Genomic DNA, 68095 nt, shown 5'->3' with positions numbered 1-68095 from the left:
AGTTGATTCCGTATGAAACCAATAACAATAAGTTGTGCAAAAGCATAATTTGCAAGAAAACTTGAGAGATGAAACGGCATAAAGAAGCAGTGAATGCTTGAAGGTGTAGTGTCTGAACCACAGGATATTTGACTGACAGGCTTTGAAGCTTTTGTAATGGGTTTTAGTTGGCAATCTATTGTAGGTGCATCACGTACAACCTAATTTGTTCATGGTTTATCTCAGGCTTCAACGTTTACATTTTCTGTGTCAGTCAGGTAAGACTTAGCAAACATACCCAGATATGAGTTGTAACACTGGAGAATAAATTATCTTAAACTTGACCACATGTAGGCTTTTTTCAGATTTAGTGGTGGATGTTGGTTTATTGATTATTGGGTTACCAATGATGACCTAATCTTGAAGGTCTGTATTTTTTTTTTTTTACTTTCCTTCATAGGAAAGTTTTCATTTCATTAGCATAGACAAAGTAATCCTCATTTGCATAGACATTCCCTTGGTATGCGGGTTCAAATGGCTGACTAGACTTCAAGTGTTAATGCTATCACTTTTTACATCGGTCAGGATTAACAACAAAGGGCCTTAACCGGTATGAGAAAAAGGTTTTGCTGTGTTGGCAGAGTTTTTTGTTAGCAAACACAACATCATTCTAAAGACTTTGGGTCAGCCCTAAGGCAAAAGTTTGTTTGTTGTCAGTTTTGTGAAACATAGAACATTCGGCTGGTTGAATTAGTCTTGTTAAATTGTTCTATTTAGATGTAAACTACTTAACCTGTGTCAATTCTCGGATGACTGTTGAAGAGGGCAAAATATGGATTTGTTCACTTAATTTTATACTCTGGTTGGTTAACGGAGACATGTTCTCTAGTCTACTTAGATTAGCCTCCTACAATACTGTCCTCTCAACTTGTTGAAGCTATGTGCAAAGACTGTTTCCCTTTTGGGACTTTGTTGTACAAAATGCAGATGGAATGTGCAATGAATGCACCTTAATGACTGCATTTGGTAATTTATTAAACTGTTAAAAGTTGACCGCTGCACAGGCGCAGTCATTCCAAGTTCATGTTCTTGTACATTCCCTGAACCATCGGTTTTTATAGACAACGTCGAAAAGAATTCATAGATGCACACAGTTCACAGCACCAAGTTATTGTGAGATCCCTTTCAACTGTTGTGATGGTGTAGGCCATTTGTGTTTAGACCTCTATGCCTGTACTGTATCTTTGACGGTGTGAGAAAAGAAAAAAAACAGAGCAAGTCGAAACCTTCTATATTGTGACTATTGTACAACTTTATGCTGCTTAACAGTTACCTGTGTAAATCATCCTCCCCTCTCTGCATTACAGATTGTTCTGTGTATGTGCCTAAATATGTCTATTTTTTTTTGGAAAGAAAGAAGAAGAAGAAGAAAAAAAAAAAGATGTCACAATGATTTCCATCCTTTTCCTGAAACAGTTACATGGACACACTGCACTCTTATGACAGTGTCTGGCAGCATGGCGTTGTGTTTGACCATATCTTGTGACAAGGCCCTTTTTTCTTTTCGACCCAAGAACTGTAACTGTCCCATTTGTTGATGCAGTACTAATGAAATTAGTCTTTGATTAACTTTACAGTAAGGTTTGAATGCTTGCTTTCTTTTGTGGCAAACTCGATGAGCCAGAAATCATCAACGATGATCTACATTTACATTTAGTCATTTAGCAGACGCTCTTATCCAGAGCAGAGTACAGGGACATTCTCCCCGAGGCAAGTAGGGTGAAGTGCCTTGCCCAAGGAAGGACACAACGTCATTTTTTAAATTTTATTTTTGGCACATCCGGGAGTCGACCTCTATGATCCGAGTCCTACACAGCACTGAGTGTGGACACCTTCTCCTCTCTGATTGATACTTGATGTCTACTACTGTAGAATAGATCAGAAAATACGGGCAGTTGTTTATCTATGAAGTGCATTCTCAAAACATACGGTAGCCGTAGATCAGATAGGACCAAGCACATGCAGTATGTTTAAATTAATTTTAAATTTAAAATGTTAATTTAAGTTATATTAATTTGACACCATGTCTAGTAAAAACCACGCTATTCCCTGGCATTTTATTCTTGGAGTCCGCCTTCATGTCCTGGTTGTTGGGTTTTATGTACTCCTACATATTACACCCATTTTTCACTTATAAAAATAATCCCAGTCTAGATATTTTTTCCTACATCTTTCCACAATCCTTAGGCCTTTAGACCAGATAACCTTCTGCATCTGGCGTCCCTTTGATCAAGACACAGACATAGGAACCACTTGAAGATCAATTTTTGCTTTGCAGTGTTTAATTTTGGCTTGTTAAACAGATAAGGTTCAGATATAGGAAACAACTGCGGGGAATAAAAGTACAAAAGGACCCAGATCTTACCCAAATGTAGTTCACTTGTCTATTATATTTTATTTCTGTTTATTGTAGCCATGTTATTTCTTTTTTTATATTGGTGTAAATATATATATTTTTTACTCATGCACCATGGACTATCACTAGTTTTTGACTATCATTATGACCAAATGGGTTTCTTCTGAAATCATGGTAGTGCAGAAATATCAAGTGCATTGATGAGAGTGTTGCATCATATTATTTGATTTATACACTAAGTATATTTATTTATTTTATTGTTTCCAAATGATGAAGCTACTTGTGAAATAGGAGTGTGTGTACTGTGTGTTTTTACCCTGCTGTACAGGCAAAAAAAATCTGATGGCAAAATCTAAAAGGAACATTGGCGCATTAATTTGTGTTGATTCAGCTAGACTGCTGTGACTTTGAAGTATGATGTTTTTGACTAGGAAACAAATCGATTAATTACACAGTATCTATTTTTTTATTTCTGAGATTTTGTCAAAGGCTATTGTTTTGTTGTTGCTGCCAATCCAATAAAGGTTAAATGATTAGAATCAAATGATTTTCGTTGAATGGGACTAGTTGTGTGTGTGTCCGTGCATGTGTGTGTGTGTGTCCGTGTGTGTGTGTGTGTAGCAGAGTTTTTAACACTGCATTGAAACAAAAACAGCTTGCTAAATGTTGGTTTCTCTAAATTATTCTGTAAATGTAGGGCACATGCTTGAACATTTCAACTCGTTCATGTCAGCAAGGGCAGCTCCAGTTAATTATTTTGTTCAAAGCAGTTCATAGCCATTCCTTGAAAAGAGAGAAGGCCAACCGTTTCAGTATTCACTGGTAGTGCATTGTCTTATGACACATTCATTGACTCAGACACGTCTGAAAAACACCCTAAATCAGATGTTTGTTTTTAGCCTTTAGCGCTGTCGGCTGACAGAGTTCAGAACTCTGAAAATGAGACTTCCCAGCATCGTACACTCAGCAGGACCTGATCTCTTTAGGCTGGAACTCCAGAGGTCGTCGTGTTGTGAGGGTCTCTGAGGGGGGTATCAGTTTGGAGCTCTATCAGAGAGAATTTGTTGTGACCTTTATCCCTTCCATCTAACGAGCACATCAAATATTTGTCTGATTGGGCAGGTCTTTGCACTTCCAGTGGGTTCATGAATAAAGGATGTGCAGACTTGCTCTTTAAGACCCCCTCTCGGTTGCTGTTTCCAGAAAAGAGGTGGAATTGTTTACATAAATTGTTTCACGTGTGTGTGTGACTGGTGGAGTGTTCTGTATGGTCTGTGGAGGTTCAGGAATCTTCCTGCACTGTGCTGTATATCATCTATCTCTCTATTAAGAAGGGAGAGGCCCGGAGTAATGCTGTTTAATGGCCCCACAGCGAGTAATGGCTTTGCAGGTACCTTGCCCTTTACTGACATTGGGGCTAATGCATGCCACGTCACAGGCTCTCCCACCGTAAAGAGCTGTTCGTTATGTGGCTGATCCTTCATTATCCCTAGCCCTCAGACAGCATGCCTGCTCCCATTTCACTCAGGGAAAAAAAACCAGAAGCAAATTGCCTTGGCGAAATCCATACATTCACCTCTAGATCGCAGTCAAGTGCCCGTGCTTCATATCCCAGGGTACTTTGATTAACGGGGCGATGGGCCAGTCGAGTTCATTGGAAATTCCGGAAAAAAATCCTGTTGTAGATTCCCTCTCAGATCGGTCATGTTCTTGTCTTGTTTATCAGACGGGTGCAGAAAGAGGCGGGAGACATTTTGAGGGGTTCTTTTTTTTCGTCTCTGGGGAGGAAAAAAACTATGCAAGGCTAGGTTGGTAGTGCGGGCGATCCCTCCTCCTCCTGCCTCTGGGTGCTAGCATGGCCCGGCCCCGGTAGGTGAATGTTTTCCAATCTTCCTCAACAGTTTTTTTCTTTTATCGAGGTATGAAGGCAGAGACACAAATTGTTTTCAAAAGTTAGTTATGTCCTGACCTGTTGAAGTTGAATTGAGGCTAGTGGAAATGGTTGTAGAAGTTACATTTCGTGTATTTACAGCCCTTTCTCTAAAGCTTTCATTTCCTGACGTTTGTCCACAACATCGGTGGCCAAGTGGGCCTGCAACCCTGTGTTTTTCCTCAACATCGATTTTCTCAGAAGCCAACGCTGATTAGACCTAACCCGTTGCTTTTGTGTGTGTGCGTTTCTGTGTATTTCTCTGTGACACAGGCCGATCATTATCTGCCTAACCTTTTGCTGATAGATGGCGCTTAGACCCACAGACTCCAGTCTTGCGTTGCATGTTACACGGCTGCCGTTTGTCATACGTTTTGTCTTTCGTGCTCTTCGTATCGTACCACCTCCCCCCCCCCCTCCTCCTGGTGTAGGCTGCTCGACATTTGTTCCTCCTGCCAGCCTTTCATCCATATGCATGACGCTAACCAAGGGGAGCTTACAGTCCAGAATGATGAATATGTATGCCCAAATCCTCTCCATGTAGACTGTATTATGAATTCTCTTTAATATTAATCGTCACAGCTGCACACTTGCACGTGCGAGAGAGAGAGAGCCTCATCTATTCCCCCCCCTCCCCTGCCCCCGTTAAATGAATGCGCGGCCAATGGCGGGAGAAACACCTGCCCCCTCGCTGCAAGACGAGGGAAGCCCTAATCAAAGGCGAGCCGCTCACGCTCCCGTCCGAAACAATGGGCGCCCTCCGAGGCCTGCCCAACAGCTTTAATGGGGGTTCTGCCAAAGGAGTGCCAGATAGACAGAGACGCCACACTCATGTATTTTGCATGGAGACGCTCTTTGAAAAGGCCGGGAGTGAGTTAAACCGGGGGCCTCGCATATGCTGCCGAACAGGTGTCTGCCACATCACAGCGAGCCTGGGGCTTTTGTGTTATGACGATGGGGCTGTTTGGAGTTCTGTCAGATGTCTAGCAGGTTATGCGAACCACCCCGGATCTGGCTCTATCTAAATAGGGGGAAGCCCCTTATGCTGTGTTAAGGTTGAGGCACACCAGCCCAGAAGGTTCTAACTAGCTGGTTTGGGAACCAAGGGGTTACCGTGGAGTTTGGCGTTGTTGGTAATTGTTTCCTTTTCTCATCCTGCAACTGCACCAATGGTCACTCTGCCGTCATAACCTCGGTCTAGACTGAGCAAGATCTAAAGCCGCCCCTTATAAGTGTCTCCTTGATCTCTCACTGTCGCCGTCATCTCCTTCCACAACCTACTGTTTCATTTGCAAATTGACACAGGTCGTAACACAGACGAATAGAATACAAAACTACGACCTGACAGCAACATCGTATCAATACAGGATTTAATTATCTCCTGGCCAAGTGTGTGTGTGTGTGTGTGTGGCCCCGTCACAGCTCGCACTGCTCCTGAGCACAGTTGATGATGGCAGATGAATGGCCCGCGGTCTGTTGATGCTAACGCTAGCAGACAGCTGCCCACTCAACGCTATTAGGCTGGTCGCATGCCCACCTAGCCGGCTAGCGCCATCTGGGGGTGGGGGGTGGGGCGGGTGAGGGGGTGCGGCAGTGGCGTGAGAGCCAACCATCTGCGCGCGCGCCCACGCCATCATAAGGATGAGGGTGGCTGCCATCAACCACATATAGCTACAAATAGATCAGGTGTGTGCGCAGTGTGGCTAACCATTTGGCGTTTTGGGGTAAGGTTGAATGGTGCATATACATATTCAATGGATGTGCACCCTATATACACCCGAGATGTTCAGTATGTTCATGCAAGGACCCCGGAGCCCACAGCAATGATAATATGTCCCCAGATTCAGAAGACGTCTCAGCAATGGCATATCTGTTATGGATGGCAAATTGTTGTATTTGTCTCAATTACATAATCTCGCTCTCTCTCTGGGACTTTCTCTGTCTCCTCTCTGTCTTGTCTCTATCGCTGTCTCCTCTCTCTCCTCTCCCTGTGTCTCTCTCTCTACCCTTGGTCTTCTTATGCAATGCAGGCTCTAAAAGCACTCACGAAATCCATCTACCCCTCAGCACAAAACCATCTTCATGGCTGACCTCAGTTAGAAAAACCCATTTAGGTCAATGATATTATTTGGCCACCAGCATTTGATAATACGAGACGGCCCATGTTACAGAGGAGGACGTAATCCCCGTATCGTTTTAGAACGAGAGTGTATTTCAGAATGATTAGGGCTGGCGTGATGAGGATTCTTCGGTTGTTTCTTGTTTGAATTCATGATCTTTGTTAGCTGTTAAGTGAGTGCGTGTGTTTTTGGGGCGGATGTACATAACTGTGTGTGTGTGTGTCTGTCTGTGTGGTGTATATATTTATAACTTTGCCCCACTGTGTGTGTGTGAGTGTGTCTGCTGAATTGCTGGCCCCCCCCTTAGGACCATTCCCCAGCTGGCGGTCTCCTGTGCCTGACTCTGGCACTAACACACTCCTGCCACACACCCTCCATGACAGTGGTGCCAACCACAGACACACACCCACAGAGAGAGAGAGAGATCAAGGAAGGATATACGATTGTTAAAGGCATTTAGAGAAACAGGCAGATGAGCAGACATGTAATTGCCAGGAGCTCTGCATGTGCAGTAAACCTGGCCATGTAGTCCTTTTTGTCTAGCCCGGTAGAGCCAGTTCTTTTTAAGTAAAGTGTATGTGATGCATTTGGGTTATGGTAATCTCCTCTCTCTCCCTCACACATCCACACCGCACGCCCCGCCCAACCCCAGGTAAACTGGCAGACTGTCTAGTCCCAAAGCCTCTCTACGGGCGTTTAGCAGAATTAAATACCATACGACAGCAGAATAGCCCCTGCAGCAACCTGCTCTGCATCCCGGAGCTGCGTGTCACATGACCCGCACGCTGCCATGCAGCTGATTAGTGTTCTGCCCCCCCCCCCCCCCCCCCCCCCGAGCCATCATCAGTATGGTTAGTGCCACCGCCATGGCATTTGCACAGGAAATGGGAGGGATAGGGAATGGTGTGTGTGTGTGTGTTGAAGAGACAGGTTAAAAGAGCTGACACACTCCTTTATTTGGCCCTGCTGAGCTTGCCTGGCTGCTGGGGCACACGGCAGCTTGTGGATCGTGGAATGTTTGCGTCTTGTGTCGTAGAACGATAGACATACACGTTCTCAAAATGCACATGATTAGTTGCGGCTCTGTTGATTCACGTGTGTGTGTGTGTTTGTGAACGCGCGTGCGGGGCATTTTCTTTACAAATATAGTAGCCTTAATTAGGTCAAAACCAAAAAAGAAAACCATGTTGATTTCATTAGTTCGTTTTCAACAAAAAACCTTCACCCTTCTCCTTAAAATGATGTTTTTGCATGTCTCCGCTGAACGGCTATGGCAGTGTATTTGACGATGGACGCCAGGGTAAATCTCAAGATAAGAGAGGAAAAACGATTCGTAACGGGGCTTTATAATTGTCATGGAAACCGAGAGTGATGCTTCCCGACCGCATGTTCGCCCGCATCGTCCTTCCTTCCTACGGCGCCCGTGTTTGGGATGCACCGCGTGCGTGTTCTCCCTCCCTTTTAAGAATCTCGAGCGTTTTTCTCCTAAGTGGAACCTCACATTGTTACCCTGTTGGAGAGCTGTGTGTCATCTGAGTCCGGCTTCATTGTTTTTCTGTGAAAAGCCCAGCCAAGGGATCATGTGTCTCAGCTCCCAAAATAGAGCCTGCCATGGAATAACCAACTAATGTCATTAGGAGCTGAACAAACAGGTTATGAAGACCCACAGTAGAGACAGGGAGGGGGAGGGGGGGCAGGGGGGGGTGGAAGAGAAAGTGAAAATTCACTTTCAGCTCCCTAAGGAGTGCTAACGTTATTTAATTAGCCAACAAGTGGCAGCTTTGGAGGAGGGTTGTAACTGCCTCTCCAGGGAAGTGTGTGTGTGTGTGTGTGTGTGTGTGCGTGTGTGTGTGTGTTTGCCCAGTTGTCCAGATAACCAAGAACAATCGCTGTAGCTCATACGAGCAGCCTTTGAGAGATTGAAAGGAAAGGTCCTTGGAGTTTGAGTTCGACAGACAGTCAGCATTGAGGACTGAGCAGTGGATGAAAATGGTGTGTGTGTGTGTGTACGCGCCCGTGGTTGTCTGCTTGTGTGTTCCAGTGTTACTTTGCTTTTAAGAAACCAACTGTCCAACCCTGACACTGTCTATGTGGGCTGCTGGGAATGTAGAGATTGACAAGAGAACAGTGTGCACATGGCTTGGGAAGAAATGACCCCCCCCACACGCACGCACGCACACACACACACGCACACACACGGACATGATGCACTGTCTCTAAGTAAGAGCATATCTGTTTGTGTGAAAATGAATGGACAGGCCAATGTGCACACTTGTGTGCCCAATTCAACATAGCAGTTGCTGCTTACACTACAGAGCTCGTAGCATGACAACAGACGGAGATGAAAGCCCGTGTGCGTTTCCGTGGAAATATGGAGAGAGAAAGGGTCAGAGGTTAAGGTAACATATGGATAACTGTCTACGCTCCAGTTTCGTGTCTTATCTCCTGGAAAAAACGGTATGTTCTGTGACTCCTTCACCATGCTTGCACACAACAGGCTACGACCTCGCCGAGGTAGTGTAGCTATGGCAACCTGGAGCTCTGGAAGGGAAGAGGATTTTCGGAGTTTATTTGAAGTTTATAAATAGGCTGCAATTAAAATGGATATTTGTGCTGCTCCGAAATAACTACGTTGTTATTCATTCATGTATGCATTTGTTCTGAGGATAAACGGACTCGGGGAGAGAGGGAAAAAAAGAAAAGATTGGTTCCTTGAACTTGGCAGAAGCCAAGCTTTATACGTCTACCCTGAACCAACTCTATCATTGTTGTAGCAAGTAGGGCTCTTTAGATGGCTAGTGTTGAGACTGGAGGTAACCGTTTCTTTGTTCAGTCGATGCAACTGAAGTAGAACATCTGTACTAGCCTCGCGTCTGAAAAAGTATTACACATTTGGAGGTGTACTGGGGCTCCATATACGTCCCAAATTCCACCCCATCAATGCCGTCAGCTGTAACCAACCCTAACCCGAACCTTACTCGGCTTCAGAAAGCTGTTTATATTTATGTACGTTGAACTGAAAGCGATACTTCTGTTCTGCCATAGGGCGACGTGTGTAAAGGGACACCCCCATGACAGGGGTCTACAAGCTGGTACAAGTGCAATGAAGAAAGAGACCCTTGTCTGCGAGGACAGGAGGCACAGCTTGGGTGAACACACTGTGTACTCTTGTAGTCTTCGGCGGCTAGGTCGGAGAGGTGACCTGAGACTCGGCTGTCTTTGACATACACACACACACACACACACGCACACAAACACAGTCCGACCGACCTGTGCGACCTCTCGGCTGCCTGCCCCAGCTCACCAGGAGTGCTGTCCACCTAGATCAATTAGCCTGTCCCTGGAGTGTGTCTCTCACAGGAGCAAAGCTCAGCCAGGGCTGGGTGTAAAGAGGGACACAAGCCCATGTCACCCGCTAAAACACAAACGCAGAAAATGCCAGGTGTCCTGGGAGGGCTCTTCTGCTCTCTCTCAGCCAGGGGAGCGGTGTGTGTGTGAAGGGGAGGGGGATGGGTGGGGTCAGTGAGTGAGTCAGTGAGTGAGTCAGTGAGTGAGTCAGTGAGTGACGCTCCACCCTTTCATCCAGCATGCCCGGTTTCTGAAGTGCATCTTCCGACTCGGAACACGCCTACAGTTTCAAGCCCTTTAAGACCCACGGTGACAATAGTGCGACGGATGACTTTGCACTCTGTCAAGAGGACCAGCTGTTGTGTCCCCTCGAGGGACCTCCCCGAAAATTCCTCGCCGCGGCCCACGCTGAAGGACAAAGGTCTTGGAGGAGGGACTTGATTTTTAATTAACGGACTGCCGTTGTCTGAATATCTCGTTTATTATTGCCTGCCTTGGAAGATGAAGAATGATTGTGCATCCAGGCGTACCCAGGGTTTATTGTTATCGTTGTGTTTCACTGGTGGTTTTGGCTTCATTCAGGGTCGTACCATTTTTGATGGTAACACGCTTTAAGGGACTGGCCTAGATTGCCAGGCAGCGCTAAAGGTGAATTCTATGTCAAGATATAGCTGGATCACAGCTGGACACTTTAAGGGGGCTCTCTAGCATTTCCTGACACAGATTGAGTTCAAGGCGTGTGTGTGTGTCTGTGCAAGGTGTGTTTATGCCCCCATGTTCTCCCCGTGACACACTTAATAACAGTCCGTAAGTACGATCACACACTGCGCACACATGCATTATGCATGAACAAGATTAATCTGTCTCTACTCTGGCACAGCTTAAAAGGCACCACACCCCTGTCCTCTCTCTCTCTCCCGCCCGTTCTCTTTCTTTTCCCTCTCCCTCTCATCCTCCTCCATCTCCACCTTTCCTTTGTGGCTCCATGGCAAGGTAGGGCCTATGTGATCAGGTTAATGCAACTGTTTGTCAATTTCAATTACGTGTTCCCTTTGAGGTGCTGGATTTCACCCGGGAGAAAAATAGACCCTGTAATATCCTTCCTGTCAATCCTCTCTCCTCTCTCCGCCTCCTTCCCTCTCTTCCTCCCCATCGGAGCAGTCAAGCTCCCTCCTCCCCTCCCTCCTCCCCTCCCTCCTCCCCTCCCTCCTCCCCTCCTCCCCTCCCTCCCTCCTCCCCTCCCTCCTCCCCTCCCTCCTCCCCTCCCTCCCTCCCTCCCTCCTCCCCTCCCTCCTCCCCTCCCTCCCTCCCTCCCTCCCTCCCTCCTCCCTCCCTCCCTCCCTCCCTCCCTTCCTCCCCTCCCTCCCTCCCTCCCCTCCCTTCCCCTCCCCTCCCCTCCCCTCCCCTCCCCTCCCCTCCCTCCCTCCCTCCCTCCCTCCCTCCTTCCTCCCCTCCCTCCTTCCCTCCCATATCGGCACGGCATCGCAATCTCTCTCGGCTTGCCAGGCTTTTGTCTTTGCGCACACAAGTGCAAAGTGTAACGATTCAGGTACACAAACCTAATCTATAAATCTATGAAAGCCTCCAGCTTGGTGAGACGGAGCTCGGGAGGACTTCCTGGGAGACGTTCCAGGGGCGTAATCCTCGGACAGACGTGCCTTCAACATCTCCTCCTGTCTGTTCATCTGGGGCCTCTTAGTCTCCAGAAAATCGTGCCAAACGAACCCCCTTTGCCCCTCGTCCGGCACGCGACGTCATCGCTCGCCGGCGCGTGTTTTGGTGTTCTCGCGTTTGGTGGTCCACCGAACTTCTCTCCGGTCAGGTGTGTCATGGAGTCGGTCCGCACCCCCTTGGCCTCGCTCTCTTCAGGGTGCGTGAAGGCAAGCGTTGTTCCGGCATGCCCTCTCCGTGCATCAAGGGGCTGGGATGAGCTCGCTGGCGTCCCCCAGTGATCTGGGTCATGGCACAGCATGGTGGACTGCTGGTTACAGCCCAAATCTCCCCCAGCCTGGCTGAGGACGCCTGCCTGCCTCTCAGAGCCTGCTGGAGAACCACAGGCTCACACGACACACACACTCTCACACACACACACACTCTCACACACACTCACACACACAGACACACCAGCGCCACAGAGGGATCCGGATGCTTCAGATATGTGTGTCACAGTAACCTGGCTTCTCCAGTCTTTTTTTTATACTTGTCTTTAAAGGTTTGTGCATGTCAAACCGAACGGAACTTCTGGGGAAACTATCGCTGCTGCGAGATCTCGTCAGCCCAGGCAGAGAGAGCTGTCTCTCGCCCGCACAATACAGCTAGCCGTCTTACGCTACTTACGGTTAGCCTTGCGGCGGGATGCCAGAGGCAGTTGTCAGGCAGGATCTCCTGCCACACTTATTAGGCTGGCTGTCACGTCGGGCTTAATGGGGTCTGACTCGTCGTCTGTCTGAGCCCCACATGCAGCCCCAACTCAGAGGTTTAGCTCAGCACGGCTGCCTCTCAGCCGTGGGTCTAAACCGAGCAGGCTCCAGTCAGCGCACGCCAACGCCGTGCAACCTTGGGAAGGGCACCATCAAGGATTGACAGCTGTTTCCAGCCACAGTTTGTGAGTCCACATGGTGGTTTTGGTGTCGAAGCGTTTGGGACAGAGTGGATGGGGATACCCGAAGCACGGCCAGGACCCGTTATGATCCATCCGCCTTGTTGTATGTCCAGGCCTGAAAGCTGGAAAGACCTGATTTGACGTTGTGAGCGTTCAGGAACTGTTCACAAATTGTGAAGTAAGTTCCCTGAGAAACATACACTAAGGCCCAGTTTCCCAGACATGTACTAAGCCTAGTCCTAAAGTAAGAGAAAAATGTAATGAAGATTTCCATTGAAAAGTTTTTTTAGTCTAGGACTTGGCTTAATCCATGTCTGGGAAACTGGGCCTTAGTATTGCAAAAACATTGTGGAGTATTGTTATATTCTTTTTACTATACTCACGGTACTACCTTTTACCACAGCAAACGAGGAGAGACTCACAGCCACACCTGGCAGAAACGGGTTCAAATCCTTCCTCGGAGGTCGCTGGGTTTGTGTTTCCTCCTGAACGAGCAGCGAGCTGACAGCAGCCGGGCCCGCCTCAGACCAGCCATGAGCCTGTGGCTCTCTCGATCCATCAACATGGTGGAGGCAAGGCCAGAGGAGAAGGGCTCGCTCTGATTTAGGCTTCGCCATCCACCGCAGTGAAATTACACAAAAGGGGGGGGTGGGGGCTGGGGGCTGACAGCATCTTATTGGATATTGGATTGGCCATATATATATACACACACTTTCCCACACACGCCCGCACACACCTTTCCACCCACATATTCCTCCTCTTGTGCGGCGGATGCTGGCTTCACAGATGTTAGTGACTAAATGACCATTCGGAGCCCCTTCAACTCCCCCTGCTTATTCATGAATACGATTTGTTGAGAACTAGAGGCTTGTCGCCGCGGCTCTGAAGATGAAAGATTCATCTCCAGACTTTCAGAAAAGGGGGGGGGGGGGGGGCGTCAAGAAAGAGAGAGAGAGGGGGGGGAGGAGGAGAGGAGGACAGGAGGAGAGGAGGAGAGGAGGAGAGGAGGAGAGGAGGAGAGGAGGAGAGAGGGATAACAGAGCAGGTTCCTGTCTTTGCATAATAACCAGTCGCCATGCCTACAGCTTTTTTCCAGCTTGGATGACCGTTTTATTTTGGTATTTTCTTTTATTTATTTGTAATTTATTTTTCACTTTTCTCTAGAAACACACGACCCTTCCTCGGGGCGCTCGTTGTACTTATTTGTTTAACGCTATGTACTGTAAATTGCGTCTGAGCTCGGCACAATTTCCCCAGCCTCTTTATAACACATCGCTCACACACCGAAAAAGTCATCAGCATCCCTTAATGGTCTGACCTCAATTCACCCTGCTGGTGTTCCACTCAATTCCCAGTTTGATCCCAGGAGAGGGGAGGGCGAGAGGCACATTATAGTGCTGCTTATGACCAGTGGGGGGTTCAGAGGCTGGTAGGCAGTGCTGGGGCTGTTAGGCAGTTTAGGGGCGGGTGGGCAGTTGCAGGAAGCTTCGAGGTGGGTGGAGGAGGGGGGGGTGGGGGGGGGGGTGGGGGGGGGGGTGGCGGCGTGGAGGGGGGGGGGACGACTCGCTTGTGTGGACTCGACAGGGCTGAGTAATGCTGTGTCTGAGTATGGCCCCCTGGCTGCAATTAGAGGAAGTCTCTCCCCACCCCTGTCTCTCTGGCTGTCCCGGTGTCTCTCTCTCCTTCTCCCCCTCCCCTAAACAGTCAGCTTAAATGGAGCTGAGTGACTATTAGGAAACACAGAGACACACATGCTTAAACAAGGACATACACCCACACTGACACACACACACACACACACACTCATCTCTCTTAGTCCCCTGGAGGACAAACTGTCAGCACTATAATATTATCATAGATGGAACAGCTTTAGCCTGCTACATCAGCTGTCTTGATTTAATTCCCCTGCCGTAGTTAATACTTAATATTGTTTCCAAATGCTTGCATATTTATCTTGTCATCTACCACAATGTAGAGTTAGGCCTGGGTCTGACCTCAGGGCTACAGGGTTTTTTTCTTCTTCATGCAATTATATCATTACGTGAATGACGCATCACTATATGTCGAAAGAAATGTGTGTGTGTATGTTCACTTGTGTGTGTGTGTGTGTGTTGGCACGCGCCTACAGGAATGCCTGCGAACTCTCGGTGCACGATGTTCCTCAGACGTAAGTGGTGCTTATTAAAAGAGAGGATGAGGGGGGAGTGTGGTCTTTACGCCCGGGGCAGAGCAGGAGTCACACAGCAGCACATGTTGTCCCATGCCGGTGAGAGTCGCGGGCCTGTGGCCTCGCCTTATCTCTCCGCTGGAAAATAAAGCAGGTCAACGAGATACAGGAGACAGTGCACACATTTGTGCGCCCTCTCAGTGCAAGTAGGCTACACAATACTCCCCTTACACACACACACACACACACACTTTAGAACACCCTCTCAATAGAATGTGCACAACACGCATACACAAACGGACGCACGCATAGACAAACACATGGAGGATCATGAACATATCAATGTTTATCAGTTTGTCCCATACTTAGAACCCTGTGTTTCACAGAAGTAGAGACAAGGCCGATAGCTTTATTTATTGGCGTTAGTTGACTAATGACGCTGTTAATTGCTAGTGACATGCGCCATTAATTTAATCAAACTGTTTACAACTCACCCTGTCAACGAGATTTCTCCTGGCCCTGATTGATATTGCCATGGTATGGCTCTTTGTTTAATTATTGTACTACTTAGTTGAGATAGGGATGGAGAGTTCTGTGTCAGTGTGTGTGCGTGATGGTTGTGTTCATTCTCAGGATTGTCTGTTTGAAGCAACACGAGACACAACAAGAGGGAAGATATCGTCTCGGGTTTAAGAGCACTATGTACATTTAAAAAAATACGAACAACCCCCCCCCAAACTACAATCACCACAGTAAGGAAACTGTTAGTTCCAATTTCCCTGCATAATACATTGTGTCATACCTCCCTCTCATTTCAAATCTCATTAAAGCGCTTCATGCAGTTTTGCCAGCCGCCTGCATCAAACCTTTTTAAACGGCTTGTTTGCCTGCTTAAAACCAACGAGCGCTTCCAGGCTATCTGGCACAAAGTGGATCAGAGGGGAAGAGCACGGCGTGGCGGCTCACCACACGTTATCAATGGCTGAGGTTTGTCTAGCTAGCTTTGTTTCGCACAACATTTGATCCTCCTGACGGCAGCCGGGAGGGGGAGGGGGGGGGAGGGAGCACGTCGGCATACCCTCAGCTTTGACTCCATCACACACCGTCGTGTGTCGTTCACCTCCGTGAGTTGGTAGCTCCCCAGGTTTGATCGAACTGGGCACCCGGGCTCTGCAGTTCGGCACCTCCGACCGAGGAGGAAGAGAGAGAAACGGGAGCAAACGTTTCTCAGTCTGACACACACACACACACACACACGCACGCACACACAAACACTTTTCAAATGCACAAACACATTCACTGACACACACAGACACACCAGCTCGCAAACGCATTCACGCGCGCAGACATACACACCAGCTTGCAGACACACACACACACAGACAAGCGTGTCGAGCCGTCAGAGCTCAGGGCTGTTTTATCTGCTGCTTACAGTGGGCTGTGTGAGAATGCCAGGCAGCCAGTCTTCCTTGAGGTGTTGTTGCCTCCGCGCTGCAGATTAGAAGGCCAGACTAGGGCTGCCGATGTTGAATGGACTGGGACAGCCAGTAAGCGTTCAGAGCTACGCTTGCTATGATAAACCACAGGAAAAAGCACACAGGTCCTCTGCAGTCTGTCGGTCTATCGGCGTTTGTCATAAAGGAATATGGGGTTAAAGCCACTCAGCCACCAAGTGGCAGTTAGAGATATTTTGATCAAATGTATGTTGTGCCTCAGTCTTTCAGGCTTGGTAATGCAACGTTTACATGTGGTCATTTGTATCTGTTTCTTAGTTGTTGTTTTTTTCTTCCTCTGAGTTATGAACGAGTTCCTCTCATTTGTCAAGGAGAAGAGTCTTGAAGCGTCTTCAATTCGTGATGGTCTCCTCGGATTCTTTACCGAGTCTTCACCTATTCGTCTTTGGTTCTCCTCCAGGATTCAGCCCAGGAAGGGGTGATCACCCGGGACATCCACAGGACCTTTCCAGCACACGACTACTTCAGAGACTCTGGTGACGGCCAGGACTCCCTCTACAAGATCTGCAAGGTACGTCTGAGGCTCACAGGTGCATCCCACACGTGGTGTCTGATGATGCGTCTACAGACTAGGAGACTAATGCTGATGAGCATTCTTGTTAAATCAAAGTTCAGCCATTGAATCAAACCAGACTTGGAGGGAGCTTCGAGCAGAAGCCATCCCATTCTCACCCCAACCACATGGAACGGGTTTCCCTACAGTTTGTGCACCTCATTTTAAACCGTGCCAAGATTGTCAACTCAAGTGCTGACAATTTGCAGGTTCTGCTTAAATTCAGAACTTGAAAAGTTGGTTCCCAGCTGAAGCCCCCCCAAAACAGTGGGTTTTCCTTGAGCATGAAGTGCAAACCATGATGGGCGTGACATACTCTACTGGTTGGAAAGAGAGGATGGAGAAGGCAACAGTGGAGAAGTCTGAAACCCAATGCTTGGAGACAATCTGGTCCTTTCCTGAGTTTCAGGAAAATCTAGAAAGTAGCACGAGAGAGTAATCTTTATGCTTGTTGATGACACATCTTCGATTACAGTTGTTCAGCTGAATCTCCTCAAAGCTGGTGGAAAAGCGGCCTGGTTTGCAAAATAGCGCCTTGGTTCCAATCGTCCTGAACGGAACGGAACAGGTTCAAGAACCAGAGTTAGTTTGGTGAGAAATGTGTATCTGCTCGAAGTGTCTGATGCCCAGTAAAACTTTATTGGAAAAGTAAAGCTTAGTCTACTTCCAAATAACATACTAGAAAAGCAGATAAACATATGTTCATATATATTTCCATTAATAGCACAACTATAAACAGAAACTGCTACCACTGAAGAATCACAGACCGGCAACCAGGTGCCTATAGCTACATATAACACATCGTTTTAAACAGAGTTCTGACACGTTATATACAACTACCATATACAACTGAAACCAAATGTAATCTCTTTTTTTTTGGAGCGATGAGCGAGACTTGTGCCTCTTTAGTTTTGTTCTGCTCTGCCAGAAGTCTGAACTTTTCAGAAACACTCAACATCCCTTCCTGGAATAGAGTTGGTCATTTGCGAGTGCTCATTTGTATGCAAATACATGTAGATTGCCTCTTGCTAAGGGTTAGGTAGTTCCCTAAAAAGCCACATGTTTGAATCCCACAAAGCGATAGCCTAGTAAGCCTACAAATCTCAGGTAACTCCACAGTGCACCTTTTGAAATCGTTCCCAATCCTCTGCAGCCATGATTATAAATAAACTAGCTCAGAAGTACACCAAACATAACAACCGCTCACGTCGTGAACATTGGGTCAGAAGTGCGCTGCCATTAACCTAATCACACGTGTCATGCCGTTCCCTAACCTAAACAAATGAAAATGAGTTGCGCTGATAAATGGGCCATGTCTGCTGTCCAAGACCCCTATCAGTCTACCGGTGTGTGTGGCGGCGGTGTGGTTAGCACGAGGCAATGGTATACGCCATCAGATGTATATCTGTCTAACTGCACCCCAGACAGCTAACTAAAGCGATCTCCTCAATTACTGCCATGCCAATTCCCTGCCAGCTGCGAGGCCACGTTGACATTTCACAAATGTCTTTTCATTGCCTTTTGGGCATGTTGCCCTTTATAGGTGACTTCCACGTTAACGCAGTCACAATGATTGTATGCTACATTTGTCGTATTGTAGTGTAAACCTTAAGCAGGTTTTCATACACATTCCAATTCTTGAGTATATACCTTGGCATATATTATTGTTATTATTGTTATCCACACTGAAATATATATTTATTTTCTCTATTAACTGATATAATTATAGGTCTTACCTCCTGACCACTCTGACTTTGTGCCTCCATTTTATCAGGTCAGGATAAGACGGCCCCTCTTGTGTGAAATTGTGTCCTTTTGAAAAGCAGGGCTTAGCCGAGTTCCTCTACCATCTCCTGATTGCACATCCAGATTAAAGACAGCCATGCTGGAGAGTAGAGCCCCAGAGGCTGTCCCAGGAAACAGCTAATGGCCAAGACAATCTAGCCTCCGCAGGAAACGGTACTTTGTATGCTGTTTGAGGTGTGCGTGAGAACATGCTGACAACTCCACATTTACTTTAGGGTTAGGCAGTCGGGGCACCACGAGCTGTGCTCTTTCTTCTTAAAAGACTGATGAGGATAAAAGGGAGAACTCTTTGCTTGAGAGGCAATTAGGAGTTTGTGTAAATTATTCCCATAATTTTTTTTCTTCTTCTCCTTTACTTTTAAATAACTTTATTACAGAAGATGCAGTCTAACTACCATGTCCGGTGTCTAGGGATTCGGCTTCACAAGGTCTCCAATGGTTTTTTTGCTTCCCCCCCCCCTTCTCCCAGGCCTACTCTGTCTACGACGAGGAGATCGGCTACTGTCAGGGACAGTCCTTTCTGGCGGCTGTGTTGCTATTGCACGTAAGTCGGCCTGTCGTCAAGGTGTCCTCCTAAAGGTTCATACGCTGCCCATGTGACATCTGCTCAATGTCCATGACCCGTCATGTGCGGGCGTTAAGAGGGGCGACGCGGAGATGGAGGAACGAGCAGAGGGGCTGGGGTTCATGCAGGGAGGAACGACCAGACCCGAGAGGAACTCAGAGACAGATGTGAGAGGATGAGAGATGAACGCGCGGAGCCGAAGCAAGGGGCGGAATCCAACCAAACTTGGGACGAGAGAGATTCAGTTGGCAGAGAGAGAGGAGAGAGGTGGGAGGGAGGGAGGGAGGGATGGAGGAAGCTCGAGAAGCGACGTGTTGTGACAGAAGGAAACTTTGACGGGAGAATGTGTGGAGGCCGAGACGAGCTAGGAGAGGAGAGTGTGAGAGGGGAGAGGAGAGGGGGAGGTAGAAAAGAAGAGAAGTCCTTCCGAACGCAGGAATCGGAAATAGATAGGTGAAAGACAGAGGGGGGGGGGGGGGGGTGAGAGAGAGTGTGGAGTGATCGGGGGGGGAGGGGGGTTGCGGGGAAGGAGAAGTGGAGAGGTCCTTTTGAATGCAGGAAGCCCAGGAGGTGTCAGGAATATTAATGGCTGTGCCTGTCTACCTGCAGAAGCCCATTCAGCCCGGGACACACAGGCTGTCGTACTGATTAAATACCCTCCTCTGTCCGTGTGTGTACCGTTGCACCAACTTCATCTCCACAGAGACAAAGAGTGACGGGTCTCAATATTCACTAATTACAATATTCATATTCTCTCAGTTACGTCAAATATAATTACTTACAGTATCGCAGAGTGAACACTTCTTACCGATCACTCCTGATAAAGAAGCCTTGTGTTCTATTCTGATCTCCTCTTTCGTTCTTCGTCACCCAACTCATTTCCCCCCCCCCAGATGCCCGAGGAGCAGGCTTTCTGCGTGCTGGTGAAGATCATGTATGACTACGGACTCAGAGCTCTGTACAAGAACAACTTTGAGGACCTACACTGCAAGTTCTACCAGCTGGAGAGACTGCTACAGGTCAGTCTGCGCTGCAGCTGCCCTCCAGTGTCACCCGTCAAACCTTCAGAGGAATGCAGATATGGAGTGTTCCGGATGCGTTTGAATAATTTGGGGGGTTTTACAAAAACCTTGTTTTTGTGTGTGTTCGGCTTGGTGCCTGTCTCTTAGACGTGTTTTTTTTGTGTGTGTCGTGTGTGTGTGCTATATCCCACTGACACACACACACACACACACACCACTCTCAAGGAGGAAGTGCAAAGGTCTGTGAGAGTAAAGGCATGTGTTGGAGTCAGCTTGACTATGACTTGAGTTGAGACTAAATCCACTCCTAATTGGAGTTTAATTTGGCACTCAAACCCACTTTACGCCCCCTCCCCTATTCCTTAAGTGGCTTTCTTTCAGCATTAAATGAAACTGGGTTAGTATTGACAGTCTCCAATGGCAAGGGAGTTAGAATCGACTGCTAAAGGTTAGCATACGGGTTGGAGTCAAGCCAGTGTTTACAGCATAGCTTCTTCCTCTTTGCTACCGTCCTCTATCTGCTCCTACTACAAGGTGCGAGTTGTTAAGTTGATTTAGCCCCTGAGGTAACAGCCTGGCGCATGCTTGACACTTTGATGTTCAAGCATGCCCATGTGGTTCTCTCACACGCACTGCTATTTTCAGGAAAATAATCATTCTACTCAACCATACAGTAGCTTCAGCAGTCAGATAACAATACAGGCAATTAGCTAGGAGCTTCCGTTGCCATCCCGGGCAAAACATCAGCAAGAGAGCTTGCTGATGTCATGGGCCCGAATATACAGTACAGTTGGTGGCACTTTTTCAAGAAATATCTTTTGGCGTGCTTTATTGGACAGTTTTAAGTGAAATGTGACAGGAAAGGCTGGGAGAGTGAGAAGGGAAGACATGCAGCAAAGGGCCAAGGCCAGATTCAAGCCCAGGCCGCTGCTAAATGGCCTCACCCTACATGGTATGTCCACTTATCCGGTCAGCTACCGGGGCGCCCCATTGCAGCCGTTTGTGTCTAGAAAGGTGTAGGCCTTTCGGCGACGATGAGTCGGACGTCGAAATCTTCTCAGTCTCCTCGGTCATCTTCTTCTCTCCTCGTCCTCAGGAGCAGATTCCCGAGCTGTGGTCCCACTTCCAGGAGATGAACCTGGAGGCCCACATGTACGCCTCGCAGTGGTTCCTCACCCTCTTCACGGCCAAGTTCCCCCTCTGCATGGTGTTCCACATCACGGACCTGCTGCTCTGCGAGGTACGCACAGCGACACGCTTCCACACAGAGAGACGCGGGAAGCACGAAGCGGCCAATCACCGCCGTCGGGGGCTCGGGCCTTGCTTTTCGAGCGTTTTTTTCCACGCATACTTCCTTCGGTGTCTCAGGAAAGCTCACGTGTCTCCCCCTTCTCCTGCGTCTCAACGTGCCTCTGAGATCTCATTAAAAAACGACACCAGATGAAACGGTGACAAGAACCTCAGGGGCCGTTAAGTACACCCCTAGTAGGGAGTCAGGTGGCTAAGTGGTGAGGGAATCGGGCTAGTAATCCGAAGGTTGCCAGTTTGATTCCCGGTCATGCCGACTGACGTTGTGTCCTTGGGAAAGGCACTTCACCCTACTTGCCTCGGGGGAGAATGTCCCTGTACTTACTGTAAGTCGCTCTGGATAAGAGCGTCTGCTAAATGACTAAATGTAATGTAAATGTAGTAGATCCCCTGCAATCCTGAATGCTACCCCCAGGGGGAGCTCTACAGGCTTTTCTTAGTGATTCTGCCTCTCCTCCTCCTTGTTTCATTTTCACCCCTCCTTCCCCCCCCCCCCTCCCTCTCTCTCTCTTCCTCTCTATCCCCAGCCCCAGGCGGAACAATTAAAAGTTTCCTGGGCCTTTCTCAGCCAGTGAGCCGCATGATGAGAATCTGTTGCTCCTTGTCTTTGACCTGCTCACCGCTTCCTCTGATAGGTTGCCTCTGCTCTCCTCTCTCTCGCTCTCTTTCCGTTTCTCCCTCACTCGCTCTGCTTCTCTCGTTTTGTGTTTGTTTCTCACGCACTCCCTCTCTGTCTCTCAATCTCTTTCTTTCTCTCACCCTCTCTCTCTCTCTCTCTCTCTCTCTCTCTCTCTCTCTCTCTGTTTCTAAACCTCTGTTTCTCTCTCTCCCTTGCTCTCTCTCTGTTTATCTCTGTTTTCCTGTCTATCTCTCTCTCACATACACACACACACACCTTATTTGTTATCTTTATTTCATTTCACGTTGTACTGGACTGTCCTTTTCCGGTCATTTTTGTTGTCATTCTCTTTTCTCACGTTCTCTCTTGACTTTCCATCCCCCTTGGTTTCTTCTGTCTTATCTTAGTTGGTAAGTAGACATCTGGACCTCACTGGCATGCGTGTGTGTTACGGTCTGTTAATTCCCCCTGTGTGTCGACGTCCCCCCCCCCCCCCCCCCCCCCCCGGTGACACAGTGACAGTCTTAACCGTAGGTAGACGAAATACTGCGCGCCCATGTATTCCGTGCCCTGTGCTTGTGTGCTCTTTGCGTGCACTTTTACACGTTTGTGTGCGTTTTCCGACCCACATCAAACCACCTCCCCAACTTGCTGACTCCATCTCAGTTTGACACGCATGGGGGCGCCTGTTGGCAGGCCGCGTGTGTAAAGAGTGTCGATGCCCCTAGACACACACACACATTCACACACATGCACACCCACACACACACCTACACCCTAGCGCCATCTAGAGCCAGTCAGAGAGGCAGATAGAGACCCTTCCTTTGGTTATTTATAGAGGTGGAGGGATATTTTTAGCTCCGTGTTGCCATGTGAACGGGTTGTCGGAGCGATGGAGGAGACGGGTGTTCCCATGCAGAGCTGACATCAGCATTGCATTTCGCTCCCTCTCACCCTTTCTCCCTCCCTCTCTCCCTCTTTCTCACTCCCTCTCTCGCTTTCTCACTCTCGTTTTCCCCTCACTGTTTCCTACCTCTCTCAAACCCACCTCATCATCACTCACTGTTCTATTTTCCTTTTCCTCTTATATCTCTCCCCCCCCTCAGCCCATCCCCTTATCAATCTTCCTCTTTGCCATCTATCCATCTGCCTGTCACTCAGTGGTCGTGATGTGTCCCCACCTGGCCATGAAAGGGACTGTCTTTTTTTCCTCCTCCTGCTGCCATCTGTCCCTCTCTCTCTCTCTCTCTCTCTCTCTCTCTCTCTCTCTCTCTCTCTCTCTCTCTCTCTCTCTCTCTCTCTCTCCCTCCCCCCATCTCTCTCTCTCTCTCTCTCTCTCTCTCTCTGCCATTCTTTAAGATGATTATGTGACTCTTCATAGTCAGTAGAAGTCGCCCTCGAAAATGCTTTTGCGAGGTGTCCACGTGGACGGGCCAGTGTTTGGTGTTGAGAACTCGCAGACATGATGGAAGGGGAGGTTGAAATTGTGATACAAACATGTCAATGAGGAACCTGCTCGAGAGCCCTCTGCGTTGTTTATCTTTAGCACTGGGATCTGTCGATGAAGGAACACCAACACACCGCAATTATGTTCCTAGAATAGACATGATGTTCTCCCGACACTACAGCATCATTGGTGTCTTAAAGTGATAGCCACATACTTGCCGTAGACACATATTAGTACAAGTCAAATATTTGCTATGGTTTTAATCATGTCCTTCTCTCATTCCCAGGGTCTAAACATCATCTTCAATGTCGCCCTTGCCCTTCTCAAGGTCAGTATTCATCTAATTTATTCCTGGTTGCTGTGTTCATTTTTCAGGCAAACTGTGTTACATGCTAAACCTTGTTTTACCCTCTGGCTCTACCGGAACCTTCTAATTTAGGGTTAAGATGATATGCTGCAACTTTGTCAAACACTCAGTCAGTGGAGTTTAACTAAATTCTGTGGACTCAACCAACATCGATATTCACAGTGGCTTCCACTTTGAGTCTGTGGTTGAGTTACACACGTTCAATCTATATCTGAGTGTGCAGTCATTAGTGCTGTTTGTTTTCTGTGGCTATAACTTTGACCACAATCCAAATGTAAAGCTATCCAAAAATGCTTTATGTAAGATCGAAACAACTTTATCGCTGGTCTTTCTTCATAATGCGTACTGGCGTGTCCGGTTTGACGGGGAAAAAAAACGTCTTTACTGTTCAAACTGTTCTCTATCTACCGCTGACCCCGCTCACAATTAAAAATTCACAGTTGCTCGAGGCAGTTTCCTCTGACGGGCTGGGTATTGTCTGAAACAGACTTCCTCTCGGGCTCCTCAAACAGAGCTGTCCACAAGTGCCTCAGAAGTACTGTATCACCTGGGAGTTGTTTTCAGACTGGATCTATTCCATGCTCGGCCAATGATGTAAGGAGTGTTGGCTGCATGGGGAAAGTGGAGTGGAAGGGAATTCGTTAGCACATGTCTCCCCCTGCTGGGGAACAGGGAGGAGAGCTGTCTTCACTTCAAGGAAATGTTTTCTTGAAGCTGTCTCCTACTGCTGGTGTGACAAGAGAGAGGTTTGTCAGCTTAGCCGAGCACTGCATCTTCATCTGTTCAGCAGTCTCATTGGTTGTCAATTCACTCTGCAATGAAATCAGGACCAAAAATCTGATCAACAAGAGTTTTTTCTTCTTCTGTTGATTCTTCGTCTTGGTCATTTTTAAATAATATTTTGTCAGAAAGACGTCTCTCCGGTTCATCAAGTGCTGTCTCACCCTTCAGGTGCTGTTCTGCCTTAACTCAGCCTGGCAACTTGTTTTCATATGTCAAGCTTTTGTCAAATTTCAACCTCTTATGGGGGTTGTAGCAGGGCGGATTTGGGCGACAACACAGAAAGGTAATATCTGTCAGCACATTAGCTATCCACTTTTCTTCAACACCCAATGCTGTTTTGCTGAAACCCATGTTAAGTTCACCTAAAATATCTCAGGGACCAATCAGGATCCCACATTTCTCTGTGCCCAGCGTCACGTGATTCCATGGCAAATGGAGGGAGCACATCGAGTGAAAATGGAATTCCCTTTCACTTCAGTATCGACGTCCTTCAGTTGTTTGTGAAATAGAAGCATTCTTAATCAAATTGAGCATATGTAAGACCACGTGACAAAATACAAACCGCCATTCGGGAAATGGAAGAAGGAGAGAAATCAGAGTAATACTGGTGTCATCAGATCCAGCTGTGGTTGTATTGATCTGTGTGTCTTGAAGACGCCGCACACAATGGGATGATGACAGTATCACAGGTTCATTGATGTTGTCCAGACATTCATCTCCAGAGGTCCACGTGATCTCAGACAGAGAGATGCGGTGTTACCCAAGGCAGCACAGTCGACCATCGACACTCCGTTTGAATGAATGGATGAACGACCTCTTATATGATTACAACAATGTTATCCACTGGGCCAAATTCTCACTGTGAATAAAAGCACCTGCTGAAAAGCATATTTTACTTTTTAATGAGGAAGACCTAGACCAGCAGGTAGTCGGGCAGAGTTCTAGCCTGGGAACCAGACCAATCAGGAAGCTCATGGTTTATTTGCTGAGGTACATGTCTGGCCACCCTCTCATTCCAAAAGATTTTCCTCCGGCATAAGTATCGCTTAGCCAATTAGAACCGTTTGACAGGGAGTTGGTTTAATACGAGGACAGTACAGAGAAGGACCGTTGAGGCATTTTCGTAAAAAAACAAGATGTTTTGTTGCTCTGATTGGTTGCATCTCCACTAATTGCTCCCAAATGCTTTTCGGTCTGTTCCTGTTGATAACTCCCCTTCAAACACAATTTCAACTTGTATTTCAAAGAATATACATAAAATCACGTTGAGACACATTTCATTCAAGCCAGACTGCCATTGCCTAAAAGTTCACTTCAAACAGGCACCAATACAGATCTTGGCCTTACATGCACCACATCCCATTAAGGAGAGCTTACGCTCGTCAGAACCACATATGAGGGAGGAAGTGAAGAGGAGGCGCGAGATGGGGTCACTTAGACTCGAAGGTTGACTCATCCCTTCATACCCGCGCCCAGTCCGAGAGGCAGACAAAAGGAAGAGATATAGAGGGGAGGAGAAGGTGAAGAGAGGCAGACTATGTGTGAACTGGGGGAAGAGAGAGAGAGAGATGGAGAGAGATGACTGCTAGAAAAAGATGAAGAGGGACAAAAAGGCTTTGTAATGGAAACACTTTGAGCCATCGCCACTGGAGGGGCTGTGGTCCCGGATCCTTCTAGTTGGATTGGAAGAAGAGACACTGGCTCTTCACATGTCTTCCAGTCTTTGTTATTATAATGCTCTCTTCTGCTGTAAGCTGGGGAGCTGCGCCACAGTTGTGCTCGGAAAAGAAAAGGCTGTGCAGGGGAGAGAGGTAGAGACACGCAGATATGAAAATGGGAGGATGAAAAAGGAACGAGTGTGAATGTGAGGGAAGGGAGGGAGTGAGCGGGGTTGCACTGCCTGTTTCTTATTGGCTAGTTATGACGACATGCTCCCCTGAGGCTCCCTCTACCCCTCCCCTTTCACTCTCTTGCCGTCTCTCGTTCTCTCTCTCGCTCTCCACCACTCCCTAGTGTCTCCCCCTGTGCACTTGCCTGTCAAGCCGATGCCATTTGGAGCGCGCACGCACGCACAGTAGCAGTAGCATCAGCTAGCGTTTAGCATTTAGCAACGGTGCAAAAACAAGAGGAAAGAGAGGTTGGGGGAGGGCGTTGCAAATTTTTTCCCAAGGGACGTCTACCTCAAGCGGATCGGCACAGCCAGTCCCCAGACCCCTCTCCTCCTCCTGTGTCCCTCCCTCCGTTTCTTCTCTTCTTTTCTTCTAGCAGTGGACGCTCCCTCCCTTCCTGCTGCATGCTCGTTCTGTCTCCCACCTTCGCATCCACCTCTCTCTTTTCGCGTGTGTGTGCGTGCTCTGCTGTGGACTGCCCAGCACCTGAACTCTGCAAGGGAGAGCTCGCCAGGAGAGCGGCAATGGCAGTTAGCCGTTAGCATCACAAGCCTTTCAGTTTGGAGGACCACGAAACAGAGGAGGAAGGAGAGAGAGGAAGGGAGGGTTGGGACTCCGCAGTGGTCTCTTCACCTGCCTTGCCAAGCCACGACACAAACGCACGCTTCAGAGAACCCCCCCTGCGTCCCTCCTGTCTGCGTTGGGAACCCCCGTCTCATCAAATTTGACTTCTTCTTTCGAAGGACCAGACCCCCAGGGCCGGACCTATTTACTGGACATCTGCTTGAAGCTGCCAGGGTTTTCTCCAAGGCTAATTGCCCGACGTTGTCTTGTGCTTGACTGGGCAAGTGTTTGGGGTCCTCCTGGACAGGAGGTGGAAGATACAGACTGAAACTCTGTCTCACATTTACATTTACATTTAGTCATTTAGCAGACGCTCTTTTCCAGAGCGACTTACAGTAAGTACAGGGACATTCCCCCGAGGCAAGTAGGGTGAAGTGCCTTGCCCAAGGACACAACGTCAGTTGGCATGACCGGGAATCGAACTGGCAACCTTCGGATTACTAGCCCGATTCCCTCACCGCTCAGCCACCTGACTCCCCGTTTAAAGGCGCCATCTGTCTGACTGGTTGTCCTGCTCCGGCCATGGCTGGGAGGCCAGGGAGCCGTTAGCGACGCCACACTCACACGCCACATCCGGCCAACCAAGCCGTCTCTAACGTCTCTAAGACAGAACAGTTCAGAAAACTCTCCTCTCTGCGAGGACTCTGCTGTGGTGGGTTGTAGAGAACAACCATTTTGGGAAGGAAACCCTTGTTGGTTTAAGTTTTTAAAGCCAACTGTCAGTGACATCGATGATTATCACCGATATATGAAAGTTTTTTTATCATCTTCGATGTCTCCTCGCTGAGAGGTCTTCAGTGTTTGACGGGGTTTTTTCTCGCTCTCTCTTTCTCTCTCTCTCTGAAGAAGAAAGAGGAGGAAGAGGAGGAGGATAAAAGGTTTGATACTTGTCCGTCACCTGCCTAAATCCCAACCCAGTGTGCTAAGTGGATATGTTGCTAGGCAACAGCGTGCCTGCGTAACATTTTTGGGGAAGAAAAGGCTTTGTGAAAGAAGATGAGTGTGGAGAGCTTGTGGACCGTGTTCCTGATCTAAACGGGGAGATAACTCCGGATCATCACACTATGCTAGCAGCAGTGCCTGTAGCACTCCATTTTATGACTGTTGTCTCATCAAGCCAATGGGCAGTTTGGGGCCTCTGACAGTGGATGAAGCTGCATGGACCTGAAGCTTACACTGTTATCAACATCTCTGTGGTGCACTAATGAACTGGATCAATTGTGCCCTGGGCTGACGTTCAGCCGGTTTTCTGCTGAGTTTGTACAATCCAGTCGACCGCATCTTGTTCTGTTCTCCGTCCGCTTGCCTCACCGTGTTGTGAGACTGCCCAATGAGGAAATATCGACTACCTCTCTGTAAAGGTCAGCCACGTTGTTCATCGAGACTTGGCCGGCTGTGCTAAGCGACTCAAAGGAGGGAGGTGACGAAACAAATCCCTGGACCTGACCCACATAGCTCGAACTTGGACTCTGGTGGGACCGGTAGAGAGGGGGGGGGGCTGTTTTGACGACACGCTGGAGTCACCCGCCACCCTGGCCCCTCAGAGGGACTCTCCCTCTCCTCCGCCCTCCCCCCCCGCCCCTCCCCCGCTGCCCTGCCTGGACCCCCAGCTGGCCCCCATGGTGGTGCACGGGGCAGCAGAGGAGGCAGGCAGCCCTGGGGAGGAGAAGGCCGGGCAGGCAGACTCGGTCTGCAAGGTGATGGGGATGCTGGGAATGGGACACCGCCTCTTCGTACCACGGCTGCTGGCGGTGAGAGAGAGGGAGAAGGGGGTCGGGGAAATGGGGTACAGGATGACAGGCTGCAGACTAGAAGCTCTCCTCCCCCACCAGAAAAACGGAATCTAGAGTTTTTAAAACAGTGCCATGCTCCCCTGAATAACCGGTTCGTTCTCAGATTGCTAACTCTGCTGTCGGAATGACAACATATGGGTGGCTTGAACTTGTTATGCTTGATTTCTACAGACATTTTGCAACTTGCAGTGACTCTGGCTTTACTTACTTTGCGTTTTTCATTTTTTATTATTACAGTACAAAAACCGGCCACAAACTCTTACTTTCCTTGAAAAACACCAATACTAAATGCATTGGAAGGTGGGATCCCAGACTGGTTGTTAGAAGTTGTACTATTGGGGGGTGCTAGAGTCATTGCAATGTTTATTGTCTGATTTTGAAGTTGATAGAAGTTCTGTTTGGTCTTTTAGTTGTAATACTTAAATACGAATATGAACTAATATCAGGTTGGTTAAGGTATGACATTCTCACACACAAAGTAAGGTCTCACATGCCTCAACAGTGTTCAACTCCTTCTCAACTCAACTTAGACATGAGTGCATCTTGAGAGATTCTCTCTGGGAAATGCCAAAACTGAAACGTCTAAGCATGGTAGCGGATTCCAGCCGTCTTAACAGGGCCTCTCTCTGTGTCTTCTGACCACAGACGTCCAAAGAGGACCTGCTCCAGGCAGACTTCGAAGGGGCTCTCAAGTTCTTCCGGGTCCAGTTGCCTAAACGCTACCGGGCAGCCGAGAATGCCCGCAGGCTGATGGAACAAGCCTGCAACATTAAGGTAGGATGCCAATACTTACCATCGTTAAATACTACGCACACACAGACACCAGAACACACACACAAGTACACAGATACCAAGACACACATACAAATACACACACACACACACAACAGGACACATTCATCCCTCATGGCATGAATTGATCCAGAGCTGTGTTTAGTATTCATTGTTTTGAGTCTCTAAGCCATGATGTGCAACGGAACAACACACAAACCTCAACAATAACTCTACTCCCACATAGAGTCTGTAATGAGCTAGTGGGTATTTGAGGAATGTGCTGAGGTCAGTTGCGGGCACCCTTGACCCAAAGCTGACAGACAGGGCTATGAAGCATCCTTGGCTCAAGGTTAAAGTATAGGAACGCTTACAGACATACACACTATGTGAATGTGTTGTTTTTGTGTCTGTGTTTATCTGAGTTCCCGTTCGAATGCTGCCAGTCTTTCAGAGGAGCAGAATTCCTCAAATGATGGGTAGAATGCAAATGTAATCAAAACGAAATATTGGGCCCTGCTCAAGCATTTCTTCAGGGTTCTTGTTGTCTTGTTCATTCACTCGGGAGGGAAGAACAGGCAAGTGAAAGCTAGATTTCCACATCCATCCTCTGTCTCACCCATTCTCTGTCTCACCCCTCCATTATCTCCTCGTCCCCTGTGTAACTAACCACAGGATATCCTGAGCAGAGAGACTTTGCATAAGTTATGCAATAATTGTGTCGTAGCAGCTTATCTGTGAACGCTCCAGGAAAAATGTCCCCCTAGGACTGTTCATGTTTGAGTAGTGCAACTTATTAACGTTCACAAAGTTGACAATAAAAATAAAAAAAACTTTTCCCAGCAGCCCTGGTCGAAAAATGCATTTGTGATAAGACCATATGACAGTGTGGGGGAAATGTGTGTGTGAGAACATGAGTACTTGCTTGTAAAAAATGGGAGAAAGAGACAGGGAGTGAGAGGGAAATGGAGCAAACAAGGAGAGGGGGGGTGAGAGACAAAAGGAGAGAGAAAGGGAAAGAGAACGGGAGGGAGATAAAGAGAGGTAGGGAGGGACAGTGATAAAGTGAAGTGGAGAGAGAGGGAGAGAGGGAGGGAGCGAAAGAAACAGAAAGAGAAAGGAGAGAGAGAGGAAGGGAGATACGTGGGCAGTTGCAACCTGCAGTGGCTGTAATGCTCAAGGTCGTCTGTCGGACCATGACTCAGCAGGAGAAGAAGAGAGAGCAGAGAGACTCGCGTTCCCCCCCTTTCTCCCGGAGGACGTTTGTGTCCTCTGGTCTTGCGCTCGCCCTCGGAGCGCGTCCGCTTGGAGATTGGATCTCACACGAAGTCGCTGCTTTGTGATTTCTCTTGCGGGATGCGAAAATCCCCTTTCCTGTGAGGTGTGTCTATCTGTATGGCCGTGTGAAGCTGGGACTGGTCGATTGCGATCACAGTGAGTGGAGATCCTGAGCCGTCAAAGTGAAACCAGCCCTGATCTCCGAAACTGCCTGGCTGTTTCTTTGTGGCTCTGCTTTTACCAGCCACACCAACCAGGGAATACATAGGTGACCTGTGCTAATAGTTGCCATAGATATCCGTACATAAGACGGTTATTTTGGACAGCCTCGTTTTCGGACTTTTTCTGGCTGGTGGATAACTAGTTGCTGATCCTGGAGTTGTTTTGGAGAAGATCTCTGGATGCTGGATCGTAGAGCGAACCTAGGACCTGTCGTGAAAGACATTTTGGAGGTTGTCCTTTATGAGCCAGCTGGTCACCCTCACTCCGATTAGGTGTGAGGAGTGTGGATGTGCTGCTGTACTCACACTCACTTCAATGTATTGTACCGAGAACTTACTGTGCCTCTCAGGAGTGGCTGACATAACCCCCACCCAGCAAAAGTGAGAGAACAACAGAAAGAGAAAGAGAGAGAGAGTGAGAGAAAAGGAGGGAAGGCAAGAGGAAACCACATGGCATCTTGGGATTTTAATTCTCTCCTCAATTTCCTCTGAAGTGACACTCTGCCTGAGGAGGTTTGACAGAAACGAGGCTTGGCGCTGGAAATAGTCACTCTATTTTTGCAGCTCATCCTCTATCTCGACACACTTTCTTTTCTTCACATACCTGTCTTCTTTTTCGTTTTGGAGTATCCTTTCTTAAGCTGTGTTTAGCGTGATGTTTCCTGGCAGTAGAAGGTAGAGAGGTGTGTTTGAGGTGGTGCGTGTGTGTGTTTGTACTTGCGTGTGTGCGCTTAGCTCTCTTGGGAGGAAAGCATGTAGAGAGAGAGAGAGAGAGAGATAAAGAGAGACACACAGAGAGAGAGAGAGAGAGAGAGAGAGAGAGAGAGAGATTTGCGTTGCATCACTGATCAGAGCTCTCTTCCATTAAAAGCACTCAAACTAGAGCGCCATCTTCCAGACCCCAACCCACTTACCACCAGCGCTCAAGTAAAGACCAACCTCTCAACCGTCACGCTTCATGAATACGTTCATGAGAGACCCTGAGCTCACAACCTCTACCCTGCAAAGTCTGCTGGACCATTTCATATTTTCCTCCTCTTAATTTTTTTTCTTCTTCACGTTGAGGTCTAAAGCGGATCAACTTGACTCGTAAGCAGCTTAGGAGAGGAAAATAATTCAACGGCACTGCTTGATGGAGACAGGGGGATAAGCTGTCTACAATCAACCCCAACCTGAAGGATTATGGCTGGAATTTGAATTTCACAGCCCTTAAACACCCCAAGGACACAGCCCGGAGACAGAGAGTTGCCGTCGAAAGGCAAAAAAGAGAAACATCTAAAGGCCTTGAGCCTCTATAGTTTTATTGGCTGACAGGATAACTGGTTTGTGGATCCCTGACTGAAAAGTTTCAGTTGGAGTTTGAGAGTTCTGCAGGATATGATTGGTTAAGCCGTTTGAGGCTTACACGTATATCTGCCTCGCCTCAAAAATTCCTCCGACTGACTCCGACTCAGCAGTTTCAGTTAAGAAGTCGAAGAGGCATGCTGGGGGAGAAAGAGAGTGGTACTTAATAAAGAAAGAGAGACATGCGTGGTTGGTAGGGGTTGCTACGATGCTTCTCCCCTGAGTGGAGGAAAGGGAGGTCCTACAGGGAAGTCTATCCAGAGATAACAAGACTCTGTTCCAGAAGGTTCTGATGCTACAGCTTACCCGGGGTCCTCGGGAACTTTACTGCGCAAAAAGTAGTTCCATCTGCAAGTCTACAAATGGGCCGGGTTTTTGTATTCGTAACACACGTAATGGACAAACCAGGGAGGCGTTGATGGTGTGGAACTGACAAGTCATTGCGGTCTGCCTGACAGCTCCAAGACTTCCTCTCTCTCACTCTCTCCCCCTCTTTCTCTCACACACACACACACACACACTTACAAGGAGGGGTGTGTGTGTGTGACCAGAGTGTAACTAAACCAAACGTAATCTTACAGAGAACAGAGTGTGCAGGGGGTTTAATAACACTCAAAGCGCAACCTGAGAGGAGGAAGGACAGACGACACATACCTCCGCACAAGCAGACGAGCTGGAGAAAAGAGAGAGAGGAAAGAGGGGGACAAAAAAAAACTACCTGGCCGTTTGGAGAAAGAGAGGAAAGACTGACCATCCTCCTCAGCGCTTGAGAACGCCGGCCGAGCGAAAGAGAGAGAGAAACGGGAAGGGAAACAAACAGGTGTGTGTTGTTCCATTTGACACTCCCTCGGTGGCTCCCTCTCTCCCTCCCTCTGGGGGGGCGGGGCTAGTTCCCTGAGGGACAGCCAGGAAGACCAGTCAGTCTTCAGAATCAGCCACTGTGACACAAGCGAGTCCGCTCGGCTCCCATCTCCTCCTCATCCACCTGCCTTAAGCCAGCGTTCTCAAGATGATGGAAGAAATCTCGATCAAGGTGGCGTACGACGCTCACGTCATCAACCAGTTCTGTGAGGAGGACGTTCTGGCCAACCTGGTGGCCCACTCCAAGCCCAGACACGTGGTAGGTGTCTCTCTCACTGTGGCAGGCTCTAGCTCGGATACCACACTGTCAAAAGTGTCGGTTGAGCACCTCTCTCCGACACTGTCAAAGTGAAAGAGGTCGTTTGTGACGTGTTTGTTCGAACAAGAAACACTTTGTGTCTTTTCCTGTGAGTGTCGAGATGGGATGTGTGAGTGTGTGTTGTGGTGGAGATAACGAATTGCCAGCGTAGAACAGTACATTCCTTGATTTGCCGTCTTTTCTCAAGTTTTGTGACATTAGCCTTCACCCAAACTCTGCTGGATGTCAGAATGCTAACAACATTACCAGTTGTCAATTTGTTTCAATTAGAGATTTTTTTCTGAATCAATGGAGACATTATTCTTAACCTTAGCGTGAGTGAGTGTGTGTGTTTGTGTGTGAGGCATGCACGCGGTAGTATGTGTGCCCCTCACATTGGTCTTTGAATTGAAACATGACCCAGTTTTTTCTGAAACGGACATTCTGACTTTCATCATTTGAGTATGCAAAGGCCTCTGGGTCCCCCTTACACAAGAGACAACCGCCTCTCCTCATCACTCTATTCTCCAACCGACTGTCCTGCTAGTTCTTAAAAGAATATCCTTTTGGTCTAGCTAGATGTCATTCTTGTTGGGGGGGGGGAGGTGTATTGATAGCTGTGAGATTGCTCGCAAAAAGAGTTACACAAATACATTTGATAGTTTTATCAGAGTTAATTACCGATGCGGCAAGCATGGCTTCAGACACGAGAGCTGGCATGTGCGCGGTGTCTGTGTGCTTTGAGGGAGAGGCAGTGATTGGGGTGTGGAACCGCGTGTCGCTCAGCGCAGCTGCGGTACAGAGGGGGTTGTGAGACAGGTGTGCACAGGTGTGACTGCTCTGCTATTTAACCTGCACTTACTCTGCCTCTCCATTGCTTTTCACAGCCTCTTACGCTCTAGTGTGTAGATGCAGTATCGGGATGATAGAGTAGAGAGTGTAGCATGTTGGGAGGCCTTGTTCTATCCATGACTGAATAATTTAGGCACTGGTGGACTATAACATTTTGTTGTATTTCTGAACATTTTTGAAATACTGTAGCTTGTGTGGCATAGTAGGCGCAGCAGATGTGAGGTGACATGTCTTTGCATTGTGGTAATGTTACAGCTCCGGGAAAATATGTCACAAAGATGTCACAAAGCTGAGCAGAGATGGGAAAATGGGTCTAGAACGTTTGAATAATCAAAAATAGTCATTATGCCGTATCATACTGGCAGGCCCCCGTCAGACATGATGGACGGAAATTCAGGCGGCTGTTTGAGAAAGAAAACGTTGAATGTGTATCAAGTATATAAGTCAAATCTTTCCTACCTAATCTCTGTTCTTAGAAGTAGTGGTCTTGATCACACACACACTCTGTTGGCTTCAGTTGTCAGGAACAGAGGGCCTGGGGGGGTGGAGAAGCCTCTTCCAAGGTGCCTATTGTTCCAAAACAAAGGCCATTGGGTCATTAAACAGCCCCTCCATTTTATAACTTTAGCACACACACTCACCATACATGCCTTCTCACTATGACTTTTAAAAACGATAGATTGCTGTTTTTTACTGTTCCTTCCCTATAATATACATCGTTGACTAAGTGGTAAGGACACCAAGTTACGACGCAACAACTTTCTGAGGTAAATCAAGGGGCTTAGATGCGCTCGTGTGTTGAAGGGCATGACAATAGACCATCTGTGTGGTGGGTACCATGCGCTGGAGCATGGGTAACCCTGGGGGTGCGTGCATCCTGGGTCACAAAGGTCAAAGGTTGTTGCCCACGATCTGGGTCGGTCGGTTAGGAATAGTGTCACATTAGGCTCTCTTGACAGGCATCCTTCACAGGAGCAGTTGATACATCAGCGTAATACGTGACCATTGACTAACTTCCAGACCCTTGTCATGTGATAAGGGCAGTGTTTTGAAGGAAGTAGTGCTTTCAGTCTCACCAGATGTCATTGTGTGTTTTGAGGGTACTTAAGACTCCAGGCTTGACTGCCCGGGTGACTAAGGAGATTGTGTTTCTCTCTCTCTCTCTCTCTCTCTCTCTCTCTCTCTCTCTCTCTCTCTCTCTCTCTCTCTCTCTCTCTCTCTCTCTATCTCTATCTCTATCTCTCTCTGTCTCTCTCTCTCTGTCTCTGTCTGTCTCTCTCTCTCTGTTCCTCCCATCTCCTATATTGTTTATTCTTTCAACCCCATTTGTCAGCTTCCTTCTAACACCCATCTTCCACCCACCACAAACACACACACACCAACACACACAAACACCAACACACACACAATCATCATTTACTCTCTTGCCCTGTGATCGCATCACCTCTTTGTTTTCTTTGTGTGGCTCCATATTTCTTCTTTCTTCTTTTTCTCAGCCAGTCGTCTCTTGTACATCCCCCCCTCTCTCCCTCTCTTCCTGTCTGTCGGTCGCCCTCATTCATCTCTCATCTCTCGTTCCCTTCCTCGCCTGCTTGTTTTTGGTTTCAGCCGTTGAGACCCTCTCATTCTCACACACACACACACACCCTCTCATTCTCACACACACACCCTCTCATTCTCACACACACACACACACACCCTCTCATTCTCACACACACACACACACCCTTGAGAGGCCATATCCATGAGCATAGCTCCTCCCTGGCGAGATTAACCTGTAACCTACCTCCTTAACAACAGGTGCCATGGCAACCCCACTTTCCACACAGGAGGGATAACGTTTCCCTTTCCTGGCTCTGAGAGCCCAGACTCAGTGAGCTACAGTGTTTGTGTCGTTTGAGCTAATGGTGTTCGGGAGCTTGTCTATACAAGTGCAATAAGACTTCACATTATTATCTTACTCTGCTGTGTTTACTACGTTGGAAAAACATTGTCTCATGATGATCGTGTACAGGCGGATGTAGATATTTGTGGAGTCTACACTGTTTTAACTACTTTGAATGACAACTGAAGAAGCTCTTTCATGAAGGGACCTTTAATGGGTTCACGTTGCTTGTAGTAATGAAATAGACTTGGAATAGACCTCCATAGTACTACAGTATGTAGGAGAATCCCCTGAAGAATCCTCAGCCCTGCATGTGTTTCCATCTAGTGGTAGAAACTGTGAACTGCAAAATCTCGAATAAACTATCTTTTCCTTTCGTCTACATGGGCTGACTTATCTTAAATTGACTCGGAATTTAATCACTTATAGATTAAACCCTGACTTTTAGAAGGTTACTCGACAAAACACCTTCAAAACCCATCAACCAACGCTAACTCCCCCACCACCTGTCTCTCTCCCTCCCCCCCAGGTGCCCACCAAGAAGCTGAAGAAGTTTGAGAAGGAGTACCTGTCCTTCAGGGAGAGCCAGCTCCAGCAAGAAGACCCTATCGACCGTTACCAGGTAAACCCAGTCTGTCAAACCCCCGCATTCATCCGCCACAGCTAACAGGCACCCCCCCCCCCCTCCCTTTAACAAGTCTCTCCTCTCTTCACCATGAGAGGGTGAAACCGGTCATATTCTGGGGTCGGATGTTTGGAGTATTCAGCTCCAGCATGTGGCAGTCCCCTGAAATATACCCACAGTGTCCTCTTTAGTTAAAGCCTGGCATGGTGGATGTCCTCCTCCTCTCAGAACTGTCAGCTGTCTATTTAACCTGGTCATCCATACCAGGGGCTGGGTGTTGCTCATTTGACTGCAGATCAAGAGGTTGCAGGTTTAAATCTCCCTTGTACATGGCTTTGGATGGAAGGATCTGGAAATGAAGACGTTATTGTTATTGTTAATATTACACCCGTGACCGTTGTGTTGTGGCCTCAGAACCCAGTCACACCCACAGTCTGTGTCTCTCTCCCTGTCTCACACCCACAGCCTGTGTGTCTCTCTCCCTGTCTCAGTTCAGGTCTGTGTAGAGCGCTGCGTTGAACATGGCCGCCGAAGCCACACACACACTCACACATGAAAGAGAGAAAGAGGAAGGGATTGGGAGTGAACTGAGACACTTTCACTGGGCACAGACATGGTGGAAGTGGTTGTAGCGACAGTTTGAGCTCATTTCCCCTCCTCAGTTGAAGTATTATTTTTTTTATATATATATATGTTTTTTAGATTCTTTCTTCAACACCTGCATTTGAAACTGGAAATAATGTGGCTTTTAATGATGTGAGATTTAATTCAATGTGTTTCTTCTTTAAAATACTGACATTTAAGTTATAATAATTACAGGGGTTTGTGAAAACAAAAGCTATTTTGGGGGTAATTTGTTTTGTCTCCATGTTCACTGACATTTTTTTTTAATGTTTATATTATATTAATTAAATATGAATGCAGTTTTATTGTATGTGTTGAAAATTGTTAATAATAATTTCATTCTTGAAATGGGATATTACTAGAGAATTTTTTTATTTTCCTTTAGTGAACACATCTAAATAAAGTGTCTATTTTATTTAAAGAAGCACAGTGGTTTGAGTGAGGTTTTCAACAAGCCGTAAGAAGCTGGTAAATTATTTTTAAAGGAAGGATCTTTCATTAGTAAGCTTAGACCAGGCAGTGTAAATCACTCATACTGTGCCTCCATCAGGCTTTATACCTTCCTCCTCTGCTTCCTGTACATCACTACTGACCCTGTCCCTGTCTGTGACACATTTCAATTGGAGCCATTTTATTTGGACTTCCTTTTGACTTCCTTATCAGTGGTAGGAATGAGTACAACCCTTCAAGTGCAATCTCCCTTCTCCCTGTTAACCCCATGAGAGGGAGAGCGAGAGAGTGGGATGGATAGAAAGAGAGAGAGGGATGGAAAGAGAGCGAGGGATAGAAAGAGAGAGAGGGATGGAAAGAGAGCGAGGGATAGAAAGAGAGAGAGGGATGGAAAGAGAGCGAGGGATAGAAAGAGAGGGATGGAAAGAGAGCAAGGGATAGAAAGAGAAAGAGAGGGATGGAAAGAGAAAGAGAGGGATGGAAAGAGAGCGAGGGATAGAAAGAGAGGTGGGGTGTGAGCAAGGGAGGGATGGAACAGAGGGAGGAGAGTCTCACCAGTCGAGAGAAGAGAGGCGATCAGAGGTGTTTCGGTGTGTGAGTCAGGACATGTCTTTGTGTGTGTCTAAGTTACTGTGTGTGTGTGTGTGTGTGTAGATAGCTGTTGTCTGGGGCCCTTGCCCTTGTTAGTGTGACTGGATAGACCCCAGTAAGAGCAAGGTAAGTTACCTCTCCACTTGGAGTTTGCGTCGCTAGCTCTGTCGTCGTCTGCGCTGCTTCTTGCCCGCCCGTGCTCCTGCCCGTGAACAAGGCAGCGCTCTTGTTCAGCAAAGAGGCGTGAAATCGGACGTCGTCATGTGATGAGTGGTGTGTGTGTGTGTGATGTGATTAGTGGTAGAGGAGGCTATAACTTAAGGGAGGACGAGATGAACATTCCAACAGTGTTGTCATGTGAGACAGACACGCTGTGCGAAGAGTAGGCCCTAGTCATGAGACCTTGTTAGTAGGAAACAATTGTATGTATGTGTGTGAGTGTGTGTGTGTCTTTGTGTATCTCTGTGTGCACATGCCGCAAAGCTTTGGAAACAGTGCCACTGGAGGTTGGAAGGTTTACCACCATGTTTGAGATCAACATTTGATAAAACCACAAATCGAAAGTGTTGTCTCATGTTGGTAAAGTCGCGTGTTTTCATTGTGCTGGCTACAGTGTACGTCTTGTTGATCAAGTAGCATTGCAGTTATTTAAATTTATTTTTGTATTATCAAATATCAAGCATGTCTAATCAGCTTTTGCGTGTGTGCCCCTGTGTGTGTGTGTGTGCGCGTGTGCCCCTGTGTGTGTTTGTGTGTATCCACAGAGGGAGAACCGTCGCCTACAGGAGGCCAGCATGCGTCTGGAGCAGGAGAACGACGACCTGGCGCACGAGCTGGTCACCAGTAAGATCGCCCTCCGCAACGACCTGGACCAGGTACTGACCCCTGACCTTTGAGTACCCCCCCCCTACACACACCTCACCTATCACTAGAGGAATACTTACAAGGCTCCTTTAAAATATCCCAGACTGAGATGTGACTAGTAAGTATATTGTCCACAATAGTCCTCAACACCTCATTTTAGCTGATCTATAGCCCGCTGTGACATTGCTTGTAAAAAGGGTAGGGTGATTGGGTAGGACGTGTGAAAGGCAACTGCTGGGAGGACCTCCCCCTTTTTCATGCACGCTCGTTTACCCCGGCTAGACACACCTGTAGAGCAGGCTGTGTCTAGCCGGGGTAAACGAGCGTGCGATGGCGTTGCCTTCCAGGCGGAGGACAAGGCGGACGTGTTGAACAAGGAGCTGCTGAACACCAAGCAGCGCCTGGTGGAGACGGAGGAGGAGAAGAGGAGGCAGGAGGAGGAGACAGCACAGGTGACCCCCCCCCCCAGAGCTCCGCCCATCACTTCCTGCTTGTATGAGCCTGGGTGGTTCTATCCACTCTTTGCTAAAGTATCGATGGCGCCTCAAGTTGGCTACGTTTGAATGCAGAAAAAAAAGCCGGTGTTGGATATTAACAAGTGTTAATGAAGGGTTTTGTGTTTAGCTGAAGGAAGTGTTCAGGAGAGAGCTGGAGAAGGCCGAGTCAGAGATCAAGAAGACCACAGCCATCATCGCCGAATACAAACAGGTACAGTGGGGACCCTCCACTTGTATTGGAGAAGCCTGGCATGTCATAGACAGCAGAAGTGGACAAAGCTGTTCTAACAGACACAAATGTCGTTCTTCTCCGTGAGAAGCGTATGCCACTCTAGGTTTTTTAATTTGACTGTGTGGTGTCTCTGCCCTCCAGATCTGCTCTCAGCTGAGCAGCAGGTTAGAGAAGCAGCAGGCCGCCACCAAGGAGGAGCTGGACATAGTCAAGGTGAGCCTGTCTGACTGACTGACTAACATACTGTCTGACTAACATACTGTCTGACCGACTAACATACTGTCTGACTAACATACTGTCTGACTGTCTTATTGTCTGTCTGACTAACATACTGTCTGACTGTCTTATTGTCTGTCTGTCTGTCTGACTAACATACTGTCTGACTGTCTTATTGTCTGTCTGTCTGACTAACATACTGTCTGACTAACATACTGTCTGACTGTCTTATTGTCTGTCTGTCTGACTAACATACTGTCTGACTGTCTTATTGTCTGTCCGACTGACTGATGGACTGCCTGCCTGTCTGACTGATTTACTGTCTGGTTGTTTGACAGTCTGGACGACTGACCGACAGTTAACCCGTGTGCGTGTGTGTGCGGTCCGTGCAGAGTAAGGTGATGGCGTGCGAGCGTTGCCGGGAGGTGTTCAGTAAAGAAGGGCCCCTCCAGATGCCTCCGCCCAGCAGGGACTGCGGGCCCGGCGATCAGGACGAGGAGAAGGACTCTCTGAAGAGCCAGCTGAGGGAGATGGAGCTGGAGCTGGCCCAGACCAAGCTGCAGCTGGTGGAGGCCAAGTGCAAGATCCAGGTGAGACGCCGTCCGCTGAGTCGACTCATTCGACTCTCGACTCATTCGAATGGGCCGCTACTTAGTTTGATACCCATCACTGAATCACTTCAGTGACCGATCGAGGGGTTTTCCCCCCTTATCATGCTTGTTCCTCCCTCCCTGACTACAATACGGATTTATATACATATACATTCTTCACTCCTGTGTTGTCACGGCCCGCTCTGTTTCCTCTCCCCACCTTGTTCTCCTCCAGGAGCTGGAACACCAGCGGGGGGTCCTGATGAACGAGATCCAAGCAGCCAAGAACTCCTGGTTCAGCAAGACCCTGGGCTCCCTGAAGAGCTCCGGCAGCTCCCAGTCCTCCCAGCCGCCCTCCTCCCCTAAGGAAGGGCCCCAGTGAGGCCCCGGCCCCAGAACTGAGAGAGGTGTGGAGGACACCATGCACACGAGAGCCCTGAGAACACGAGCTAAAGGAACGCCTACAATGATGCAGTATCCTCTTTCCAAACAAGGGGGGGGGGGGGGGGGGGAGGGGGGGGGGGCAGTGAACACAGGAAGTGGTCCTGCTTCTTCCTTCCAGTCAGGAGGGGGGGGGGGGCACAGAACCATGCTTTCACTGTCCATCCCAAACCTGACCTGCCCCTCTCACAAGCCCCGCCCCCTCCCAGCCCAGCCATCTCCAGACATTCGCCTCTCTACTGGTGGAGATGTGGAAAAGGGTGTTTATCGCAGGGTCACTTGCATACCACCCCGCCTGCTACGGCACTTAATGGGTCCAGTGCTTCATGTACATATACACATTATATTATGTTGGCCTGGGTATAGCGTGGACCTAAAACAAATATACAAACCTTGCATCGTCAAAGCAGATTAGAGATCTCGCCTCCAGGGGGCGATATTTCCTCCCCCGCTGCTGTGGAGTAATGGCTTACAAGCATGGTAGGCGTTGCCTTTAAGGCCCTACAGTAATTTGCTGGGTAGAGATTAAAACACCTTGGGTCTGCTTGATAGTGAAACAGTTACTGGCAAAAATCCTTTGTAATGGATGCTGCTTCAACTACCAAAAATATCTTCAGTGTAGTTCTTGTAGCAGCTTTGCGGAAGGGGATACTGCATTTAGAATCAAATACAATACATCTTTATAGTGTGTTATTAAGTAACCAATGTTGTTATATAAATATGTATAACTAATTATTGATCATTTGTAATCTTGTACAGTTCTGTAGAGGAAGTTCTTTGTTAATTTTTTTTGTCTTTTTTTTTTTACTGTTTGAAAAGTGAATGTTTTTAATGTGGATGTAATGAAGCACTGTGTCAGGTCTGAACACAGAGCGCCAAAGTGACATTCCCTCCTCAATCAGATCCCGCTTCCTCCAGCAGCGTTTCTGAAACTGCCATAGCCGCAGTACACAGAAAACACTTTTGACAGACAAAAAAGCGACTTGGTCAGAATCAGATACTGCTTAGCTTTGGTGCCTCTCAACTCATGCCGTCGATATTCAGCTTCTAGTCTCAGCTAGGATCTTCAATGCGAGGCATATCATACCAGACTTAAAGGAAGGTGTGTAATCTAGCATGCTACTCCCACTTCATACGTGAGAGCCCCTCTCGGCCACAGTACTGTTTGGGACTGCACCTATCCCAGTGTAACTGAACTTTACACACAGCCGCAAACAACCCACGACCTGTAGAAATCGAAGCGCTTTTACAGAATGGCACAATGCAATATCCCTTACCTACAGAGAGGTGGTGAGTGACAACAGAAATTATACCATTCCAAATATTTGCTTAATGGGTATCATGTGAATTGGCCTTTGATCAAAAGCACACGTTTTAAAGCCAAGTCCAACTTTGTAAACGTCCAACCCGTTTATGGAGGGGTTATGTAAATGCACGTGTTTACACTGGAGGCCTGGGGACACAGCTCATAGCTGCAATACATGTGCCAAGAATACTGCTCTGACCTATGTCCTGCTCCATACCCTGTACCTGTGCAGGAAATCCCCCATTGGACTTGTGTGTGTGCGCGTATGTGTGTGTGTGTATATGTATGTATGTGTGTGTGTGTTTGTCCTGCACTAAAACCTGATAGTTTTCCAGTTTAAATGGCTTTCTCACTTTGCTGCCTTGTTTTAGTTGTTTTACTGTTCTCATCCAAACCCAGTTGACAGAATGAAGGAAGCCATTGCAAAATGCTTTGTACTTAGTTGGAGGATTCTTTCGCTGTGCCAAGACCAAACTGTTCTCTATCGGATGGCAGTTGGTAAGGACCTTGGCAAGAAAGTAGGATTCTGGGGCCCATCCCACTTCCTTGTCCCTGTTTACTTTGTCAACCACTGAGCTTGACAGATGTGTAATATGAAGCCTGTGCGGGACTTGGATATAACAGATATTGCTATCAAATCAGTCATTGTTATCTAGGAAAGAAAAGGACAGGAGAAGGATTGGAGGAAAGAGGATTTGAGACAGGCATGTTTTTGGTGTGCTATAATGGAGCAGCCAGCTAGTGTATCTGGCACGTCAGCGCTCAGTTGACGTCAAAGTGCTTGAGTCTGTCATTTTAACGTTAACGCTCGAAAGCCTGTGTCTTTTACCTACACTAACATTGCATACGTATTTTAAACACTATTTGACGTTAATGTGTTCTTCCAAGTTATCGGTGAGAACAAAATCCTACAATTAATAATTGTTACTTTTTTTTGTTGGGAACTCAGCTGCCAAATCATAATCCGCCTAGATACCAGTAATGTACAACAATTGCAATGACATTTGTTTTCCTATACATCACACAGTAAGGATGCCCACTGACCGCTTGTGGTTTCATTTTAAGTTATCAGCCATTTCTCTTGTCATGTACATTTTAGCCATGATTTTACTCCAGTTGTATTTTCTGTACAGTAACTGTACCGTCTGGCTAACTGTACATTAATAAAGTTTCCGTTTCTCTGTCCACTGTTTAATTGTTGCTTTATTGGAGTGCAGTTCAAACCCATTTTTTTAATTACTGTCAAAATATTTAGAGGCTTGGCTGTACTTACATTTTCACCCAACTTAAGTTCAGCTTGCTTTTTTTAAAGATACATTTGATTGTGGCACATTTCTGCTTAATTTGCGACAGATCAGTGAAGACAGACAAGTGGGATTTGAACCCCAGTCCCTGCGGTAAGACCTCCACTTACATGGTACACACACTTAACCAGTGAGCTACCAGGGCCCCAATAAAAGCCAAATACATCTTTACAGTGGTGCTCTTTTTAAGATGCATTTTCATTCTACATGAAGGGGCAGGGGGCCCCCCAGTGACTCACCAGATAAGCAGGTGCACCATGCAGGCGGGAGGCCAAAACACAGGGGTCTGGTCTCGAATCCTGATTGGCTGATCATCACACTGATATGCACTTAGGAGAGGTAGCCACTCCTGACAATTGAGATGCACCCATCTAGTCATGCACATCTAGCTCACTGACGTCATCAAAGTAGCTGTCAGTGCTGCGCAGCATCTGGACCAGAGCAGTGAGGAGCAGGATGTCAGTGCTCAGGTCCAGCTCCAGCTCCTCGCTGTAGTTCTTCACAGGAAGCACACAGGACAGGGGAACACCGAGACGGACACTGACTTCCTGCGCCTACGAGAGATGACAAACGATACGTTTATCTTTCCTGTTACAGAAGAAAACCCACGGACAAAAACGCTCAGTCGTGATGTTGAGCGCTGTAGTTTGATGCGTGTTTCGTTTGTAGTTAGATTTTGGTACGTGGGTCTCGATTATTCATCAGCGCCATACTTAATAATGTAGTGTAACCAACTTAACCAAAACAATATTTGTTTCATTGAATTCCTGTAGACAAAAAGTGCCTCACCTTTGTCCTAATGTACTGGCTGACGTAGATGTTCCTGAGGTCGTCTGCCACATCGGGACAGGCCTCATCCACTTTAGTCATCAGAACCAGCTGAGGGATGCCTGGAGAACAGATCTGCATTAGGGTGTACATGGCAGTATGACACATGGACACAAAAACAGACAATAGTTCTTTAGCAAATGTATTTTCTTACCAAAACATTTGACAATATTGTGCTACTACAGTTAATTGTCAGGTTCATTTAGCTATTCTTATGTTTTGGTGTTGCATGCAGAGCTTACACATTCCAGGATTGGGGCAAGTGAATGCAAACAGGTCTAAATTAAAACAACTTACCTAGCCGGTTGATCTTCCAGCGAATGGCAGACAGTTTTGCCTCCATTTTGGCAGACATGATGGAGACCTTGCAGCCATCGATAACATAGGCAACACAATGGATCTGATCCTTCAGCTGTGCTGACTTATCAACTGTTTGGAGAGGGACTGAGGGATGGAACTAGACCAAGTTGAAGGAGAAAAATGCCCAAATATTAGTTCACACCTTTGTGTGTCCATGTGTGTTTGTTAAGTGTGTGCCATGCCTTTACCTGGTGTCTGTTAGGCATGTGACCTTTAAGAATGCTGATGACATCATCCACATCTATTCCCACCCCTGTGGCCTCCTCCAATCCCATGGTGTCACACAATATGATTGGCAGGGGTTTGCCCTCTCGTCCAGCCTTCACAGAGTAGGTACGAAACTGAGAGCAGAGTAGTTACACATTAACACCTCAGTCTCATACCATTATCAGAATAAAATGAATCGTTTTGAGTGATCACAAACATAGTAGTTAATTTGGTTGGTGTTATGCATAAAATACCATTCAATTTTGTTAATTTAGCTATTTATTTACAGTGTGATCTTACAGGAGTTTTATGATGAATAAACATGATTAACACACCATCTTAATATACAGTTTTGCAGCTTACCCGAGTGGTGAGGCTGGTGCTAGAGCTTCCGGATAAAGCCTGGTTGGCCACATGCCCTTTGAAGATGGAGTTGATGGAGTTGAAGAAGCTGGACTTTCCAGCACCAACGGGACCAATGAGCAGAACCTTGGCCCGAGACACTGAACTGATAATGGGCTTGTACTGCTTAATGGATTCTATCAGCTCCTTTTTTCTCCTGTGGAAAAACAATAAACTTTTTTTGCCTGATTTACAAATGTTACTTAATTTACCTACATGTCTTATTTTTATATTTTTATAATTGCATGTCATATTAGTCTCGAAGGAGACTAAGCAACTCAAAGATGATCTGACGAATTGGATAGTTGGACTTACTCAGCTTCCCAAATGATGTTCCTCCATGGTTTCTCCAGAAAGTCAATACCCTCTGAAAGAAGAAATGTTCTGTTTGTAGTAAATACTTGCAGTTTGAAATAGGCCTGGTCATTATTTTTCGGGTTACTGTACAAACATACTTTTGGTACATAAAATATTGAATGCGTTTACCTTCCACTTGAAACACTTCACATTCAGTTAGTTGTAGGTGGTTGTCGTGCATTTCAGCGGCATCAAAGTTGTAACTGTATCCAGAGTTGGACTGAATGGATAATTGACCACTTGGTAAAAAAACCAAACTCTTTCCAAAAGAAGGACCATCGTGTCCGTTCTGCACGAGCGCCGACGAGCCATCTTGAACAGGATACTTAACAATATGTCCCCGATTGAAACTGAAAAGAAAAGCTTTGTCGTCATGTACGTACTGACCGGTTTGGTCAAAATCTTTACTTGTGTACCCTCCAAATATGTGCCCTTTAAAGTTGTATCCAACAGTGAGTGTAGGACCCTTGCGATCACATATCTGGTGAAATGCGGCTGCGTGTTTGCCGTGGTAGCTGGCCTTGTACAACAGACTGAGTTGGACGTTTCCAATTAGTCGGCACAACTCCGTTTCTTGCGCCTTCCTTAGTTTGGTTTCCATAATGGTCCTGGCCTGCGTTGCATTAGAGGCAAACATATCGTTATTTGTTATTTTTTACGTGCGTTTCCTAAACATGCGCGTAACTGTCTCTTACGTAGGTCTACCACTTAAGACTATTGATAAGACGCTTTCCGGGTACGGAAATGTGATCGTTCTGTTGCAACTTCAAGATTTTTTTAAATAAACTTCAAAATAACGGATTGATCCGTCACTGCCACGGGTTATATGAGCCGATATATCGTATATATGTATATTTGTGCGTTGTGCTCTCTTCCCTTCTGTTTCTTTCCTCACTACTCTTCATGCATGCAGGTGTCCATCTTTGATTGGTTCATCAACTCCATTCTTCATCATTAGTCCGTTTTCAAGTTAAACCCTTTTATATATTCATTCAATATTTTGCATAATAATACATAAATGTATTAATTGTTATCCAGTGAAATTAGGGATTTATTTAGCAAGGGTGTTTAGCACTTTTGCAAGGCACTGTATTCATGTCACATTCTCATTGGGGGCTGAGCACCCCTAAAGGTCTGATCCTAGAATCACCCCTGATACAGTCTATGGTTAAATCTCACCTGTCTTCTCTGTTGGTGTGTATAGATACTTTTCTCTGTTGTGCGTGCTTAACCACGTAGGCTGAATAGCTGTTAGTAGTAACATTATCTCCTTCATTTCTGTTTGATACAAGCCTACTCAGTATTATGCATTCTGTTAGAAAAGAGAACTATAAAAGGTTACATAACATTGTTTAATAAAAGTTGTTTTGTGTGTTTTGGAATGAAATGACCAAAGGGGTTAGCATGTGTGTTTGGGATGAAATGACCAAAGGGGTTAGGGGTTTATTTATTTTGTTTTAATTCCAATTCCACTTAGTATTGCTGGTTTATGTACCCTTAGTATAGTTAGACCACAAAATATTCCTATATGTTTATTGTATGCACCTTCCTGCCAAAGCAAATTCCTCATCTGTGCAAACTTTCATGGCGAATAAATCCCTTACTGATTCTGATGTGTGTTTTGGATGACATGACCAAAGGGGCTATCATGTGTGTTTTTGGGATGACATGACCAAAGGGGTTAGGATGTGTTTTTGGAATGAAATGACCAAAGGGGTTAGCATGTGTGTTTTGGAATGAAATGACCAAAGGGGTTAGCATGTGTGTTTTGGAATGAAATGACCAAAGGGGTTAGCATGTGTGTTTTGGAATGAAATGACCAAAGGGGTTAGCATGTGTGTTTTCGGAATGAAATGACCAAAGGAGTCATATGTTTATTGTATGCACCTTCCTGCCAAAGCAAATTCCTTGTCTGTGACGAATAAATCCCTTTCTGATTCTGATGTGTGTTTTGGATAAAATGACCATAGGGGTTAGCACGTGTTTTGGATGAAATGACCAAAGGGGTTAGCATGTGTGTTTTTGGGATGAATTGAATACAGGGGTTAGCATGTGTGTTTTGGATGAAATGACCAAAGGGGTTAGCATGTGTGTTTTTGGGATGAATTGAACACAGGGGTTAGCGTGTGTGTTTTGGATGAAATGACCAAAGGGGTTAGCATGTGTGTTTGGGATGAAATGACCAAAGGGGTTAGCACGCATTTTTTGGATGAAATGACCAAAGGGGTTAGCATGTGTTTTTCGGATGAAATGACCAAAGGGGTTAGCATGTGTGCTTTGGGGGAAATGACCAAAGGGGTTAGCATGTGTGTTTTGGAATGAAATGACCAAAGGGGTTAGCATGTGTGTTTTGGAATGAAATGACCAAAGGGGTTAGCATGTGTGTTTTGGGATGAAATGACCAAAGGGGTTAGCATGTGTTTTTCGGATGAAATTACCAAAGGGGTTAGCATGTGTGCTTTGGGGGAAATGACCAAAGGGGTTAGCATGTGTGTTTTTGGGATGAATTGAATACAGGGGTTAGCATGTGTGTTTTGGATGAAATGACCAAAGGGGTTAGCATGTGTGTTTTTGGGATGAATTGAACACAGGGGTTAGCGTGTGTGTTTTGGATGAAATGACCAAAGGGGTTAGCATGTGTGTTTGGGATGAAATGACCAAAGGGGTTAGCACGCATTTTTTGGATGAAATGACCAAAGGGGTTAGCATGTGTTTTTCGGATGAAATGACCAAAGGGGTTAGCATGTGTGCTTTGGGGGAAATGACCAAAGGGGTTAGCATGTGTGTTTTGGAATGAAATGACCAAAGGGGTTAGCATGTGTGTTTTGGAATGAAATGACCAAAGGGGTTAGCATGTGTGTTTTGGGATGAAATGACCAAAGGGGTTAGCATGTGTTTTTCGGATGAAATGACCAAAGGGGTTAGCATGTGTGCTTTGGGGGAAATGACCAAAGGGGTTAGCATGTGTGTTTTTGGGATGAATTGAATACAGGGGTTAGCATGTGTGTTTTGGATGAAATGACCAAAGGGGTTAGCATGTGTGTTTTTGGGATGAATTGAACACAGGGGTTAGCGTGTGTGTTTTGGATGAAATGACCAAAGGGGTTAGCATGTGTGTTTGGGATGAAATGACCAAAGGGGTTAGCATGTGTTTTTCGGATGAAATGACCAAAGGGGTTAGCATGTGTGTTTTGGGATGAAATGACCAAAGGGGTTAGCACACGTTTTTTGGATGAAATGACCAAAGGGGTTAGCATGTGTTTTTGGATAAAATGACCAAAGGGGTTAGAATGTGTTTTCAGAATGAAATGACCAAAGGAGTCATATATGTTTATTGTATGCACCTTCCTGCCAAAGCAAATTCCTTGTCTGTGCAAACTTTCATGGCGAATAAATCCCTTTCTGATTCTGATGTGTGTTTTGGATAAAATGACCATAGGGGTTAGCACGTGTTTTGGATGAAATGACCAAAGGGGTTAGCATGTGTGTTTTTGGGATGAATTGAACACAGGGGTTAGCGTGTGTGTTTTGGATGAAATGACCAAAGGGGTTAGCATGTGTGTTTGGGATGAAATGACCAAAGGGGTTAGCACGCATTTTTTGGATGAAATGACCAAAGGGGTTAGCATGTGTTTTTCGGATGAAATGACCAAAGGGGTTAGCATGTGTGCTTTGGGGGAAATGACCAAAGGGGTTAGCATGTGTGTTTTGGAATGAAATGACCAAAGGGGTTAGCATGTGTGTTTTGGAATGAAATGACCAAAGGGGTTAGCATGTGTGTTTTGGGATGAAATGACCAAAGGGGTTAGCATGTGTTTTTCGGATGAAATGACCAAAGGGGTTAGCATGTGTGCTTTGGGGGAAATGACCAAAGGGGTTAGCATGTGTGTTTTTGGGATGAATTGAATACAGGGGTTAGCATGTGTGTTTTGGATGAAATGACCAAAGGGGTTAGCATGTGTGTTTTTGGGATGAATTGAACACAGGGGTTAGCGTGTGTGTTTTGGATGAAATGACCAAAGGGGTTAGCATGTGTGTTTGGGATGAAATGACCAAAGGGGTTAGCATGCATTTTTTGGATGAAATGACCAAAGGGGTTAGCATGTGTTTTTCGGATGAAATGACCAAAGGGGTTAGCATGTGTGCTTTGGGGGAAATGACCAAAGGGGTTAGCATGTGTGTTTTGGAATGAAATGACCAAAGGGGTTAGCATGTGTTTTGGAATGAAATGACCAAAGGGGTTAGCATGTGTGTTTTGGGATGAAATGACCAAAGGGGTTAGCATGTGTGTTTTGGGATGAAATGACCAAAGGGGTTAGCACACGTTTTTTGGATGAAATGACCAAAGGGGTTAGCATGTGTTTTTGGATAAAATGACCAAAGGGGTTAGAATGTGTTTTCAGAATGAAATGACCAAAGGAGTCATATGTTTATTGTATGCACCTTCCTGCCAAAGCAAATTCCTTGTCTGTGCAAACTTTCATGGCGAATAAATCCCTTTCTGATTCTGATGTGTGTTTTGGATAAAATGACCATAGGGGTTAGCACGTGTTTTGGATGAAATGACCAAAGGGGTTAGCATGTGTGTTTTTGGGATGAATTGAATACAGGGGTTAGCATGTGTGTTTTGGATGAAATGACCAAAGGGGTTAGCATGTGTGTTTTTGGGATGAATTGAACACAGGGGTTAGCATGTGTGTTTTGGATGGAATGACCAAAGGGGTTTACAAGCATGGTAGGCAATGCCTTTAACCCATGTGTTACCTTAGGGTCATTGTGACCCACCATCGTGTAGCAACAACTTTACCTAATACAAAAACAAAGTGAAACATTTTCTATTAACCGTCGGGCTGTCTCAGAGCCCCCACAGCGAGAACATTAAAAGAAAATGCTTATTATTTATTTTTGTATTGGGTCTTTGTATTGGGTCTTTGTATTTTGCCTTCGGGTCATTGTGACCCGAAGGCAGCACAAGGGTTTTAAGGCCCTACAGTAATTTGCTGGGTAGAGATTAAAACACCTTGGGTCTGCTTGCAAGGATAGTGAAACTTCTTTGTTGGTGTGTATCAACACTTCTCTGTTGTGCATGCTTATCCACATATCTCCTTTATTTCTGTTTGATACAAGCCAACTCGGTATTATGAATTCTGTTAGAAAAGAGAACTTTGTGTAATAAAAGTTGTTTACCAAACAAAAGTTGCATCAAAAGGCAGTAAGAAGTTTAACATCTACCCCCACTTTCATAAGGGTTGGTTTCAGGTAACTAACCTAAGACTTTGTACGAAAAGTATAAGCTGGTGGTAATACAACTATAGCCCAACAAAAAGGAATCCATGAAGACAGTACGTTTCCAGTATCCATATAACATGGGTTAGGAGTGTGTGGAAATGTGTGTGGGGGGGAGGAGAGGGAGGAAAGGTAGCCACTCCTGACAAATGAGATGCACCCATCTAGTCATGCACATCGCTGACGTCATCAAAGTAGTTGTCAGTGCAGCGCAGCATCTGGACCAGAGCAGTGAGGAGCAGGATGTCAGTGCTCAAGTCCAGCTCCAGCTCCTCGCTGTAGTTCACAGGAAGCACACAGGACAGGGGAACACCGAGACGGACACTGACTTCCTGCGCCTACGAGAGATGCCAACAGTACGTTTAGCTTTGGAGTTACAGAAGGACCAGAGCTCTGAAATACAGAAAATATTGTATCATTGCTTTAATTACAGGGGCCCTCACCTTTGTCCTAATGTACTGGCTGATGTAGATGTCCTTGAGGTCATCTGCCACATCGGGACAGGCCTCATCCACTTTAGTCATCAGAACCAGCTGAGGGATGCCTGGAGAACAGATCTGCATTAGTGGCGTTTGACTTTGAAAAAAGGGTTAATGAATATGCATTTCACTCACTCCTACTATTGTTACACCTGGTACTTACATTACATTTAGTCATTTAGCAGACGCTCTTATCCAGAGCGACTTACAGTAAGTACAGGGACATTCTCCCCGAGGCAAGTGGGTTGAAGTGCCTTGCCCAAGGACACAACGCCATGTGGCACGGCCGGGAATCGAACCAACAACCTTCTGATTAATAGCCCGACTCCCTAACCACTCAGCCATCTGACCCCCTGGTACTGTATCCTATCAAGTAGTCAATAGTCTAATTTAAATATTAAATTAACTAATTAAATAAAATGTAATAAGTTGTGTGGTTCTACATGCGTTCTCCACATCTGTGGCACATCTTGAATTAAGTTGGTGTCTACTGTAGCTCGTGGGTCAGCTCCACCCCAGTGGTAGCCATGGTTTTCACGACTGACCTAGCAGATTGACCTTCTTGCGAATGGCAGCAAATTTCTCCTCCATTTTGGCAGATAAGATGGAGACTTTGCAGGCATCGATAACGTAGGCAACACAGTGGATCTTATCCTGCAGCTCAGGAGAACGACGGTAACCATGGGCCTCTGGTTGAAGAGGGACTGTTGGATGAAACTAGACAGAGGAGAGAAAGTTCAAATATTAATGCACAAATGTGTGTGTGTGTGTGTGTGTGTGTGTGTGTGTGACACACAGGGCATATATATATATATATGTGTGTGTTTGTAGATGTGTGTACCATGTCTTCACCTGGTGTCTGTCAGGCATGTGACCTCTGAGAATGCTGATGACATCATCAATATCAACTCCAGCCCCTGTGGCCTCCTCCAGTCCCATGGTGTCACACATTAGAATCGGCAGGGGTTTGCCCTCTCGTCCAGCCTTCACAGAGTAGGTACGAAACTGACAAGCAGAGAAGTTACATCAACACCTTAGTCTCATACCATTATCACAACAAAAGGAAACAGACATTTTTTTGAAGTAGCATGGGTGAGCTCATTACAATAGTAAAGTCAATATTATGGTTGAGTATGTGTAAAAAAATTCTAGTCCGTCACAACTAGATTCAAAGAGTTTAGACTCAAACTATCACGTGTTTTTAAAAAGACGTCAACATTGAATTAAACGTTAAATACAGCAGCTTGGAGGAAATGGCAGCTCACTACCACTAACTTTACCTGAGTGGAAAGGCTGGTGCTAGAGCTTCCTGATATAGCCTGGCTGGTCACGTGACCTCTGAAGATGGAGTTGATGGAGTTGAAGAAGCTGGACTTTCCAGCACCAACGGGACCAATGAGCAGAACCTTGGCCCGAGACACTGAGCTGATTGTGGGCTTGTACTGCTTAATGAATTCTATCAGCTCTTTTCTTTTCCTGTGGAACAAGAAAACATATTTGCCGATTTACTAATGATAAGGAAATGTTCAAGTGTGTGCTTTACGTGCTCATTATGATATTCCAACCAGTGTAGAAAATGTATGTGATAGTGTTCTAATTACATTTCCATTTGTCATTCAAAGTAAAACAAACTTCATTGATAAATTACAGTTGGACCTACTCAGCTTTCCAAATGATGCTCCGCCATGGTTTCTGCAGGATGTCACTGCCCTCTGAAAAGAAATTGTAGTAAATACTTGACAATTTGGCCTATTTATCTGGACATAATTAGGGTTACTGTTAGAACATACTGTTGGAACATAGCCTTCAACATTGTGTGTGTTCTCACCTGCCACTTGAAACACTTCACATTCAGTTAGTGTCAGGTTGTTGCCATGCATTTCAACTGCATTAAAGTTGTAAAAGTTTCCTGGAGTAGACTGAACAGTCCTCGTGTTATTTGGTAAAAAAATCAAATCATTTCCAAAATAGGGGCCAGTGCTGCTCACTTGATAAAGCGCTCGTGTGATATTTGTGACAGGATACTTAACAATATTCCTCCCGTTATAGCTGAACAGGAAAGCTTTGTCATCCTGGACGTATTGACCGGTTACGCCAAAATCTTTGGTAGTGTATCCTCCAAAGATGCACCCAGAGGAGTTGTATCCTATAGTGAGTGTGGGACCTTGGCGGTCACATAGCTGGTGAAAGACAGCCGCTGTGTGACCATGGACAGTGGCCTTGTACAAAAAACGGAGTTTGACGTTTCCAAGTAGGCGACACAACTCCCTTTCTTGCTCCTTTGTTAGTTTGGTTTCCATATTATCCTAGATAATCTTGGTCACTGAGGAACTGAAGCTTTAAGTGTTGATGGGTCTTCTTGGTTCAGTGTTGTTCCTTTGGAAGTTAAATTAAAATTATATTTAATATAGGGACCCCAAAGATAATACACTGTCTAATGAAGACAATCTTTCACAAATGCAAAGCCCACAGACTTTCCCCCATCTTTCTCAGGTGAAGTTATACTGTGTAGACAAAAGTACAGTAGTGGGACACCTACACATTACACCTACATTCGAAATCCAAAGGCAAAATATGGACTTACATAGAACCAGAAACAAACACGTAGCACCAGAAACTCCTAGGTGTGATGGTCAGGTGTCCCAATACTTTTGTTCATATAGTAACTACAAGTATTTAATGTTATCTTCAGCCTCAAATTATTTAACTGAATGATAAGTTTCGATTCAGCCTGAACTGCACCGCCCTTTTCCTTGCCTTGACGAAACGAAACCATATTTAGGCAAATGGTGTTTGCTGATATGTGATAAAATACTATCATACATTGAATCTAGTAACACCTTTAGAATAGATGACCTAGTAATGAAAAACTCAGGGGCTTTGCTAGAAATAAAGCTCTACTGGGCCACAGCCTGCTGCGTGCAAGAAGTGTGCAACACAATGCACTGATAACCGACTACACTATAATTCCTTCACTACAATTCCTTCACCACAACAAATACTGGGAATGTCATCTACAGCAGCCAATAATGTTTGAGTCCAAATAAGATCGGTATTATTTAGAAACTTGCTTAGTTTTGTCATGTTTTCATAGCCTACCTTAGTTCCAACTTGCGTGCCGACACCTGTACTTCTGTGCGCGCGCTGCAGTGGCTTAGAGCAGGCAAGCACCCAGGCGCGCAAGGATATTAATTTCTGCGCGCAAGCATCATTGTGTTCGGTTAAATCTCCGTTGCTTTAACAAGCGTTGATTGTGTTACTGCGTTGCATTTAAATAAATAAAAACAGTCCTCCGTGATTATCAATCTAAATTAATTAATTGCACATGCCCCAGTAAAAATAGTCTAGCGACGCCCATGAGTCAGGTTTATGTTAGTATAGTGACCATATTTCTAAAGAAAATATAACAAATTACTAAAACAGATCAACTCACTGAGACGAATTGCTCCCTCGAACATCTGGTTCAAATGAATGGGTCATTATCAAGCTCAGCAGAAGCCTGATAATCAGGGCTCTCAAATTGTATCAAAAGTTTGGCGTAAGATTACCATACCTTTTGTTTGGTAACAAAACGTTGGTGGCATTTACCTTTGTATAACTCGAGACAGCCATCAACTCGCAGAAAACTTCCCTCCGTATTCCTTCATCTCGTCCATTAATTGTTATCCATTACTTCTCAGCGTGAGAAATGTTTGACATGTGTGAGACTTGAGAGCCCTGCTGATAATTATCCATTCGTTTGAATCAGGTGTGTTGAAGCAGGGAAACATCTAAAACATGCAGTGGGCCCTGAGGACCAGGGTTGAAGACCACTGCAGTCTAGTTCATTAGTTACGAGCTGCTGAAGCCTTTTATCTCCCTGAGTCCACCTCGATTGGGATTCACCTTGCCTTCCAGTCCTACTAACACGACATTTGTGTCTTGTTCCCATACAAACACTATTACAAACTGCCACTCTGCACATGTTGAGTTATAAACACAAGAAATTAATAAAATGTGTAACTTTATATTTGTGGACCTTGCAGAAAGACTTCATTGAGCAGACATGTGTAGGCAGTACTTTATTCTTTATTCATTTACTTTTTGCAATGAGATGAATGAGATACAAAATTGCAGACTGTGTTTTTGTCAAACAGACGGTTTAGGTTCTAATCTTCGAGCAGCTCAGGGATCACATCAGTGATCTTGGTGAGCAGAGAACCATCAACGTCATTACGATATCAAAGAAACAGCTTCAAAATGAAGAAGGGTGTTTATTGTCTACTTCCAGGACAATGTTGAAACAGATTCTGTTGCAACATTGTCCTGGAAGTAGAGGTCCACATATTGCAGGATGTGGTCCACAGCACTTAGCAGGAGGATGTCTGTGTTCTTGTTGAGATCAAGCTCTGATGAGTAATTCTTCACCGGGACGATGTAAGATGTGGACATGCCCAGTAGAGCCCCAGCCTTGTTGATCTGGAACAGACACATACACACGATTCAATGTGAAAACCTGTTCAATTAAGTGTGGCCTGTACCACTATTGGCACAAATACACAAAAAAAGTAAGCGATATGTTCAGGAGAGAGTACCGTCTGGTGAACGATCATGCTCTTGTACACCTGGGTGATGTCTCGAGCCGTGTCTGGACAGATCTTGTCCACATGTGTCAGCAAAGCCACTTGATGTACACCTGGTCGAAACACAACATTCCCACCCGTTTTGAGAGAAAAAAACACCCCTCTTCGTTCGGAAGCCGTTTCTTTGATAACGTAATGACGTTGATGGTTCTCTGCTCACCGAGGTCACTGATGTGGTCCCTGAGTTGCTGGAAGGTGTCGCTCAGGCTTTTAGGATAGGTGGAGATCTTCGAGGCGTCCACCACAAAGACCACACAGTGCACCTTGTCCTTCAGCAAAGGCTTCTTCACATAACCCACCGTCTCCGACCTCACTGGTTGTTCTGGGCTGAACTACAATGTAAACATGAATCAGTGCTTGTCTGATTGGGCTGAGATAGCCTGAACCCTTAATATACAGTGCATACAGGCTGTATGGGGTTTTACTTGAGGATCCCCCGTCCATAGACTCCCATTCATTTGGGACTTTTAGAGGTTTCATGCCTTCTCCATGGTTCATTACCTACCTTGTGTCCCTCTGGTGCATGGCCTTTGATGACAGCAAGGGTGTCGTGAAGTGTCAGTCCAGTGGTCCCGCCCTCGCCCAGGCCCATGAGGTCACACAGGGTCAACCCCGCCCCCTGTTCTGCCTTCGCCAGGCGGACGGTGTAGGACTGAAGCTACAGGACACAGTCGGGGAAACTGAGGAATTTCATTTTGGAGCTATTTCATGCTTATGTTTTTTCAACAAAAATAAATTAGAGATCCTTTCATTTTGTGGTGAATAGTTCATTAATATTTACTCTTAGTAAAAACACTGGAAATAGATACTTTACATATGAAGGTTGCCTAGCTTCAGTTTAACCAAACTGAGTATGTTGTGTAGCCTTTTGTTCCAGCCCAGCCCAGCCCAGCAGTAGTCCAGACTAAGCAGTGCTCTGACTCTGGAATCAAATCCAATTTTACTTGTACAGCCCTTATTACAAGGAATGTCACAGAGTGCTTCACATATGGCCATAGAACCAACCTACCCCCTCAAGGAAAACTCCCGGGAAAACTCAGAGAAAAAATTGAAGAAACTTGCAATTCAATGAGAGCTCTCCCCATCCAGAGGATAAACTGGTTACCTGAACACCTACCTTCTTGATGAAGCTGGCTGAGGAATTGCCCACCATAGCACGCTTGGTGACCCGCTTGGTTGGGGGGGGGGGGCACAGAACCATGCTTTCACTGTCCATCCCAAACCTGACCTGCCCCTCTCACAAGCCCCGCCCCCTCCCAGCCCAGCCATCTCCAGACATTCGCCTCTCTACTGGTGGAGATGTGGAAAAGGGTGTTTATCGCAGGGTCACTTGCATACCACCCCGCCTGCTACGGCACTTAATGGGTCCAGTGCTTCATGTACATATACACATTATATTATGTTGGCCTGGGTATAGCGTGGACCTAAAACAAATATACAAACCTTGCATCGTCAAAGCAGATTAGAGATCTCGCCTCCAGGGGGCGATATTTCCTCCCCCGCTGCTGTGGAGTAATGGCTTACAAGCATGGTAGGCGTTGCCTTTAAGGCCCTACAGTAATTTGCTGGGTAGAGATTAAAACACCTTGGGTCTGCTTGATAGTGAAACAGTTACTGGCAAAAATCCTTTGTAATGGATGCTGCTTCAACTACCAAAAATATCTTCAGTGTAGTTCTTGTAGCAGCTTTGCGGAAGGGGATACTGCATTTAGAATCAAATACAATACATCTTTATAGTGTGTTATTAAGTAACCAATGTTGTTATATAAATATGTATAACTAATTATTGATCATTTGTAATCTTGTACAGTTCTGTAGAGGAAGTTCTTTGTTAATTTTTTTTGTCTTTTTTTTTTACTGTTTGAAAAGTGAATGTTTTTAATGTGGATGTAATGAAGCACTGTGTCAGGTCTGAACACAGAGCGCCAAAGTGACATTCCCTCCTCAATCAGATCCCGCTTCCTCCAGCAGCGTTTCTGAAACTGCCATAGCCGCAGTACACAGAAAACACTTTTGACAGACAAAAAAGCGACTTGGTCAGAATCAGATACTGCTTAGCTTTGGTGCCTCTCAACTCATGCCGTCGATATTCAGCTTCTAGTCTCAGCTAGGATCTTCAATGCGAGGCATATCATACCAGACTTAAAGGAAGGTGTGTAATCTAGCATGCTACTCCCACTTCATACGTGAGAGCCCCTCTCGGCCACAGTACTGTTTGGGACTGCACCTATCCCAGTGTAACTGAACTTTACACACAGCCGCAAACAACCCACGACCTGTAGAAATCGAAGCGCTTTAACAGAATGGCACAATGCAATATCCCTTACCTACAGAGAGGTGGTGAGTGACAACAGAAATTATACCATTCCAAATATTTGCTTAATGGGTATCATGTGAATTGGCCTTTGATCAAAAGCACACGTTTTAAAGCCAAGTCCAACTTTGTAAACGTCCAACCCGTTTATGGAGGGGTTATGTAAATGCACGTGTTTACACTGGAGGCCTGGGGACACAGCTCATAGCTGCAATACATGTGCCAAGAATACTGCTCTGACCTATGTCCTGCTCCATACCCTGTACCTGTGCAGGAAATCCCCCATTGGACTTGTGTGTGTGCGCGTATGTGTGTGTGTGTATATGTATGTATGTGTGTGTGTGTTTGTCCTGCACTAAAACCTGATAGTTTTCCAGTTTAAATGGCTTTCTCACTTTGCTGCCTTGTTTTAGTTGTTTTACTGTTCTCATACAAACCCAGTTGACAGAATGAAGGAAGCCATTGCAAAATGCTTTGTACTTAGTTGGAGGATTCTTTCGCTGTGCCAAGACCAAACTGTTCTCTATCGGATGGCAGTTGGTAAGGACCTTGGCAAGAAAGTAGGATTCTGGGGCCCATCCCACTTCCTTGTCCCTGTTTACTTTGTCAACCACTGAGCTTGACAGATGTGTAATATGAAGCCTGTGCGGGACTTGGATATAACAGATATTGCTATCAAATCAGTCATTGTTATCTAGGAAAGAAAAGGACAGGAGAAGGATTGGAGGAAAGAGGATTTGAGACAGGCATGTTTTTGGTGTGCTATAATGGAGCAGCCAGCTAGTGTATCTGGCACGTCAGCGCTCAGTTGACGTCAAAGTGCTTGAGTCTGTCATTTTAACGTTAACGCTCGAAAGCCTGTGTCTTTTACCTACACTAACATTGCATACGTATTTTAAACACTATTTGACGTTAATGTGTTCTTCCAAGTTATCGGTGAGAACAAAATCCTACAATTAATAATTGTTACTTTTTTTTGTTGGGAACTCAGCTGCCAAATCATAATTCGCCTAGATACCAGTAATGTACAACAATTGCAATGACATTTGTTTTCCTATACATCACACAGTAAGGATGCCCACTGACTGCTTGTGGTTTCATTTTAAGTTATCAGCCATTTCTCTTGTCATGTACATTTTAGCCATGATTTTACTCCAGTTGTATTTTCTGTACAGTAACTGTACCGTCTGGCTAACTGTACATTAATAAAGTTTCCGTTTCTCTGTCCACTGTTTAATTGTTGCTTTATTGGAGTGCAGTTCAAACCCATTTTTTTAATTACTGTCAAAATATTTAGAGGCTTGGCTGTACTTACATTTTCACCCAACTTAAGTTCAGCTTGCTTTTTTTAAAGATACATTTGATTGTGGCACATTTCTGCTTAATTTGCGACAGATCAGTGAAGACAGACAAGTGGGATTTGAACCCCAGTCCCTGCGGTAAGACCTCCACTTACATGGTACACACACTTAACCAGTGAGCTACCAGGGCCCCAATAAAAGCCAAATACATCTTTACAGTGGTGCTCTTTTTAAGATGCATTTTCATTCTACATGAAGGGGCAGGGGGCCCCCCAGTGACTCACCAGATAAGCAGGGGCACCATGCAGGCGGGAGGCCAAAACACAGGGGTCTGGTCTCGAATCCTGATTGGCTGATCATCACACTGATATGCACTTAGGAGAGGTAGCCACTCCTGACAATTGAGATGCACCCATCTAGTCATGCACATCTAGCTCACTGACGTCATCAAAGTAGCTGTCAGTGCTGCGCAGCATCTGGACCAGAGCAGTGAGGAGCAGGATGTCAGTGCTCAGGTCCAGCTCCAGCTCCTCGCTGTAGTTCTTCACAGGAAGCACACAGGACAGGGGAACACCGAGACGGACACTGACTTCCTGCGCCTACGAGAGATGACAAACGATACGTTTATCTTTCCTGTTACAGAAGAAAACCCACGGACAAAAACGCTCAGTCGTGATGTTGAGCGCTGTAGTTTGATGCGTGTTTCGTTTGTAGTTAGATTTTGGTACGTGGGTCTCGATTATTCATCAGCGCCATACTTAATAATGTAGTGTAACCAACTTAACCAAAACAATATTTGTTTCATTGAATTCCTGTAGACAAAAAGTGCCTCACCTTTGTCCTAATGTACTGGCTGACGTAGATGTTCCTGAGGTCGTCTGCCACATCGGGACAGGCCTCATCCACTTTAGTCATCAGAACCAGCTGAGGGATGCCTGGAGAACAACAGATCTGCATTAGGGTGTACATGGCAGTATGACACATGGACACAAAAACAGACAATAGTTCTTTAGCAAATGTATTTTCTTACCAAAACATTTGACAATATTGTGCTACTACAGTTAATTGTCAGGTTCATTTAGCTATTCTTATGTTTTGGTGTTGCATGCAGAGCTTACACATTCCAGGATTGGGGCAAGTGAATGCAAACAGGTCTAAATTAAAACAACTTACCTAGCCGGTTGATCTTCCAGCGAATGGCAGACAGTTTTGCCTCCATTTTGGCAGACATGATGGAGACCTTGCAGCCATCGATAACATAGGCAACACAATGGATCTGATCCTTCAGCTGTGCTGACTTATCAACTGTTTGGAGAGGGACTGAGGGATGGAACTAGACCAAGTTGAAGGAGAAAAATGCCCAAATATTAGTTCACACCTTTGTGTGTCCATGTGTGTTTGTTAAGTGTGTGCCATGCCTTTACCTGGTGTCTGTTAGGCATGTGACCTTTAAGAATGCTGATGACATCATCCACATCTATTCCCACCCCTGTGGCCTCCTCCAATCCCATGGTGTCACACAATATGATTGGCAGGGGTTTGCCCTCTCGTCCAGCCTTCACAGAGTAGGTACGAAACTGAGAGCAGAGTAGTTACACATTAACACCTCAGTCTCATACCATTATCAGAATAAAATGAATCGTTTTGAGTGATCACAAACATAGTAGTTAATTTGGTTGGTGTTATGCATAAAATACCATTCAATTTTGTTAATTTAGCTATTTATTTACAGTGTGATCTTACAGGAGTTTTATGATGAATAAACATGATTAACACACCATCTTAATATACAGTTTTGCAGCTTACCCGAGTGGTGAGGCTGGTGCTAGAGCTTCCGGATAAAGCCTGGTTGGCCACATGCCCTCTGAAGATGGAGTTGATGGAGTTGAAGAAGCTGGACTTTCCAGCACCAACGGGACCAATGAGCAGAACCTTGGCCCGAGACACTGAACTGATAATGGGCTTGTACTGCTTAATGGATTCTATCAGCTCCTTTTTTCTCCTGTGGAAAAACAATAAACTTTTTTTGCCTGATTTACAAATGTTACTTAATTTACCTACATGTCTTATTTTTATATTTTTATAATTGCATGTCATATTAGTCTCGAAGGAGACTAAGCAACTCAAAGATGATCTGACGAATTGGATAGTTGGACTTACTCAGCTTCCCAAATGATGTTCCTCCATGGTTTCTCCAGAAAGTCAATACCCTCTGAAAGAAGAAATGTTCTGTTTGTAGTAAATACTTGCAGTTTGAAATAGGCCTGGTCATTATTTTTCGGGTTACTGTACAAACATACTTTTGGTACATAAAATATTGAATGCGTTTACCTTCCACTTGAAACACTTCACATTCAGTTAGTTTCAGGTTGTTGCCATGCATTTCAACTGCATTAAAGTTGTAATAGTTTCCTGGAGTAGACTGAACAGTCCTTGTGTTATTTGGTAAAAAAATCAAATCATTTCCAAAATAGGGGCCAGTGCTGCTCACTTGATAAAGCGCTTGTGTGATATTTGTGACAGGATACTTAACAATATTCCTCCCGTTATAGCTGAACAGGAAAGCTTTGTCATCCTGGACGTATTGACCGGTTACGCCAAAATCTTTGGTAGTGTATCCTCCAAAGATGCACCCAGAGGAGTTGTATCCTATAGTGAGTGTGGGACCTTGGCGGTCACATAGCTGGTGAAAGACAGCCGCTGTGTGACCATGGACAGTGGCCTTGTACAAAAAACGGAGTTTGACGTTTCCAAGTAGGCGACACAACTCCCTTTCTTGCTCCTTTGTTAGTTTGGTTTCCATATTATCCTAGATAATCTTGGTCACTGAGGAACTGAAGCTTTAAGTGTTGATGGGTCTTCTTGGTTCAGTGTTGTTCCTTTGGAAGTTAAATTAAAATTATATTTAATATAGGGACCCCAAAGATAATACACTGTCTAATGAAGACAATCTTTCACAAATGCAAAGCCCACAGACTTTCCCCCATCTTTCTCAGGTGAAGTTATACTGTGTAGACAAAAGTACAGTAGTGGGACACCTACACATTACACCTACATTCTAAATCCAAAGGCAAAATATGGACTTACATAGAACCAGAAACAAACACGTAGCACCAGAAACTCCTAGGTGTGATGGTCAGGTGTCCCAATACTTTTGTTCATATAGTAACTACAAGTATTTAATGTTATCTTCAGCCTCAAATTATTTAACTGAATGATAAGTTTCGATTCAGCCTGAACTGCACCGCCCTTTTCCTTGCCTTGACGAAACGAAACCATATTTAGGCAAATGGTGTTTGCTGATATGTGATAAAATACTATCATACATTGAATCTAGTAACACCTTTAGAATAGATGACCTAGTAATGAAAAACTCAGGGGCTTTGCTAGAAATAAAGTTCTACTGGGCCACAGCCTGCTGCGTGCAAGAAGTGTGCAACACAATGCACTGATAACCGACTACACTATAATTCCTTCACTACAATTCCTTCACCACAACAAATACTGGGAATGTCATCTACAGCAGCCAATAATGTTTGAGTCCAAATAAGATCGGTATTATTTAGAAACTTGCTTAGTTTTGTCATGTTTTCATAGCCTACCTTAGTTCCAACTTGCGTGCCGACACCTGTACTTCTGTGCGCGCGCTGCAGTGGCTTAGAGCAGGCAAGCACCCAGGCGCGCAAGGATATTAATTTCTGCGCGCAAGCATCATTGTGTTCGGTTAAATCTCCGTTGCTTTAACAAGCGTTGATTGTGTTACTGCGTTGCATTTAAATAAATAAAAACAGTCCTCCGTGATTATCAATCTAAATTAATTAATTGCACATGCCCCAGTAAAAATAGTCTAGCGACGCCCATGAGTCAGGTTTATGTTAATATAGTGACCATATTTCTAAAGAAAATATAACAAATTACTAAAACAGATCAACTCACTGAGACGAATTGCTCCCTCGAACATCTGGTTCAAATGAATGGGTCATTATCAAGCTCAGCAGAAGCCTGATAATCAGGGCTCTCAAATTGTATCAAAAGTTTGGCGTAAGATTACCATACCTTTTGTTTGGTAACAAAACGTTGGTGGCATTTACCTTTGTATAACTCGAGACAGCCATCAACTCGCAGAAAACTTCCCTCCGTATTCCTTCATCTCGTCCATTAATTGTTATCCATTACTTCTCAGCGTGAGAAATGTTTGACATGTGTGAGACTTGAGAGCCCTGCTGATAATTATCCATTCGTTTGAATCAGGTGTGTTGAAGCAGGGAAACATCTAAAACATGCAGTGGGCCCTGAGGACCAGGGTTGAAGACCACTGCAGTCTAGTTCATTAGTTACGAGCTGCTGAAGCCTTTTATCTCCCTGAGTCCACCTCGATTGGGATTCACCTTGCCTTCCAGTCCTACTAACACGACATTTGTGTCTTGTTCCCATACAAACACTATTACAAACTGCCACTCTGCACATGTTGAGTTATAAACACAAGAAATTAATAAAATGTGTAACTTTATATTTGTGGACCTTGCAGAAAGACTTCATTGAGCAGACATGTGTAGGCAGTACTTTATTCTTTATTCATTTACTTTTTGCAATGAGATGAATGAGATACAAAATTGCAGACTGTGTTTTTGTCAAACAGACGGTTTAGGTTCTAATCTTCGAGCAGCTCAGGGATCACATCAGTGATCTTGGTGAGCAGAGAACCATCAACGTCATTACGATATCAAAGAAACAGCTTCAAAATGAAGAAGGGTGTTTATTGTCTACTTCCAGGACAATGTTGAAACAGATTCTGTTGCAACATTGTCCTGGAAGTAGAGGTCCACATATTGCAGGATGTGGTCCACAGCACTTAGCAGGAGGATGTCTGTGTTCTTGTTGAGATCAAGCTCTGATGAGTAATTCTTCACCGGGACGATGTAAGATGTGGACATGCCCAGTAGAGCCCCAGCCTTGTTGATCTGGAACAGACACATACACACGATTCAATGTGAAAACCTGTTCAATTAAGTGTGGCCTGTACCACTATTGGCACAAATACACAAAAAAAGTAAGCGATATGTTCAGGAGAGAGTACCGTCTGGTGAACGATCATGCTCTTGTACACCTGGGTGATGTCTCGAGCCGTGTCTGGACAGATCTTGTCCACATGTGTCAGCAAAGCCACTTGATGTACACCTGGACGAAACACAACATTCCCACCCGTTTTGAGAGAAAAAAACACCCCTCTTCGTTCGGAAGCCGTTTCTTTGATAACGTAATGACGTTGATGGTTCTCTGCTCACCGAGGTCACTGATGTGGTCCCTGAGTTGCTGGAAGGTGTCGCTCAGGCTTTTAGGATAGGTGGAGATCTTCGAGGCGTCCACCACAAAGACCACACAGTGCACCTTGTCCTTCAGCAAAGGCTTCTTCACATAACCCACCGTCTCCGACCTCACTGGTTGTTCTGGGCTGAACTACAATGTAAACATGAATCAGTGCTTGTCTGATTGGGCTGAGATAGCCTGAACCCTTAATATACAGTGCATACAGGCTGTATGGGGTTTTACTTGAGGATCCCCCGTCCATAGACTCCCATTCATTTGGGACTTTTAGAGGTTTCATGCCTTCTCCATGGTTCATTACCTACCTTGTGTCCCTCTGGTGCATGGCCTTTGATGACAGCAAGGGTGTCGTGAAGTGTCAGTCCAGTGGTCCCGCCCTCGCCCAGGCCCATGAGGTCACACAGGGTCAACCCCGCCCCCTGTTCTGCCTTCGCCAGGCGGACGGTGTAGGACTGAAGCTACAGGACACAGTCGGGGAAACTGAGGAATTTCATTTTGGAGCTATTTCATGCTTATGTTTTTTCAACAAAAATAAATTAGAGATCCTTTCATTTTGTGGTGAATAGTTCATTAATATTTACTCTTAGTAAAAACACTGGAAATAGATACTTTACATATGAAGGTTGCCTAGCTTCAGTTTAACCAAACTGAGTATGTTGTGTAGCCTTTTGTTCCAGCCCAGCCCAGCCCAGCAGTAGTCCAGACTAAGCAGTGCTCTGACTCTGGAATCAAATCCAATTTTACTTGTACAGCCCTTATTACAAGGAATGTCACAGAGTGCTTCACATATGGCCATAGAACCAACCTACCCCCTCAAGGAAAACTCCTGGGAAAACTCATAGAGAAAAAATCGAAGAAACTTGCAATTCAATGAGAGCTCTCCCCATCCAGAGGATAAACTGGTTACCTGAACACCTACCTTCTTGGTGAAGCTGGCTGAGGAATTGCCCACCATAGCACGGTTGGTGACCCGGCCGCTAAAGGCAGACTGAACCGAGCTGATGAAGCTGGACTTGCCGGCTCCGACCGGCCCGAGTAGCAGAACCCGGGCCTGGGACACGCCCTCACAGCTGGGCTTGTAGAAACTGATATACTCCATCAGGGTGTCCTTCCGACTGTGAATACGTATAACAGCCATACATTTACATTTTGTCATTTAGCAGACGCTCATATCCAGAGTGACTTACAGTAAGTACAGGGACATTCCCCCGAGGCAAGTAGGGTTAAGTGCCTTGCCCAGGGACACAACGTCATGGGAATCGAACCGGCAACCTTCTGATTGGTAGCCCGATTCCCTAACCGCTCAGCCATCTGACCCCTGTCACTCAGAGGACGGTGTAGCGGGTTAGCAATGAAGTAAGAGGGTTTAGGTTGGCTGTGTAGTGTGTGCTGATCTGTGTAGTTCTAGTATCATGGTGCTGTTACTCACTCCTCGGACCACTCCACCTCTCGCCATGGCGACGCTTGCAGTAAGGATAGTTCTGAAAAAGAGAGTAAAAAAAAAACTCTGTTGGGAACCTTTAGACCACTTTGGAGGAACCGTTAACATTGTTTGGTAGATTACCAGGAGACCCAAGGAGAGACCAGAAGACACGGGCACTGATCCTGACATTATAACAAGTACAGCTATACTTTTAATTACCTTTAAATATGGATTTGTTCTCCTCTGGTTGCACGGCTGTTTTGGCAGCCGTACCAAAAGCAAAGCCTGAACCAAAACACACACACGTTGACACAGATTTAATCAAATTATGCTTATTTATAAAATACATAAAAACGGAAATGGATGAATGTTTGTGTTCATTATTTGTTTCTAATTGTTTTTTAGGATATTTTACGCTATACTACAGTCTTTTTACCTGCAGGTTTTAAGTAGGGGAGAGCTTTCTTCTCCTCAGCGTGAGAGAAGCTTGATTGTTCCATCTTTACAACTCTGTTCATGGCACAAATATGAAAAAAGACAACATAATACACTTCATGATCAAAACATTTGCAACATGTATTTATAGGTTTACATTTGTTCATAGGTGTTGGACTTCCTTTAAGTCCTACACACATATCATGTTTCACTGAATATGAAAACTTTGTTGGTAGTATTTTATCTTCACCCAACTTGAATGCACCATCAATGAAAAATACATATATTAAATAAATCAGAACGTTGCAGTATACAAATGTACATACCTCAAACGACTAAATGTTATTTGGGGATCTGATCTGATCGACTTGTTGAGTGCTACACAGTAGTCTCGGTTTCACAAATTGTTTGTTTAGTCTGCTCACAGACAAGGGGTGAGGACTTCGAGAGAAACGAAAGTGATTCTTTCGTATTGATTTAACTGAATCTGCCTGCTTCTGTGTTGCAGGGACATCTAGTGCTAGAGCGGGGTTAATTCAAGGACTCGCCTTATCATTGAGATATCGGCCTACGTATTGCACTTATTTTTCACACTTTATGTGAACCGAGTTGGTTAAAGTAGCACACTGTTCCTCATTCAACATAGCTACAATA

At 45.8% G+C, this 68095-nt stretch overlaps 7 protein-coding genes across 13 annotated transcripts in view; 2 read left to right on the top strand and 5 right to left on the bottom strand.

Moving 5' to 3' along the window:
- Nucleotides 1-2933, top strand: part of gpr52 (G protein-coupled receptor 52) — a 6060-nt gene extending 3127 nt beyond the window's left edge. Inside the window, exon 1 of the mRNA XM_062450840.1 lies at nt 1-2933. This exon is cut by the window's left edge and continues 3127 nt beyond it. The gene's annotated coding sequence lies outside the window, so the exon portion shown is untranslated.
- A 13593-nt stretch (nt 2934-16526) lies between these two features.
- rabgap1l (RAB GTPase activating protein 1-like) lies at nt 16527-41551 on the top strand. 3 transcript variants are annotated; one of them, XM_062450751.1, is made up of 9 exons: nt 27915-28810; nt 29498-29626; nt 36892-36984; nt 39417-39527; nt 39864-39968; nt 40141-40224; nt 40387-40458; nt 40854-41051; nt 41287-41551. In XM_062450751.1, the coding sequence occupies exons 1-9, from the start codon at nt 28679-28681 to the stop codon at nt 41431-41433; spliced, it is 1071 nt and encodes a 356-aa protein (XP_062306735.1). In that variant the 5' UTR covers nt 27915-28678; the 3' UTR covers nt 41434-41551. The 3 variants fall into 3 exon arrangements, with proteins under 3 accessions (XP_062306737.1, XP_062306735.1, XP_062306736.1); XM_062450753.1 differs by lacking the exons at nt 27915-28810; nt 39417-39527; nt 39864-39968; ... (2 more) ...; nt 40854-41051; nt 41287-41551 and adding exons at nt 16527-16587; nt 18905-18979; nt 19894-20019; ... (1 more) ...; nt 23683-23724; nt 37479-38555; XM_062450752.1 differs by lacking the exons at nt 27915-28810; nt 29498-29626 and adding an exon at nt 32296-33586.
- Nucleotides 41552-43983: 2432 nt separating this feature from the next.
- LOC134011221 (interferon-induced protein 44-like) lies at nt 43984-47004 on the bottom strand. The gene is made up of 7 exons (XM_062450745.1): nt 46386-47004; nt 46215-46266; nt 45861-46056; nt 45479-45631; nt 45228-45387; nt 44892-44992; nt 43984-44656 (listed from the first exon to the last, which is right to left on the bottom strand). Exons 1-7 carry the CDS (start codon nt 46891-46893, stop codon nt 44474-44476), a joined length of 1353 nt encoding a protein of 450 aa, XP_062306729.1. The 5' UTR covers nt 46894-47004; the 3' UTR covers nt 43984-44473.
- Nucleotides 47005-51141: 4137 nt separating this feature from the next.
- LOC134011222 (interferon-induced protein 44-like) lies at nt 51142-55676 on the bottom strand. 3 transcript variants are annotated; one of them, XM_062450747.1, is made up of 9 exons: nt 55610-55676; nt 55121-55216; nt 53850-54397; nt 53682-53733; nt 53302-53497; nt 52874-53026; nt 52567-52738; nt 51986-52086; nt 51145-51880 (listed from the first exon to the last, which is right to left on the bottom strand). In XM_062450747.1, the coding sequence occupies exons 3-9, from the start codon at nt 54319-54321 to the stop codon at nt 51707-51709; spliced, it is 1320 nt and encodes a 439-aa protein (XP_062306731.1). In that variant the 5' UTR covers nt 54322-54397; nt 55121-55216; nt 55610-55676; the 3' UTR covers nt 51145-51706. The 3 variants fall into 3 exon arrangements, with proteins under 3 accessions (XP_062306732.1, XP_062306731.1, XP_062306730.1); XM_062450748.1 differs by lacking the exons at nt 55121-55216; nt 55610-55676 and adding an exon at nt 54606-54700 and having other exon boundaries at nt 51142-51880; XM_062450746.1 differs by lacking the exon at nt 55610-55676 and having other exon boundaries at nt 55121-55243.
- A 395-nt stretch (nt 55677-56071) lies between these two features.
- LOC134010833 (interferon-induced protein 44-like) lies at nt 56072-57844 on the bottom strand. The gene is made up of 5 exons (XM_062450116.1): nt 57761-57844; nt 57149-57301; nt 56804-56975; nt 56596-56696; nt 56072-56479 (listed from the first exon to the last, which is right to left on the bottom strand). Exons 1-5 carry the CDS (start codon nt 57842-57844, stop codon nt 56282-56284), a joined length of 708 nt encoding a protein of 235 aa, XP_062306100.1. The 3' UTR covers nt 56072-56281.
- A 2340-nt stretch (nt 57845-60184) lies between these two features.
- On the bottom strand, nt 60185-63972 carry LOC134011223 (interferon-induced protein 44-like). Of its 2 annotated transcripts, none has more exons than XM_062450749.1 (8): nt 63861-63972; nt 62590-63137; nt 62419-62470; nt 62065-62260; nt 61683-61835; nt 61432-61591; nt 61093-61193; nt 60185-60857 (listed from the first exon to the last, which is right to left on the bottom strand). In XM_062450749.1, the coding sequence occupies exons 2-8, from the start codon at nt 63059-63061 to the stop codon at nt 60675-60677; spliced, it is 1317 nt and encodes a 438-aa protein (XP_062306733.1). In that variant the 5' UTR covers nt 63062-63137; nt 63861-63972; the 3' UTR covers nt 60185-60674. The 2 variants fall into 2 exon arrangements, with proteins under 2 accessions (XP_062306733.1, XP_062306734.1); XM_062450750.1 differs by lacking the exon at nt 63861-63972 and adding an exon at nt 63346-63436.
- An 839-nt stretch (nt 63973-64811) lies between these two features.
- LOC134011366 (interferon-induced protein 44-like) lies at nt 64812-67902 on the bottom strand. Of its 2 annotated transcripts, XM_062450965.1 has the most exons (9): nt 67768-67902; nt 67443-67516; nt 67226-67291; nt 67013-67064; nt 66503-66698; nt 65889-66041; nt 65544-65715; nt 65336-65436; nt 64812-65219 (listed from the first exon to the last, which is right to left on the bottom strand). In XM_062450965.1, exons 2-9 carry the CDS (start codon nt 67504-67506, stop codon nt 65022-65024), a joined length of 1002 nt encoding a protein of 333 aa, XP_062306949.1. In that variant the 5' UTR covers nt 67507-67516; nt 67768-67902; the 3' UTR covers nt 64812-65021. The 2 variants fall into 2 exon arrangements, with proteins under 2 accessions (XP_062306949.1, XP_062306950.1); XM_062450966.1 differs by lacking the exon at nt 65889-66041.
- Nucleotides 67903-68095: the final 193 nt, after the last annotated feature.

The sequence above is a fragment of the Osmerus eperlanus genome, chromosome 24 (genome assembly GCF_963692335.1).
Source record: "Osmerus eperlanus chromosome 24, fOsmEpe2.1, whole genome shotgun sequence".
Taxonomy (NCBI): Eukaryota; Metazoa; Chordata; class Actinopteri; order Osmeriformes; family Osmeridae; genus Osmerus; species Osmerus eperlanus.
Note: the sequence above shows the minus strand (reverse complement) of the source record. Positions and strands in the feature narration are given on the sequence as shown.

Bases quoted from the DNA above. Each gene is read 5' to 3' on its own strand.
- LOC134010833 (XM_062450116.1), bottom strand. From the start codon at position 57,844: ATGGTTCTGTGCCCCCCCCCCCCAACCAAGCGGGTCACCAAGCGTGCT. The intron at 56,697-56,803 runs GTGAGCAGAGAA...TGTTTCGACCAG, and splicing joins GGACCACATCAGTGACCTCG to GTGTACATCAAGTGGCTTTG. The intron at 56,480-56,595 runs GTACTCTCTCCT...TGTCTGTTCCAG, and splicing joins GCATGATCGTTCACCAGACG to ATCAACAAGGCTGGGGCTCT.
- rabgap1l (XM_062450751.1), top strand. From the start codon at position 28,679: ATGGTGGTGCACGGGGCAGCAGAGGAGGCAGGCAGCCCTGGGGAGGAG. The intron at 36,985-39,416 runs GTAAACCCAGTC...GTGTATCCACAG, and splicing joins ACCCTATCGACCGTTACCAG to AGGGAGAACCGTCGCCTACA. The intron at 40,459-40,853 runs GTGAGCCTGTCT...CGGTCCGTGCAG, and splicing joins AGGAGCTGGACATAGTCAAG to AGTAAGGTGATGGCGTGCGA.
- LOC134011223 (XM_062450749.1), bottom strand. From the start codon at position 63,061: ATGGAAACCAAACTAACAAAGGAGCAAGAAAGGGAGTTGTGTCGCCTA. The intron at 62,471-62,589 runs GTAAACGCATTC...TTCTTCTTTCAG, and splicing joins TGAAGTGTTTCAAGTGGAAG to AGGGTATTGACTTTCTGGAG. The intron at 61,592-61,682 runs GTAAAGGCATGG...AACTTGGTCTAG, and splicing joins ACATGCCTAACAGACACCAG to TTCCATCCCTCAGTCCCTCT.
- LOC134011221 (XM_062450745.1), bottom strand. From the start codon at position 46,893: ATGTTTGCCTCTAATGCAACGCAGGCCAGGACCATTATGGAAACCAAA. The intron at 45,388-45,478 runs GTAAAGGCATGG...AACTTGGTCTAG, and splicing joins ACATGCCTAACAGACACCAG to TTCCATCCCTCAGTCCCTCT. The intron at 44,657-44,891 runs GTGAGGCACTTT...CATCTCTCGTAG, and splicing joins GCCAGTACATTAGGACAAAG to GCGCAGGAAGTCAGTGTCCG.
- LOC134011366 (XM_062450965.1), bottom strand. From the start codon at position 67,506: ATGGAACAATCAAGCTTCTCTCACGCTGAGGAGAAGAAAGCTCTCCCC. The intron at 66,042-66,502 runs GTAGGTGTTCAG...TGTGTCCTGTAG, and splicing joins CAGCCAGCTTCACCAAGAAG to CTTCAGTCCTACACCGTCCG. The intron at 65,220-65,335 runs GTACTCTCTCCT...TGTCTGTTCCAG, and splicing joins GCATGATCGTTCACCAGACG to ATCAACAAGGCTGGGGCTCT.
- LOC134011222 (XM_062450747.1), bottom strand. From the start codon at position 54,321: ATGGAAACCAAACTAACAAAGGAGCAAGAAAGGGAGTTGTGTCGCCTA. The intron at 53,498-53,681 runs GTAGGTCCAACT...CTTGTTCCACAG, and splicing joins AGCATCATTTGGAAAGCTGA to GAAAAGAAAAGAGCTGATAG. The intron at 52,739-52,873 runs GTGAAGACATGG...TCCTCTGTCTAG, and splicing joins ACATGCCTGACAGACACCAG to TTTCATCCAACAGTCCCTCT.